At 33.2% G+C, this 72,089-nt stretch overlaps 6 protein-coding genes across 13 annotated transcripts in view; 3 read left to right on the top strand and 3 right to left on the bottom strand.

Moving 5' to 3' along the window:
- Positions 1–8,990, bottom strand: part of LOC137835762 (V-type proton ATPase subunit a1) — a 10,800-nt gene extending 1,810 nt beyond the window's left edge. Inside the window, exons 1-18 of one of the 2 annotated variants that reach the window (XM_068644416.1) lie at positions 8,872–8,990; positions 8,493–8,768; positions 7,831–7,875; positions 7,304–7,426; positions 7,002–7,109; positions 6,559–6,672; positions 6,264–6,437; positions 5,952–6,089; positions 5,337–5,444; positions 5,079–5,186; positions 4,843–4,991; positions 4,053–4,206; positions 3,089–3,249; positions 1,721–1,927; positions 1,449–1,632; positions 1,277–1,360; positions 714–910; positions 564–623 (exon numbers count right to left, since the gene is read on the bottom strand). In XM_068644416.1, the coding sequence (XP_068500517.1) occupies positions 564–623; positions 714–910; positions 1,277–1,360; positions 1,449–1,632; positions 1,721–1,927; positions 3,089–3,249; positions 4,053–4,206; positions 4,843–4,991; positions 5,079–5,186; positions 5,337–5,444; positions 5,952–6,089; positions 6,264–6,437; positions 6,559–6,672; positions 7,002–7,109; positions 7,304–7,426; positions 7,831–7,875; positions 8,493–8,636 (2,258 nt within the window). In that variant the 5' untranslated portion in view covers positions 8,637–8,768; positions 8,872–8,990. Of the gene's footprint in view, positions 1–563; positions 624–713; positions 911–1,276; positions 1,361–1,448; positions 1,633–1,720; positions 1,928–3,088; positions 3,250–4,052; positions 4,207–4,842; positions 4,992–5,078; positions 5,187–5,336; positions 5,445–5,951; positions 6,090–6,263; positions 6,438–6,558; positions 6,673–7,001; positions 7,110–7,303; positions 7,427–7,830; positions 7,876–8,492; positions 8,812–8,871 lie in introns of those variants that run through there. The other variant, XM_068644417.1, reaches the window with a different exon arrangement.
- Positions 8,991–31,963: 22,973 nt separating this feature from the next.
- LOC137835761 (dof zinc finger protein DOF2.1-like) lies at positions 31,964–34,365 on the top strand. Its single transcript, XM_068644414.1, has 2 exons — positions 31,964–32,886; positions 33,280–34,365. The coding sequence occupies exons 1-2, from the start codon at positions 32,860–32,862 to the stop codon at positions 34,114–34,116; spliced, it is 864 nt and encodes a 287-aa protein (XP_068500515.1). The 5' UTR covers positions 31,964–32,859; the 3' UTR covers positions 34,117–34,365.
- Positions 34,366–38,310: 3,945 nt separating this feature from the next.
- Positions 38,311–44,490, bottom strand: LOC137835760 (interactor of constitutive active ROPs 3-like). Of its 7 annotated transcripts, XM_068644408.1 has the most exons (6): positions 44,169–44,490; positions 43,933–44,015; positions 43,646–43,720; positions 42,292–42,384; positions 40,759–40,927; positions 38,311–40,153 (listed from the first exon to the last, which is right to left on the bottom strand). In XM_068644408.1, exons 4-6 carry the CDS (start codon positions 42,312–42,314, stop codon positions 38,504–38,506), a joined length of 1,842 nt encoding a protein of 613 aa, XP_068500509.1. In that variant the 5' UTR covers positions 42,315–42,384; positions 43,646–43,720; positions 43,933–44,015; positions 44,169–44,490; the 3' UTR covers positions 38,311–38,503. The 7 variants fall into 7 exon arrangements, with proteins under 7 accessions (XP_068500509.1, XP_068500507.1, XP_068500508.1 ...); XM_068644406.1 differs by lacking the exon at positions 43,646–43,720 and having other exon boundaries at positions 42,292–42,398; XM_068644407.1 differs by lacking the exon at positions 43,646–43,720.
- Positions 44,491–54,452: 9,962 nt separating this feature from the next.
- Positions 54,453–55,791, bottom strand: LOC137834417 (uncharacterized). Its single transcript, XM_068642473.1, has 2 exons — positions 55,542–55,791; positions 54,453–55,132 (listed from the first exon to the last, which is right to left on the bottom strand). The coding sequence occupies exons 1-2, from the start codon at positions 55,789–55,791 to the stop codon at positions 54,453–54,455; spliced, it is 930 nt and encodes a 309-aa protein (XP_068498574.1).
- Positions 55,792–57,215: 1,424 nt separating this feature from the next.
- LOC137834536 (tetraspanin-3-like) lies at positions 57,216–61,633 on the top strand. The gene is made up of 2 exons (XM_068642562.1): positions 57,216–57,737; positions 61,185–61,633. Exons 1-2 carry the CDS (start codon positions 57,225–57,227, stop codon positions 61,515–61,517), a joined length of 846 nt encoding a protein of 281 aa, XP_068498663.1. The 5' UTR covers positions 57,216–57,224; the 3' UTR covers positions 61,518–61,633.
- Positions 61,634–66,402: 4,769 nt separating this feature from the next.
- LOC137835758 (carbamoyl phosphate synthase arginine-specific large chain, chloroplastic) lies at positions 66,403–71,186 on the top strand. The gene is made up of 4 exons (XM_068644405.1): positions 66,403–67,920; positions 68,218–68,910; positions 69,217–70,784; positions 70,991–71,186. The coding sequence occupies exons 1-3, from the start codon at positions 66,628–66,630 to the stop codon at positions 70,726–70,728; spliced, it is 3,498 nt and encodes a 1,165-aa protein (XP_068500506.1). The 5' UTR covers positions 66,403–66,627; the 3' UTR covers positions 70,729–70,784; positions 70,991–71,186.
- The last annotated feature ends 903 nt before the right edge of the window (positions 71,187–72,089 follow it).

Here is a 72,089-nt window from a genome sequence, read left to right as displayed (position 1 = left end):
CATCCCCATAAAAGCACTTTGTCCCTTTTCAATTTCCTTATTCTCTCTACCCAACTACCTTGTGTAAGGCCTATAACAAGCTTCCCTTTGGATAAAATAAAAGTGAGAGAATATGATCAATAAAATGACATATCAACAGTATCCAATGCTAGTCTTGGCCTTCAAGTTTCAAATATCAAACATTAGTTTTAAATAGCATAAAAATGGGGAATTTGATCAAAAGCCCATATGTTAACAGTATCCAGCACATGCCTTTGTTTTCCTTTTTAAGTTCATGTAATTAAATTATAACCACATTCTCCAATACCAGACTAGAATCTAATCAGGCTTTAAGTCCACTCTATGGACTATGAACACCATGCTTTAACATCGTGTAGTTTTTGTGGATAACATATTGATATATCCACAACAATGTTGAAGGGAGTTCATTTTCACTCGCATTCAACCATGGATTTTTGTTTCTTCTACTAAAGGAAGCAGGTTTGTTTATTAAACATTTCAATAATGATAAACAATACAGAAAAATCTTAATAACAACGTGCAACGTTATTAATCAAACTTACCCCCAAGCAAGAAGCAGGACTTTCTCATAGAAAACAGTAGAAAGTTCTGAGTGAGCCAAACTGTGCAATTGGAAAATAAAATAAGCCAAGGAAAAAAAATCCATAATATAGGAATTCATGGAGATGAAGGAGAATGGTGACTGTGCAAACCTTAATGCCCAAAGACGAAGATATGATGCTGTATTAGAAACAGAACCTAGAACAAATTCAATGGCGTGGATCATTTGGTGAACAAAGACTTCACTGAAATTGAATTCCTCATGATGATGTTGTCTGGCAGAATCAGGCTCAGCCTCAATATCCACCTCAGAAGTGTTCAGTAAGCCATAATTACGACCTTGAAATCTCTGTACAATGCCAGAATGATAATAGATTAATAATCTTGACAAACTCCTCAGCCATCACCCCCTTAATTACTAACTGCAACGAAAGTGTGGAACAAAGACAAACTACAGGCAGAACAGCTGTCAACATAACTGACATGAGCGATAAGTAATTTTTTACTTAAACATATATATTCAGAAGAAAATCAATCTTATAATGCTTCTCAAGGAGACAATTTTCCGCAACCTTATGCAGAAATTCACAACAAAAAAGGGGAAACTCAAGCCAAGCACATGTAAATATAGGTTGGCACAATAAAGTCGTCTCGCTGAATATAATTATAAACTTTCAAGCAATAAAACCATACACAAAACAGGTAGATGTGGCACCTCAGTATGAAGCTTCTTCAGTATAAAAGGTTTTGGAAAGAGCATCCATGGAACTGCAATTACAGCCAAAAGCAATAACACAATCTGCGCATCAAAGCACTAATTCAGAATGATGAAAAAACAGGAAACGAATATTTAATATGAACAATGAATAGAAGAACCAGAATCATACTTGAAGTGGTTTTTGGCCCCAAAACAACTGATTCTCGCCAAGATTGTCAGTGGGGCTTAAAAACATGTATATCATTACATGATAAAGGTCTGCTTGAGATCCAGTACACCACTTAATAATAATGAGAAGGGAAAGATACCCAAATAGACTGTTAAGGAAAATAATCTGTGGCACAAACTGGTACCTGATAGTATCATAATAAGCAAGTTAAATAAACTACCAGAAGAATAGTATAATAATATAAGCACAGCCCTGGCAGAATAGTGAAACACCTTATATCCAATGAGCTTCCAAAGAACCGAGCATTAAAATAACTTAATATAATTCCTAAGTTCATATGTGCCACACCAAACAGAATGGACATCTTCATTTTCAAAGAATTCAGGAAAGGCAATTCTGAACGACTTCCACGCCAGCTGGGATCCACACCAAATGGGTATGGATCTTGGTATTTGACTAAGCCAATAGTATGTGCATCCCTGATAAAAGGTGAGGAATGTTGAAACATTAGACAGAACCAATTATAAAACCTGGATGCTTACAAAAATCAAGAAATTGCAGAATAGGTTTCAAAATGTAAATTTTCACATCCAATACAAATACCCCGTGCTGCTGGTCAAATTAAGTAAGAAACAAAACAAAAAGATTTTAACCTCTTTCAAACATATTTTAATATCTTGTGTCTGGGCTATGTGCAGTACTAAGAACTGTTTTAGAGAAAGTCCGCAAAAAATTCAACCTCAAAATGCATTTCACGCATCATATGTCTATGTACAAAAAGAACCAATGTATACAAACAAATTAAACATTAAAAGTAATAATACTCACAAAAATCCTTTAACAAAATATCACATGATATGAACCCCAGTCCAATACAATGAATCTCATATACCCAAAAAACCATCATCAATTCAGAAATTTTGAAGTGAATTTAGCAAAATGAGCAAGAAAAACCATTGAAATATTTTAAAAAAAATTGGCAGGAAAATTACTTAAAATGGTTGGAAATGGCATGAAAAAACCCATTCAAATGGAATGAAAAAAACGTGCAAATAGACAGAATAGGCACAAAAAATGGTGGGGAAAACCATCTAAATGAGTGGAAAATGTGAGAAAATAATGAAAAAGTGGCAGGAAAAAATAGTCAGGTCAGGAGAAAAGTCATGCAAATGAGCAGGAAAAATGGGAGGGGGCGGAAATATGTGCAAATGGGAGCGGGAATGGGCAAGAAAATTGATGAACCATCAATTATATGCATGTGATGTGACTATGCAAGTATGTATGTGTGTATAATGTGAGAGTAGCAAATCTCGGTGATATATAATTAAAAAAAAATCATCATTCTTGTATGGAGATATACTCTTCACACATCAAACGCTCTCTCACTGCAAATGTCCCCATATTCATCATTCTTGTATGGAGATATACTCTTCACACATCAAACACTCTCTCACTGCAAATGTCCCCATATAGATAGATAGACAGATAACAATTCTGGGAAATTATAGAAAAATGTAGATTGTAAAAGGCAAGTAAAATAGTTACATATCCAATCAATTAGTCAGGCATCATATACCAGATATCAGGACAGAAACATTTAACTAACACCAAAATCATACACTCAGAAACAAATAGAACACCTGCAAGAACTATCGCGGCATTTGTATGCAGATGCGCCAAATATGTGAAAAGGAACAGAGAAGAATTCATTGTAGATTAAGCCACAATAGATTGAAAATAGTGCCATTAGAAGAAGCACATAGCGCCCACCAAATAGCATCTCCATAAAGCTTCCAAGTTTCTGGCAGAAATTAAACAAAATTGTGAGGGGTTAATTGCAATACAATGAGCAGAATAAAGTAAACAATAGAGTCCCTACTATCACTTGTATCCACTATTATAAAGTCATTTCAATAAAACATTTCAAATTTCAATATGTTTAGGGTCAAAGAAGTACTGCTGGCATCCAAAAAACAAAATCCATCTTATAGCTAAATCATACTGATAGAAAATGGTATTCACACTGGAATTACAGGGAAATATTAGAGCAGAGCTCTGTTTACAGTAACAGAAGCAAAATGAATAACAGATAGAAATGAAAAATAGAGTTAAACTCAGAACAAGGAATGCTACTCTGCCCCTACACCAAATCCTCCCAGAATGCACTCCCTCCCTTGTATTCCATCCACTCCCTGTGCTTTCCACACTCCTTTTACCATTGATTTACTGCCATCTGTCCACTCTACTAGGCTCCTCTCTAACAAACTCCACCTCAATTATCATCTTGGCCTTATACTTTACTATTTCTTTCTTTGATAAACCCAAAATGGAGGCCCAGCAATGGGGAACTGAATACTAAACACTAAATGCTCTGCAGCTAATAATAAAAAGCTTCATTGACATTATTCTTTGAACACAAACCTTGATGACCCAACTTAAAGGAAAAGGAACATTCAAATGTGACATGTCTCAACTAAATATTTTGTTCACACAGGATGAACCACAACATATCACACATTTGGCCTGATCCTTCCATCATCAACAACATAATTTTGGGTACATTTCCTTTATTATATTATTGTAATGCAGTTAGAATGAAATTACCTGTGTGCTGAGCTTGTTTTCTCGTGCTATAAGAACCAATGCTCCTAGCAACAGACAAATTCCATGACCCCAGTCCCCAAACATCAAAGCAAATAGGAAAGGGAATATAATAGTTGTGTAAACTGCAGGATTTGCTTCTTGGTATCTTGCAACACTGCCAAATAAAAAGGCTATTAGAAATCTATCAGTTGCATGGGTTTATGAAATAGCTAGAAAGCTAGATAACTTCTATCGACCATGTTAAATCTCAAGAATCAATCAGGAAAAAAAATCAAACAATAAACATGTCATTGTAATATTACATGATTTCGCTGTCAAGGAAGTTTTGAAACCCCTTGAACAGACATTGATCCAGAAACACCTGTTAAAAACTTAAAAACAGAAAAAAGGGTGGGATCAGGTTAATACTAGAATTTTTTTCCTCTTCTTTCCCAATATACAAAGCTTTGTTATCCTTCTTCATTTATCTAATCACTCAAATACCCCACCCATAATACAATTCGAATTGTTGACTCCATCAGAAGATTGGTAAGAGAAACTTAATGTGAAACATATATTAAAAACTTACAAATAGTTTTCTTGCACAAAAAGTTTATCTTTTCAAGAAATAAGCTCACATGTTAGAGGTAGAACATATACCTATCAGACAGAGGTATAGCATATCATGCAAATTTCAAACTTCAAAAAAAACAATGCTTATAAACCTCTCCAAAAATTACTTCAAGACATTAAATAATTCATGTTGCAGCTACTAAAGTAACTAAAAACAGTCAATATTAACTATGCTCACCCGTATGCATCAACAATTTCTTGATATGGATTTGTGAAAGTGTTGGTCCGAAAGTATGTAGGTGGTGATTCCACTGCCTCCAGTGGATGGAAGATTATGCCAACTTGAGAATTGCTATCAAAAGTTGCACGTTGCAGTGCCTCCTGCATCTGGAAAATCATTAAATGTAAGATCATTATTGGATAACGAATATTGAAGATTTTTCGATTCCTCAAAAAATTTGGAGAAAAAAAAACCTGTGTTTTGGCAAGCAGAGGGCACCAGCCCTCTCCTACAAGACATTTTTTTGTGACATCAAAGTTTAACATGTTCAGTGTATCGTACACAGCCTTCTCTCTTCTTACCTAGGACAAGTTGATAAGGATGAGATCTATTGGTACGAAATATATATCTCTTACATGTACACGTTGATCAGATATTAGGACAGGTTTGTAGTTGAAACATAGAGAAAATAAATATCTCAGAGAACAAGACATACAGAAGCAAACTCTTACCATGTTCATCCATTTTGCTAGATGGTCTACAACAGAAGCAAGAGCCTTGTTCCGGTGCCTAATCCCAGCTTCCAAAGTTGCCTCTAAGTCAGTAAGACGTGATGAAACCTATACCGAAAAAAAAATCCACCATAAGCAGCATATTTGCAACTATCTATATTTGTAGTCGGTAAAGGTGAAACATAAATCAAAAATAGGAAATTAAGTATAAGGTACAGTTAAATTCAATTGAATATCATCAAAACTACTTTTACCACACGCATACTACCTGATAATCCAGAATGGTACTGCAAGAAAAGAAACCCAAAAAACTGATGGAAAAATATACCAAAAATCTAAAGAGCATCGTACAAAACCTCTTGGATTGCAAAACAAGATGTCCGTATAATTGGGTATAAGTGCCACTAATTAAAAAAGGGCCGTATTTCAAGAACAATATATGAAGTTCAAAAGTATTTAGCTTAAATCGCATCAAAAATATACTCTAGCTGAAACTGTAGCAATAAAATCCCAATTTTATCTTGTGTGGACTTTGACCACAACATGCTATAATGAAAAAAACATACATAATTTAAGAGACCAAAAATAACATACTCCTAAGCCAAGCACCCTCACCTCTCTAGTTATTTGCCTCTGCTTGCTAATATCTTCAGGAACAGGATAACAATTTGCACTGAATGCCTCACAAATTTTAAGAATCTTTGTTCTTGCCTGTTCCCCGGAGAAAAACACGACGAACACTGTTTTTTCAATCTGAAAAAGAAAACCACAGAAGTCTGAGTTATTGTCGAGAGAAAATGGGAATATAAGCCAACTGGAACTGGATAACTCAAAATGATAAATACAGATTGAAAGAGGAGAGAGTGGGGGGAGGAAGAAAAGAGCCCAATTATCAATATTCTTAGAGGTAATAAGAAGGGAAAAAACCATCTCAGTTGAAACAGGATCCATGATTTCTTCATCAGCTGGTGCCTGATTGAATAGCATATTGCCTCTTGTAGCACGAAACAACATTCTTTCAAACCTAAGAACCTTGGATTTACAGATTATCCCACTGATAAATCTTAAACCAGACGGATTTGATGATTGAGGCCTCATTTCCTGTAATAAACAATTTAGAATAGTGCACTAGCTGGATGAAATAAATTCTAAGAAGTAGTAACAGTATCTACACTAATCATGCTAAAAGATATGAAGGATGATAAAGGATGCTACAAAAAACCTGTTCAAGCAAAGATGCTGTCTCAACATAGGCATCATTTGAAAAGACATTCTCTTGTAGTTCTCTTTCATCTGAAAGTGCAAGGTTATGACTTGAAACAAGAAAGCCACATGCCTGAAATTTACCCAAAAAAATTATATCTTGAATACATGACAGAAGGCGTAGAGAAAATATTTCATTCATTAAAAGAACATGGTGAATTCATGAATTAAAAATAAATACAATATTTGAATTTGATGGAATACATTAAAAATGAAAGCAGATAAAATAATGTAAAAATTCCTTGACTAATGCTAAATTATGATCAGAAAAATCATTATTTGCTAACTCAGCTTCAACAGGAAAGTTTAATGTAACCAAAAGAACAGGAAACAGATATATCTTTAGTACTTAAAAATAACCTGGAATATGCTCACCACAAAATACCGAAGGAAAAAATATACCTGTTGTAATACAATCTTGAATTCCAAGAGTTCATTATATGATTGCCTGAGTTTGTCACTATTAGAGTTCATTTCAATCAGCTCATGTTCATGTTCAGCAAGTTGCATCTGGCAAAAAATATATTGTCAGATTTAAGAATGAAAATCTTCAAGCAAACTGGCAAACCGCTGAGTGATTACCACTGTTATGTTACAACATCATGTTACTGTTGACAGCATAGCAGAATGTAACACTTAAATGATAACTCTAAGTCCCTTAGACAGTAATCGATTATAAGAAATAATAGAAAATAGAAAGAGACCTCCAAATCCTCCAAGTCAATATCTGGTTCCAATACAGTACGAGATGAAGACAATAGGCCAGCTTTACTGATTTGATCCTTGAAGAATCGTAGTTTTCTTGACATTTCTGCACATCGTTTTACCTGCCAAAGAGAAATGCAGTTAATATGAATAATTAGAAGAATCAGAGAAAGAGTAAAGACTGAAAAGTAAATCTTAAAAGTGAAATTGTAATTCTCAATGTCTCAATGCGGGAGGGAGTACATTTATATAGACTCTGAGAAGTGTCTCTAGCAACCTATACTAGCTGATGACTCGGCACTATATACGACAGAAATAAAAACTAGCCTAACTTGACTGAGAAAAGGCATGACTCTCTGTTATAGATACTACAGTAGTGTTATACAGTCACCATTTGGTGAACACATATAGTTGCAGGGATTATATCTCTAACAGTCATAAGGGAGGAAAAGGAAACATTACCACAATCAATCATATGATTGTACTAGTAAATCAACAGGAATTCTCATTTGTGCATGCTGATTACCTGATTAACAAATGTTCTTTGGAAGGGACTTTTATCAGCATTTAACTGCAAACAAGAAAACAGTGTCCATAAGAACTGCAGTGATGACAAACCACAGAAAACTTTTACTCCAGCAACATCCAATCCATAAAATTTACAAAGCCAAAAAGTAAGTCTACTATACAAAGAAGGAAATAAATTAGTTTGAACTAAGAATGTAGCGACATGTTGTGTGGACAGATCTCCACCACTTTTTAAGCAACAACTAAGGAGAGTCATCTTATAACATTCTGAAACAGATGCTAATGACATAATAAAATTTTTAAAAAAATAGTCCCGAACACAACAAGACCTGAGTGATGAAATTGGTCAACCATAAGTAAAACCAAAAACCACTATGTCCTGAATTACTAGTGGAATTCATCAGCATTTGAATATACATTGAATCCCGCAGTGCTGCATTTACATCATTCCTAGAGGTCCGCACTCAGCTCAACTAACATCCAAACAAATGAACAAACTAATTCAAGCTAGGCGGTGACGCAGACATGCAGAAACGCGGAAACTCCACACTCAGCTCGAAGAAGACCTCGAGCAGCAATGCAAAGAAGGAAACGTGCGAAGAAAAGAGTAAATGGCAAGGAATCTCGAGGGAGCTAGGTCGGATCTGGAAGAGAACTTACGTCGCGGAATTGGAGAAGGCCGAGTTCGCCCAAATAGGAAATGGCGCGGTGTGCGGACTCGACGGGGATGATGAGCTGAACGAAGGTCATCTTCTCGGATCGCATCAGATCCATCGAAGGTAAGTTATCGATGAACTGCTCCATTTTCTCGATCGAGAAAATGGATCTATCTCTAGATCTGAACTTCGAGAAGAAGATGAAGACACTGTCTATGTTCTTTCAGTTTCCCCTCTCCAACCGCAATTAGAATCGGAAAATTTCGGTGCCTGACAAAGTCTGATAGAAAAGGAAAAAAGTGGAACAACTATTTATAATAAATACATAAATATAAATGTGAACAGCTATAAGTGGTCGTTGTTTTGAGTAAAAATTCCCCAACCTCGTCCGGTACGAATGCACAGGGTGACGGTGCGGTCATATATCACAATCTAATGGTATGTGTCCTGTAATTTTTGGCCGTCAATGGAGTATCGTGTGTGTTTATGGTGGATGACTTTCATTTTTTAAATTGACTTTTTTCACTTTTAAAAGTTGAAAATAATTTTTATTTTAACGAGTAAAAAAAAAACACTATCCAAACACAAGTAAAATAGTTTTTTAACTACCACCTAATTACAGATCAAATTTAAGATATTTATGTGATCATGAAATTTTTTGTACTTTTGCTAATACACTACCAGTCAAATATATATTAACTACTAAGATTATATCTTACATGATAATAAATGTATATTTTTAACATTTTATTTTGATTTACAGAAAAAAAAAAAAAAACTACTATCATTTTTAACTACTACCCTTTATTTTGATCTACAGCAAAAAAAACATTTTTATTTGTAATCTCCAAACTTGTAATAAATGTATATTTTTAACATACCACTTATATTTTAAAAAATAATAGCTTGACAAAATAATTTTAGTTTTTATAATTTTAGATGATAAAGACTACTATTTTTAAAAAAAATATATATGTATAAGAGTTAAATATTTTGCATACAAAGTTTATTTAAGTATTACAAAGGCTAATTTCTCCATAATATATACTTTAATGATAGAATGTAGTTATAAACTAAAATAAATAAAAGATTGGAAGTCTTTTAAAAAAAATCTGGATTTTTTTAATTGATTAATGGCATAAATTCAAAACTAAAAACAGACTCATTAGGTGTGTGAAGATGTGCATTCAAAGCTAAGTCACTCTTTTGTTTTTTAATTTACTATTTTTTATTTATTTAGAACTATAACTACACTAGTTTTTAATTTTATTTTCTTTCTATCCTTATATATATACATTTTGTTTTTCAGCAATTTAGTGTATTAATTTGTTTCAGTTATCTATTGAATACAAATAGTAAGTTGAGACAAACACTCACTTTAATATTATAATTTAAATCAACCATCAAAAGAAAAATTATCAAATTATGTTCTGAAATTGATGATTTCCATTTTTGTACATGTAGAAAAAAATAACAAATATTGGCCACTCAAAGAATATAATAGAAAAAGAGGGTGAAAATGTGAAACTTGTTACAGTTAATGAAATCTAATAACACATGTTACATCCATGTTCAGAAACTAAAAAGGAAAATCAGTTTCTCATCCTGCTATCTTATTTTTATTTTTTAACCTCTCTGTTAAATCAATTATTAATTAATTAATTTTTCGTTGGGACCTTTTTTAAATAATTAATCAGTTTCTTTTTTAAAATAAAATGTAATTTATTTTGACTTTAATAATTGGTTTTCTTACCTAATTTTGTTTAAAATAATTTGAGACCATATGTTTAAGTTATTATTTAAAAAAACAAGTTATTAATTTTGAATTTGTTTAAATAAAATTAATAAAATTTTTGAGAGAAATTGATGTAATAACTTGTAAAAAAAACTGCAATGAAAAAAAAAATACAATAAATGAGATATTTTTTTAATCAAATTTAATATATTTAAATTTTGTATGTATAACATTTCATGGTTTTTAACTTTGAGTGTTTTTTAGTTAATTAAAATAAGTGACTTAACTAATTAACTACATTATCTATTTTCTTTGTTCAAAAATATGTATTGAATTGAAATAATTTTAATACTAGAGTAATTAACTGACAATAAAAAAACAATTTGACAATAAGTAATTTTGTAGTTGAGAATTTTAATTGTCTCACCAAAATCTTATTACGAGTGGACTTTAAACCTAATTCAACCCCATAAAACCAGCTCATAGGGTTGAGGTTTGCACCCACTTATATACAATGAAACGGAATCTCTAGTCGATGTGGATCTCCAACACCCCTCACGCCGAGACTGCCAACTCGAGCGTGAGACTATATTTATTAAGAAAATAATAATTATCAAATTATTGTATGCAATATTTGACGATATTGTACCAATTATATGCAATTAATTTAATAATTATAGAATTTCATGATTAGTATCCTACCTAATTAGATTGTAAGTTGGAAGAGAGAAACTCCTATATATTTCCTATACATGAGTGATGTAATATACACATAAGAATAATAAACATCTCTTCTTCTTACCATTTTTTATCATATTTTCTTATATGGTATCAGAGTGCCCTGACAGCCTCTCCATTTCTATCTCCTAAATAAAAAAATCATGTTTTGCAAAGAAGGCACAGTAACGAGTACGATAGAAACCTCGTACAATCGAGCAAATTCAGCAATTGGCAAGGGCTATTTACTCACTCAAAAGTGACACGTTTGTTAGTTTTGCATGTCTGCTTGCCCATAACTCCTCTTCTAATTCTGCTTTTACGAAACCATGGATTTTGGATAGCGGAGCAACCCATCACATTGCATAGCTCTGCATGTCTGCTTGCCCATAACTCCTCTTCTAATTCTGCTTTTACGAAACCATGGATTTTGGATAGCGGAGCAACCCATCACATTGCATCTGATTCACAATTTTTCGCACACACTTCATCATCATTTATTTCAAATGTTAATCTACCCACAGCGCCCATCTCATCTACCGGCACAATTAAATTCAATGACAAAATCACTCTCAAAGATGTTCTTTGTGTTCCTTCTTTTAATTTAAATCTCATGTCCATGAGTAACATAACCAGTTCACTAAATTGTTGTGTCGTTTTTACTCCACATGGTTGCGTTTTACAGGACTTGGCTACGGGGAGGATGATTGGCTCGGGTAAACAACGCAGGCTTGTACTACATGTCTCCTCTTCCAAACCAAGCCCACGCATCTCAAATATCGACTGATCCTGATTTATGGCACAAGCGCCTTGGACATTCTTCTCCGGCGTGTCTACAACTTGTATCTTCCCTACTACCTATCCCTATCAGTAAAAATCTCATTCTCATTCATAATCATTGTAGTAGTATTTGTCCCAAAGCTAAACAGACAAGACTACCCTTTCCTTTAAGCACAATAAAATCTCATTCTTCATTTAATTTATTGCATTGTGACATTTGGGGTCCTCACAAAACCCCAACTCATTTTGGAAAACATTTTTTTCTCACTATAGTCGATGACTATAGTAGATGTACTTGCTATTTCTTATGAATCACAAATCTGAAACCCAACATCTCTTAGAGTCATTCATTACATTTGCACAAAATCAATTTCAGGAATCTATTAAAACCATCCGCGTTGACAACGGACTGGAATTTATTTCAATGTATGATTTTTTTTTCAAAAAAGGTATTGAATGTCAACGCACTTGCGTTTACACTCCTCAACAACAAAATGGAGTAGTAGAACGCAAACATAGACATGTTTTAAACACAGCACGAGCCCTCCTATTTCAGTCCAATTTACCATTAGAATTTTGGGGAGAATGCGTTTTAACCGCCACATATATCATTAATCGTTTGCCATCACCTTTACTAAAAAATAAATCACCTTTTGAGCTACTATATAATCAACCACCTTCACTTTCTCACCTAAAAACTTTTGGTTGCCTCTGTTACGCAACTGTTGTTTCACCTAAGCAAAAATTTGATCCGCGTGCCCGACAATGCATCTTCATTGGTTATCCTCACAGTCAAAAAGCATACAAATTATTTGATATAGATGCAGACACTTTTTTTACAAGTCGGGATGTCATCTTCCATGAAACTGTTTTCCCATTCTGCCAACAGTCACAGACACAATCCTCACCCCCATTACAAGGTATTTTGCCCACTATTGACATTGACTTACCTACTCCTGTCCAACATTCACTCGATCAACCTTCTTCTCTTACTCATCACAATGCACCTGAACCTCCATCAAACCAACATTTTTCTCCTACTCGTCACAATACACCTGAACCTCCATCAAACCAACTCTCTTCTCCTACTCGTCACAATGCACCTGAACCTCCATCAAACCAACTCTCTTCTCCTACTCGTCACAATGCACCTGAACCTCCATCAAACCAACCTTCTTTTCCTACTCGTCATAATACACCTGAACCTCCAGTAGACCAACCTTCTTCTCCCATGCCAAGAAGTTTAACACCCATTACCAAACTTTCTCCAACCGACCTTCCTGTTCGACGATCCAGTCGCACATCAACCCAACCTTCCTGGCTTCAAGACTACGTAACGGGATCCCAAGCCAATCATTCGACCACTGCCCAAGACCGACCAAATGGAACCAGGTATCCTATGCATCATTTTCTTTCTAATTCACGATTTTCTTCTACACATAGTGCATATCTTGCTAACATCACAGCCACCAAAGAACCTCACACTAAGCTATCCTTGATCCAAATTGGCAAAAAGCAATGGACGAAGAGTTTTCCGCCTTGCAGCTAAATCAAACGTGGACCTTGACACCGTTACCCGCTGGGCAGAAACCCATCGGATGCAAATCGGTCTATAAAATAAAGTACAATCAGATGGTAGCGTCAACCGATATAAGGCGCGCCTTGTCGCAAAGGGGTACACTCAGATTGAAGGTGTCGACTATTCTGAAACTTTTTCACCAACAGCAAAATTAACAACTTTGAGGTGTCTCCTCACCATTGCAGCAACCAGAAATTGGTTTACTCACCATCTAGATGTGCAAAATGCCTTCTTACATGGCACATTGCATGAAATTATTTACATGGACTAGCCACCCAGATATCATCGACAGTGGAGAACATTGTATGTTGACTCAACAAATTCCTTTATGGTCTTAAACAAGCATCTCGAACATGGTTTTCGACATTTTCTCATGTGATTAAATTTGTAGGATTTCAACAGTCAAAGACAGATTACTCTCTATTCACAAGACAGAATAACTCATCATTTACTGCCCTTTTGATTTATGTGGATGATATTCTTTTGACAAGAAATGATTTGACAGAAATTCAGCGTGTTAAAGATTGTTTATTACAACAATTTCGCATTAAAGATCTTGGAGACCTAAAATATTTTTTAGGGATTGAATTTTCCCTTTCCAAAGCTGGTATTTACATGTCCCAAAGAAAATATGCTCTTGATATTTTGTAGGATATGGGACTCACAGGTGCTCGTCCAGACAAATTTCCAATGGAACAATACCTAAAACTCACACCAGACGATGGAGAGTTATTAAAGGATCCAGTCAAATACAGGCGACTCGTGGGACAACTGATATACCTCACGGTTACTCGACCTGACATTCGGTTCGGACCCTAAGTCAATATATACAGGATCCACGGAAACCTCATTGGGATGCCGCAATTCGAGTCCTAAAGTACATCAAAGGATCACCAGGACAAGGATTGCTATTGCCATTCAAAAACAATCTGACATTGACAGCTTATTGTGACTCAGACTGGGGAGGTTGTCAGACAACTCGGAGATCAGTATCTGGATATTGCATTTTTCTTGGTTCCTCTATTATCTCATGGAAGTCAAAAAAACAGACAAACGTATCAAGATCATCAGCGGTAGCAGAATACCGCGCAATGACCAATACTTGTTTGGAGATAGTTTGGTTGCGATATCTGTTGCAGGATTTAAAGGTGCCATGTAACTTGCCAGTTCAACTTTTCTGTGACAATCAAGCGGCATTACATATAGCAGCAAACCCAGTATTTCATGAACGCACAAAACACATTGAGATAGACTGCCACATTGTGCGAGAAAAATTACAAGCTGAGATAATCAGTCCTTCATATGTACCGACACATATCAGCTCGCAGATTTTTTTTTACGAAGACATTGGGCAATGAACGATTTTTGACGCTACGACACAAGTTGGGGGTTCTTGATCTTCACCTACCAACTTGAGGGGAGTATTAAGGAAATAATAATTATCAAATTTTATGCAATTATTATATGCAATATTTGACGATATTGTACCCAATTATATGCAATTAATTTAATAATTATAGAATCTCATGATTAGTATCCTACCTAATTAGATTGTAAGTTAGGAGAGAGAAACTTTCTATATATTTTCTATACATAAGTGATGTAATATACACATAAGAATAATAAACATCTCTTCTTCTTACCATTTTTTATCATTTTCTTATAAATCTCCTTTTAATTTTGTAAATTGATTGTTTTTTTTGTGTGTTAATTAGTAGATGATTAGTTTTTGTCAGTGCTTTAGTTTTTTAAAATTTGTTGGATGTACTCCAATCAAATTTTATGTAGGATAAGTTAGATTGTTTGTTTATAATTTCAAACTTGTTGTGATTAAAGGTTTTCCAAGATCTTAATTTTGATAATTTGTTTGTTTTATGTAAAATTTTAAATAAATTTTGGAAATTTTATTAAAAATAAAAATTTGGTTAAATTTAAATTAGAGGTGATTCATTAGTTTATGTATTAAAATTTAATATTTGTAATGTTGCTTTTTTGGGTAAGTGTAATGTTGCCCACACCAATAAAGTTATGTTTAATTATATACTATGAAACTCTGACACTCCTCTTAAATCACGTGTCTGTGTCAAACATATGTATTAGACATCTACATTTATACGACACTCAGTAGGATGATATGTATCGATGAAGTATCAAATTTAAAAAATATTTGTTGAATTTCTAATAATTCTAGCACGATTCTAACATAATTTTAAAAAATACGTTAATTTTCTAAAAATTAAAACTTGTTGTATAAATTTTTAGTATGAATATAAAAATAAAAACAAATAATTTTGAATTAGTCATAAAAAATATATTTTTACTAAACAAAATGAAATATACTTATGAACACAAATATTTATTATCAATTTATATAATTCATAATTATATAATATATAGAACTGTGTCTTACATTTTTAAAAATTATAAATTATATGTATGTTGTATTTGTGTCGGTGTGGCTCCGGATAAGTGTCCTTACACCACCACATATGTATTCAAAAAACTATAAGATTAAAACGTTTACGGTTACCACTCTAATATTTTTAATAAAATGGTATACGACGTGCTTCCTTCAAAAACTATTAGGAGGTTCTTACTTCATTTTACTTTTAAACGAGAAACAACGTAACTAGTATCAAATTAGCAACTTGCTGAAAAAATTATCGCAAATTGAAACAAAATTTTAACACAACACACATTTCAAGGTTTACACGTGAAACATCCTTTATACTTCATCAACGTTCATATATTTAACTCAAGTAGCTACTTAACTTGGGTTTCAAGAAAACCTTTAACTCTTGTATTCAACATTTTCTATTCTCTCTTGTTTTAGATACAAGCTGCCAAATAAAAATATACTTCTTCTTGCAAAAGAGGTTGAGGACTCTTTTCAAGCTTATGGCACGAACTTCACGAGTTGATCTCTTGAATAAGGTTTGGACACTTCAGGTTGGGCTTTCGGCTTCTCCTCTCACAGTTGGGTGTGTGTACTTGCAAGACACTCCCCATAAAACCGGCTCATGAGGTTGAAGTTTGCACCCATTTATATACAGCTCGTGTGTGAGATAACATATTATGGGTGGAGACGGGTGTGTGTACTTGCAAGACACTCCCCATAAAACCGGCTCATGAGGTTGAAGTTTGCACCCATTTATATACAGCTCGTGTATGAGATAACATATTATGGGTGGAGGCCTGATAAACCCAACAATACTCGCTAGGATAGGCTCGAAATGACTCTGATACCAAGTTACAAAGTGAACTTTAAACCTAACTCAGACCCATAAAACCGGTTTCATGAGGTTGAGGTTTGCACCCACTTATATACAATGAAAGACTCTAATATCTAGTCAATGTGGTATCCAACCGATGCCAATGTAAAAAATAATTTATATTATCATCAGATAAAATTCACTCTGCTTACATTTTAAACTGATGTCCTATTTATAGTGTCTTCCTATCTGAGTCTTTCTTTTTGCACCAACTATTATTTTAAACACACTCATTAATCTGGACCTTATTAAATTGGGTCTTATTACAATAATTATATATATATATATATATATATATTTTTAACATAACCTCTCGATATATTCTTTCGGTCATACCTCTCGGTTCTAACAGTACAATACTTTTATTAATTATTATATATACGATAAAGTAAGGTTTAATCTTTCCTCTACTTTTCTTAAATAGTTGGTTATATATATCATAAAAACTTAGTATTATTATTATTACTTAATAATTTTAATATTATTTTTATTAATTATGATTATAGTTATTTTTATAATTTTATTATTACTTTATTTTTATTATATTATATTGTATAATTTATTATACATAATTAATTATATATATTATAATAGACACTAAACATCGTGAATAATGAGATCTCTTGGTGGTGGTGAGCCATTCAATCAATCATGTGTATGGTGTCAACTATGCTCCTAGGGAATAAAATCACCTGAGCTTGCAAAACAACGTTGGCAGAGGAAAGTAAGAGTAAAATTCTGTTTTTTGAGGTGACTTTCATCTCCAATGCCAATGACATGTTCACATATCCACTATCTGATACAACCAACATGCTCAACCATTCAAGTTGTAAACATTATCTTTCTTCGTCAACAACTCAGCTTTTAAGAACATCTTCAAGAACACAGTCTCACTGCCACGTACATAATCACAAAACTAGACGCAACACTGAACCAAAGGAAGCAAGATCAACAACTTAGAACAACCACAAGTGTTATTCAAGATATTACCTCAAAAAAAAAAAACACAATTAATACAATGACAATGACCAAAGAGAAACAATGACGCATTAAAAAAAAGACACCATTCATAAAAAAGTGAAAATATAAGTGTGATTATTGAAAGATTTTCATGAATATTTAACCTAATTATTCTTACATAATTTATTCCAAGATAATATGGTAGTCCGTTGGTTAAATTAATTAAGCTAGTTGTGATAACTTTTTCTATTTGGATGATATGGCGTATGAGGAATTATGCTTGTTTTCAGGATAAGATTGAGGTTTCTAGGGCTATTTTGGTTATTAAAGACTTAACTTGTCTAGTGGATAATTCGTCTAAAGTTTCAATGAAGAATGATATGTTTGATTTCAATGTGCTAAAGTTTTTTGTTATTAACACTCGTACTGGTAAAGTTCTACGTCCTCTTCCTGTTAGATGGGAGTTTCCTTCACCAGGCTGGGTAAAAATTAACACTGATGGGACTGCTAGGGGATATCCTGGTCTTGCTACTTGCGAAGGTATTTTTCGTGGGAGTATGGGGGAATTTATTGGAGCTTTTTCTGCGTTTCTTGAAGTTCAGACTGCTTTGGTTGCTGAGTTTTATGGGGTTATACATGCTATGGAGGAAGCTCAAAAGATGGGACTTACTAATGTCTGGCTGGAATGTGATTCTGCTTTGGTTTGTGCTGCGTTTACTGCTAGGACAAATGTTCCTTGGATGCTTCGTAATCGATGGAATGCTTGTCTTAATTACTGTGGGAAAATTAGGTTTACAGTTACTCATATTTTTTGTGAAGGAAATGCGTGTGCTGATAAGTTGGCTAATTTAGGATTTTTTCATAGAGAACCTTTTCTTTGGTATAATAGGCTTCCACCTTGTCTGTTCTTAGAATTCTTTATGAATAGGTATAGTCTACCTATGTATCGTTTTTGTTAACATATGAGTTTTGGTCTAGTCCTCCGTATTTTTGTATTTTTTTTCTTTTTTCTTTTGTTTAATAATATTTTTTTTCATGTGATGGTAAATGATTGTTGTTACTTGAGGTGTCAGCCTAGCTGAGATCTTAAGTGGCATAGTGATACCTAACATGAAAGTTTTATTTTAAAAAAAATATCAACCATAATATCTTCTTTAATTTAATTGTTCTCGCGATTTTTTTATTTTTTCGAATGAATTTTTAGTATCTAACATAACTCTCGAACTTACAAACTCATGTAATCATAAACTCACAAACTTACAATCTATTGAATAAAAAAATGGTGTCCTCTAATGATTAAGTTAGTTTCAATATTAAATATAACATAAATATTTTTACCTAGTTATCAAAAAATTATTACTATTTATATTAAAAAGTGATGAAACTATTGAGCCTCTTGTTTCAGTTTTGTTTTTTTAGGGAAAGCTTATTAAGGACAGCATAATAATTGTGAGAATTTTGGAAAAATAAATGTTCATTATTCATTATGAGATTATTTGGATGAATGTCAATTTTTAATTTCACTTTTGCTCTAAGTGCTCTACCGATTCAGAACCACTATCATCACCTATCATGTTAAAACTTAGATAAGGTACTTTGCGTCCACCCATGCACTAACTAAAAGAAAGCCTTTAATAAAATGCTATTTCCTTTCTGTCAAAATCAATCATATTTAAATTATTTATTCAAACATGTATAACTTGTAAAAACAATTCTGTAAAACCCAGAAACATTAATAAGTGTGACATTGTTCTCATTTTGTCTGATTCAAAATATGTCAAAGGTGTCCTATAAAATTACTTACATATATCTCTAAATTTTTAATTGTGTATTCATATATTGAAGTAAGCTATTAATTTAAAATATGTTCTTTCGTAATAAAACTTGAATTTTAGACAATTTGTGTGTTAGAAACTTATGTGTGTGTTAGGAATAAATTTTTTGCTTCACATGGCTAAGAATGGGTTTAGAATTTTCAAATTGGTTTTAATTTGATTAAAATAATCTGGATTGAGTTGAATTGAATATTTTTATTTTTTATTACATTTTGAATTAAACCAATACAATTAATACGAGTTAAAATAATAAGTACTTAAAAAATAAAACTTACTTTATAATTAAAAAAATAATTCTTTACCTATTTATTTTAACATGACATTTTGAATATCTATTTGTGTATATATTTTGAATAAATAATATATTTCATGTAATTAAATCAAATCTTCGAGGTTACAAGAATCTTTTTCTACAACATACTTTTATTGTGTTTTTTCTTGGACATTATTTATCAGTCTCCTACATATTTTGGTCTCGAGTACACAAATTTAAACATGTCATAATGTAGCAAAACTAAATATTAGATTGCACACAAAAAATGTACCAATTTTTGCTATGGAAGCTCTAATTATTTACACTAGCCCCTTTTGTTGTTTTTTTTTTTAAATTTGATCAGATACATAGATTGCTATCAAAATAAATATAAGTAATAATAAAATTTGTTGTATAAAAAATATAATAATTTGTACCCCTTTATATTGAAAGTTGTTAGTTACGTAATCACTAAAAGGGTTTTTATTTAAGATTATCATTTTGACGTTTTGAATGTAACTAATATAGGTTGAAAATATATTAGGATTTGGTATATTATTGGATTGAATATTTAATGTATGTAGTTAAAATTCATTCTATAGACTTTTGTAGGTATAATACTTAAATTATGATTTTCTTAATGTGAAAGTAGTAGCTACTGGAATTATGTTATTATCCGTGACATAATTTAAAGTTACGTGTGATATAGTAATAAAAAGAAGATAATTATTAATATGTACATAATTATTAATATCTGGATAACGTATTTTTTTTTTATATCTTATTGTTTAAACATTTATTCTTATCGCATTAAAAAAAATCCTTCGATAATCCAATGAGTCAATAATCTAATATAACTTTTTTTTATATATTTTTTTGAATTATATACTTAGCTGCATGCGTTAACGATTATGTGAGACATTTCTTTCACCTACAAACTTTGCATCCCATATTTGTTTTTTACTAGTTTATTTTAGTTCCGTGTAATTGTATTTTTTTTTTCTTTTGCACAAGCCTAGTTAAAAGCATGCATAGGATCAAACACATTTGAATGGTATCAACAACATTTTGTTATTTTTATCAATCAAAATACGTTTTTATTTTTTTAAACTTAAAAATTATATTTTGCAAATATACAAAAAAATGATTTATTTTTTAAAGAGTGTATACAAGGTAAGGGTAAATTCCCTATCTAGCACTATTTACACTTTTATTTTCCTAACTAGCACCCTTTTGTTTTTATTTCCCTATCTAGCACTCTTTTGTTTTTATTTCCCTGTCTAGCACCCTTTTATTTTTTATTTCTCTATCTAGCACCATTTCAAAAATAAATTAAAAAATAATATATTTTTTTTATATAATTTTAATTTTGAATGCATTAAAAAATAAATATTTTTAATGTTTAAAATAGTTAGAAATATAATTAATGAATAAAGAAGTGTGTTTTTACAAAATAAAAATAAAAAAGTAATAAATTTTAAATGTTTAGTTTAAAAATTATTTTTTTAAGAATGAATAAAATAAAAAATTAAACTTTACAACAACATAAAAGTTGAATATATAAACATAAATTAGTATTTATTTTTATTATTATTGATGATGTAATTATGTTAATATCGAGTAAAAAATATAGGACATAATTATAAAAAAATAAAGTTAAATAAGGACTGATATGAATATAAAAGAACAGATTGGAAAAAAAAATGTTCATATTGTCAAACACCAAGACACACATAAAGAATATGTCCCAACATTACTGGATTGTGCACTTCTCGTCATTAATTATGTTTCATTTCACACAAACTATTTAATGTACCATTGAAGAAAATATTAGATGAATTATCATATTTCATTTATTTTTCATTTTTATGATCAACATATACTTATTTAGTATCGCCTTATATCTCTTATATTTATCTTATTTGGATTTATTTTTATATCTTTTATCTTTATTTTAATTTGTTTTGCCTTTATTTTATTATATCTTTTATGTTTTTAGCTATTAGTTTTTTTCTACCATTTTTTTTTATTGTTGCTGATTTTATTTTCTAGACTTATTTCTTTTTTCATTTTTTGCTTCTCATTTTTAAGCATTAAGTGTAACATTTGCATTAATTTTTTTTTTAGGATTTTGCATTTAGGATATACACTTCAATATTACTTGTGTATCCAGTATTAATTAATACTAATTGACTTTGGTTTTTTTTTTTGTAATTATGTCATGTATTTTTTACTTGAAATTAACATGATTACATCATCAATAATAATAAAAATAAATAGTAATTTATGTTTATAGATTCAACTTTTATGTTGTTGTAGGGTTTAATTTTTTATTTTCTTCATTCTTTAAAAAAATAATTTTAAACTAAACATTTTTTTTATTATTTTATAAAAACTCATTTCTTTATTCATTAATTATATTTCTAATTATTTTATACATTAAAAATATTTATTTTTTAATGCATTCAAAATTAAAATTATCAAAAAATAAATAAATTATTATTTATTTATTTATTTTTGAAATAGTGCTAGATAGGAAAATAAAAAATAAAAGGGTGCTAGATAGGGAAATAAAAACAAAATGGTGCTAATTAGGAAAATAAAAGTCTAAATGGTGCTAGATAGGAAATTTACCCTACAAGGTAAAAGTTGTACTTTATTTAGTTATGATTACAAAATATATATTTTTATTTTATAATGAAGTTATTAATTAATTTTTATAAATTAATCGATATATTTAAATAATAAAAATTATTTTTCATTTTAAAATAAAATAAATTTTTTGAAAGATATTTTTTATAAAATGATTTTTTTTAAATTTTAAAAATATCCAATCCAAATATGCTATATGATAATATGGAAGCCCATTGAGCTGAGAGTCGTAAACAGATAACTAACAGCGATTCCATTCCTGCACCTCCATACCTTCTTCTCTCACCTCCATAATTTTTTAATTTTAAAAAATGCTCCTCATAATATTTTAGATTATGTAATCCATAAGTCATTTTTCAAATTTGTAATTAGCTTTCGGATTACATAATTCGGAAGTCTTTTTTTAGATACATGATTACTTTCCGGATTATATAATTGAGAAGTCTTATTTAACTTATGGATTATGTAATTCATAAGTTTTTTTTAAATGAGTTTTCAGATTATATAATCCGAAAACTATTCTATGGGAGTGACACAAGAAAAATAAAAATATATTTTTATATTGTGTATAGAGGTGACAAAAGAAGATATAGAGGTGCAGGAAGAAACAGTCCTAACAGAAAACTTCAAAGGTCTCAAAACAAAAACGCCTTAGATATAACATAGGTGTCTGTTACTTCGTCCATCTCCACAACTTCTTGTGTCATCTATGTTTTTCATTTCAAAATGGGTGATTTGAAAAAATTTCAGATTATAAAATCTAAAAGGTATTCTCATAATATACTTTTCAAAATTTACAATTCAGAATGAGTTTCTTTAAAAAAATATATATTATAAATTATGAAATTTAGAAGATATTTTTAAATTATAAAATTTGAAAAGTATTTTTAGATTTCAAAATATCTTTTGGATTATATCATGTATAATATGTATTTTTTTAAGAAATATTTTAAATTATATAATTTGAAAGGTATTTCTTTCACAGTCTACAATCCAAGATGTGTAAATAAGATGTATAAATAAAAAAAAGATAAAATTTGGAATGTATTTTTTTAAGGATAAAATGATATTTTACCTGACCTATAAAGATTTAAGAAAAAAAACTATGAAGAAACAACTAGCCACATGGCCATAGTGAAGCCCACAAGGGTTACAAAAATAAAAAATGGGCCTATTGACACAACTGAGGCATAAAGCCTATTGGGCCATGCACATGCTTTAGACCTTGGCTAGGTCATCTTACAATAATTTTAAATTTCCAAATTTACTATCTGGTTTAGGATCTTCAGAATTATGTAATTTGAAGACATTATGAAGTATACGACTTGGAACATGAAACAATAATACTTTTATGTTTCAAAATGTATAATTTAAAATAAAATAAATAAAAGTATATTTGAGATTATATATATTATATTGTATTCTAAATATATATATATTTTAGAATACAAAATATAATAGTGTATAAATTGAATTTTGGATTGCATAATTAATATATTTCTTTTTGAAACTTAAATACTTTTATCATTTTATCATCCAGGGTAGATAATATTTTGTACAAGTTCTCTAATACTTTGTACATGCACATGTGAAAATGTGAAAATTTGCAATTTGCAGAAGAGTAATCAAGTTGATACAAAATACTTTATTTATTAATTTCAATTTTAGTTCAGTCTAAGACATAAATAAGAATTACTCATTAAAACTATAAAATTTACGTATCCTGTCAAAATATTTTTTTTAGCTGCTTTTTAAATAAAGTTTAAACAAACGTTTAATAAACATATATAGTAAATGTGTTTTCTGTTAAAAAAAGTGTTTTTTTTTAAAGAAATAAACTCACCCATTAATTTATTTTATAAAATATTTTAAATTAAATCTCATTTTCAAACATAGACCCTAATTTATCTACAAATTTCACGAAACAAACATAAAACCCTAATATTGGCGCTTGAATACATTTGATGTTAGAAAATGATAGCAAAGTACAATCAAAAAATTGGAATGAGGATTTTGAAAACAAGTTGATACATATTGGTTACATGTTCTGGAATCAATTGCCAAAAATTGTATCCTCCAAAAACTCTCTAAGCACTTCACTTAACATTCCACAACCTCTTTCAAAAATTCAATACAAAGTTGTGAAATGGACAACACATGCACAGCAATTTTGTTTATGAAATTTGAACTGACGCAAACCTGATCCCATAAGAAAATAATGATGGAAACAAGTTGCACCGACACACGTCAAAATCCATTTTCTTAAGACATCCTCGTCTTTGTTGTTACTTCGACCAACAATAATTCATTCTAAACTCTGTTAAAAATAGTGGCGCATATGAACACTGATTAAGACTTGCTATCAAGAGCATTCCCCATTTTTTATTTCTCATTATTGTATAATTTTGAAGATAAGATTCATCCTGTGGTGTCATGGGTCAAACCTGATCTACTTATAAAGGTGGTTCAGTTAAGGATATGAGTAATCAGTCTCATAGGTTTTGATTTGATATTGGAATTACGGTGTTATGGGTTTATAGAGGTGGTTCAATTTATAAGATAAACAAATTCTTCCTGCACCATACCAATTTGAACATGCAATTTGGAATTAAAAAAATATACAATTTGAAAATCAAAATCTCATCTTGAAAAAATATATTTAAAATGCAAAAAATACAATTTGGAAAAGAAAATCCAGAACACAAAAAATATGGAAATGCATTCTGAAAAAGAATTTTTGGAATTCAGAGATGTGTTTTAGAAATTCAATTATGAAAATGTATTTTGGAAATATTTTTTATCAGACTCTCATTTCATTTAAGGTCTTTTTCGTCATTTCGCATGAGAATTTTTGTCATTTCACTATAAAATTTGATGCAAGTTCAAATTGATATGGTTCAGAAAGAATTTGCCCTCATATTAAGGAATGGACCCGAGTGGCTAATCTCATAGGCCTTGGCTTGAGATGAAGGGTTTTTTTTTATCAACAATAAAAAATAAATAAATGGGAACCATTTTTGGGATGATCCAACCTTTATACAGAAATACATTTTATCATTCTCCTAACTAGAATCGTCTACTAAACTGACAAAGCACTACCTTTGAAAAACACAAAAAGGCATTAAGAGACCAACATCATACATGTCAAAGAATTCAAAACCCAATTAGAACAAGAAAATGAAGTAGAACGACACTTTAATCCAAAACCAAACTTTTACTTACACCAATGCGAACACTTCTGACATACCTGCCACTTCCCTATTAAAGATGACAAAGTTCCTGTGTTTCTAGATTTCACTCATTACACCAACCCAAATTGCACCGCAAACATCATTAACCGAATCTAAAGCTTGACACATCTTGAATTGTAAAAAATTTGACATAGGATCATTGTGAATCACGAACGACACTCCAAGCCACTCAAAGCAAAGACTCCAGACATGTCAAGCAAAACTACAAATGGAAAACAAATGACAGTAAGACTCTTCCTCCTTTCTGCACAAACAACACAAAGAATTTTCAACCACCACCCCGCGCCTTTCCAAATTGACCATAGTAGCAATCTTATTTACCATCACCCTACAAGCAGTGAACAAAGCAGAAGACAAGGCTTTACTTGTGGTGTCATGGCGAGACCAAATTTGACTTGAGATTGAGAGGGGTTATGGTGTCATGGTGAGACCATATATAATTTGAGCTTGAAGGGTTGTGGTGCCAGATCAACTCACAGAAAGAATTAAAGATGATTTCCTTATTTTCTTTAAATAAGCATTAAATACAATAATTCCACTATTTTCTCATGATAATAGCTTACATACAAAAAATTAGCTTTAAATGGGTATTAATATTTAATATTAAAAAAAAACCTCAAAACATATCAAATATAAAAAAAAATGGAGACATGTAGAGGATAAAGGCAGAACAAGACCTCCACCTTACAAAATAAGTTAGATTTAAATTTTTTATCTAATAGTTTAATTTTTTATAAAAATATAAAATGATTTTTCTTAAGAAAATAACACATTAAACAAATTATTATTTTAGAGTTATTTTTTTATGAGCAAGAATTATTTTTTTCAGAGTTCATTAAAATATTATTTTATAGTTCATGGGCTGAGGCATGTCTTGCATGGGGAGCATTTTCTCAATTACGTTGAAATCGTGGATTGGTAATTACCAAAACGAAACGACTTTTAGAGGTTGTAATTGAAACTGAGAAATAAGGAGATTATTACTATAACACTGTTTTGTTTTGATGATGATGATGATATATATATCACTCATAATTTTCATCACCTAATTCCGGAAACATCATGTGTATTCTCTTCATTCGTGTCTCCATCATTTTGTTCACGTGCCAATTATCATCATTCACCAAACATTCTTTGCCCTTTCTTACCCATAATCATAATACTACGTTGTATTAAATGATTAGATGTTTATCATGATTGTTTTTTAAGAAATATTTTTATTATTTTTCAGTTTATGTTTCCATTGAAACTGAGAGTTAGAAAGAGCCAACTCAACTTCTATGGTCAATCCATCACTTCTATTCATACCAAATTATTTAAACATCAAATCGTGAACTCACTCCATGCAAACTAACTTAATTACATTTTATATCAAGTTAAATTATTGGATTAAATAAATATTTATAAAATTTCAAATTCGATAAACTCCATCAAACCTATTACGTAACACACACACACATATATATATATATATAATAGTTTTATATTTTGTATTATAAATATAGTTATTACTTTATAATTATTAAAAATATTAAAACTGATTATTTTAAGATTTGCTTTAACAATAGAACAAAAGAAGACTAGAAAACAAGAAAAAATCAAAACCAAAAAATAATTATGTTAAAGGAATGGATGACATATTTAACTATATATATATATAACTTTTACATCCAAGCTCTAATAAAACTAAAGTACATCAATAAATCAAATTATGAAAATTTTGCATCAATCAACATTATTAACATTATAAATATTTTTTTTTTGAAATATATGTTAAAATCTAGTCAAATGCATAAATATTATGGTTGAATCTCTCATTGGAACTCACATTATTTATGCATATCATTAGTGATGTAAATTTATATGATTATATACTATATCTTCTCTTTTCTAGGTCGAGAATGAATAATAGTTTGGGAAGACTGTCCGACTTCGTAACCGAATCGTTACTGGCTGTTAATGATTATCATAAGTAAAACAATACAATCAATGAATCTTAAATGATACGCGATTATTTACGAAATATTAAATAACAGTTACATGACCAATCGAAGGAACTCGTATCAATTAACTTAGAAGATACCATCTGATGAATCTATAAATACTCACTCCTCTCGAGGAAGTACGATTTATCTTATCTCATACTCTTAAACTATCATACTGTTAAAAATTTACTCTTCTTATATTCCTACTGACTTAAACATCAGAGAGTCTTTTTCAAGTGGATATTTCCCTTTCATCGAAGACCAACTAAAAACTAAAAACTAATTTTATGAAGAATATTATGTCCTTTACTTCCTAAATTCATTTCTGTATGTTGTCATAAGTAAAATGTATTATTTTAAATGCTATACTCTTTGCGTTTTCGTTTTAACAGGCTTATTCGTGTTGATTTATTTCTTCAAAAGTTTAATTGGTATACATGATACGTAACTTTAACTACTCTTGTACATTTTTTTAACATATATACTTTTTCTTTTGTTAAAAAAGAAAAAAAACATTGAACCTTTCTCTTGTTTCTATTTATGGAAGGTACTGAAAACCAAAATCAGAGTTAGAAAATAGGAGAGCAAACAACACTATTAGAAATTTAATTGTGAATTGTTTTCATTTAGCTTCCTTGAAAGACTCACCCGAGCCTTTAATTATTGAATCCTTGTCCATTATCGTTTTCTCAATGATGTGTGCATGGTAAAAAAAATTCACCCCACCAGATTAAAATCTTATACTTTAACTTTTGAACAATAAACAGCTTCATTTCCACGCTCCAAACTGTATCAGTTTCCATATAATTTCTCACAGTTTATTTTATTTTACCTGAGTAAAAGTTACTATAGTGAAAAGTTTTCTTTCAAAGAATTTAATCTGATGCGAATTAATTCCAACACGAGAAAGTAGAAAGTGCATATATATCGAGTTCTTGGAAGTGTGGAAATGGCAATATAAAGGATATTTATTTACAGTGTGTACTGGTGTGGCATGAGAGATGTTGGGCACAATTTTCATCACTAACTTTTGCTTTCTGCATTTGTGTTTCCTGGACTCAAATAAATTTGACTGGTCAACCAACATATCTGACCCACCATTTTTTATGTTGCATCAATCTTTGCTTATCTTCAACATTATCCTCCTCCATGCACAATACAAACAAATATCAGCCTATTAAAACAAGCAACAAAGCTACAACACTAAATTTTCACAGTATCCAATGGATATTTTTTCCATGAGTGCCACGTCCAAAAGCATTTGCTAAATTATTCCAATCATATTCAAATGATAATAAAAACATTACATCATAGTAACATCCCTTTTTTCTTTTAAGTAAATTGTGAATTTAGCCTTTAAAAAAAAATATTAGTTATTAATCTTTAATTTCAACTAGGCTTTTTTTTTTTTTTTTACAAGAATGGCATAATTTTGACACCAGAAATACGTGATTATTGTAGAAAAAATTACTGGGCTTCTACCAATACGGATTTAGGCACTTTTTTTTTCATTTTACTGTATAATCATGCAACAACCATGACAAATCAATTTCTTTATTGGTTTTTTTTAATGTCTTGTTTTTTTTAGTGTTGGTTCTTATATAAGGGTTGAGACACTCATTAAAAAAAAATCATGAAATAGAAATCAATTTTAGAGACAAAAAATAATTAGTTACTATAATACTAAAGTATAAATTATTTTAGAGACTAAAATTTTTTTTAGTTTCTATTATTGTTAAATGATTTTTAAATTGATATCTAATTAGCAACCAAGATTTTTGCTACCAAATTTAGAATCTAAATAATTGGATACCAATTTAGAAACCATTTAACAATAATAGAAATTAATTTAGAAACCAATTTTTTTTAGTCTCTAAAATGATTTCTAATTTAATTACTATAACAACTAATTATTTTTTATTTTTAAAATTAGTTTCTATTTTATGTTTTCTCGTAATGACCCTAAATTTTTATTTTATTTTATTTTTTACTGATAAAAAAGAATTGTAGAAAAAATGAGACACTCCTCATCATTAAGCACCACTTCAATTTTTTCAACATAATTCGTTCTCCACATATTGATGTCATCACTACTAAAAAAGTATTAAATATAAATTAATTTTAAAAATAAAATAATTAATTATTATATTGTTTAAATTAGATATTATTTTATAAATTAAAAAAATTACTTATATCTAAATTAATTTATATTCCATTAGTTTTTTTAATATCTAAAATAATATTTAATTTTGATCAATATAATAATAATAATTTTTTATTTTTAAAATTAATAATTTTCTTGTAAGATGAAGGAAGACTTCTCTTGTTCATAAAGTAAAGTCGTTACCTTAGGAGATAATTTCTCTTATGAAGTCACACTCTACTTACTTGACGTTTATTTTTGTAATTTTTCTTGTAATTGTCCATTTTAATGTCTTTCTGATGTTAAATTACATAATTATTGTCAGACTTCATTTTAAATAAAATCTAATAATTATTGTCTAAAGAAAAATATAAAATTAGAAATTAATAAAATTCATTAGAAAAATACTTAAAAAATTAAGTTCTACCTTATTTGGTTTTTATGTCATCTATTCTAAGATTTCTGTCCCGAAAATATCTGGGAAGGCATATATAACTCAATTTAAGAACAGTAAAAAATTAAAATATATTGCCTATTGAAAATTAATATAGGTTCATTTTTTTTCTGCTTCCGAGAGTAAAACCTAAAATCTCCTTGATGTTATTTTAGTTAATTAAATTCTGAGCCTCTGTCACATGCCATGCATATTTATTCCACATTTTATATAGTTAATCCATTTTTGGGGATTTGGATATAATAGCCATAATTTATTCTGTCAGTGAATATGCAGTTTGGGTGGATAGCATGTTCATATCTTCTTTGTAACCAGGACAAAAAAGTGTCCGTTATATGAATTATTTAAATTAATGAGGCTTAAAGAATTGTCAAATTAATGAACAGATGTTAACTTTCCTCTTGATTTTGATATAAAAAAAAACGAGTCCAAGATATGTATGGATTTCCTGTGGAAAAAGGAGAGAGTGCTTTTTCTACCAGCTAAGCGACAAATTAAGCATCATGCATCTGATGAAAGATTTAATTATTTGCAGATCAATAAAAAATTAACAAGATAATGAAACTAATCATTTCATCATGCAACCCAAAATAACAAGAATCACAACACATTCCATAGCTTCCCAAAATCATGAATCTGTTGTTTCACAAATTTATATAAAAGAGGGGACTCTGAAGTAGTTTTGAAGTATGCTCCAGTGAGTGTAATCTTTTCTGCCTATAAATTTTCAGTGGGTTGAAATTATCATTCTCTGATTACTTAGTACCTTTTAAGGAATGAATGTGGCAACAGCTATTTTCTATGGCTCAAACTTAACTTGCAAGTTGCCATTATAATCACGTAAAGTGTTTCTTCTTGCCATCATATATGAATATTCAATAGTGGATATGGATATTGTTTCAACCTAAGTAGATAGTTAGATTAAAATATTATATTTAAGATATTATTGGTTTTGAAACTTAAAATTTTGTATTTAAAACACGTCTCACTAATTATAGAGAAAAGATGTCATTAATCTTATTCTTAAACAATATGAAATTATTGAATGTATCGATCTAACAAATTTTGAGTTAAAGTTAAAAAAAAACAAATTTTTTCTAGTTGAGGTTTAAGAGAAGTAAGATTTATCTTTGAAATCTCTTTTTATTCTCCGATAATATTGTTTTCTTCAATCAATTGATGTATTGTCTATTTTAAAATTTAAATTTAAGATCCGATAGTTTTACAGATCCGAGTGTAGAAGACAGTATGGAACAGAAATAAAATTATTATGAAGTGGACTTTAAGCCTAACTCAATCCCATAAAACCAGCTTTAATCTCTAGTCGATGTGGGATTTCTAACACACCCCTCACGTCGAGAGTGACAGCTCGTGCGTGGGATAACAACATATGATGGGTGGTCCGATAACGGTCCGATAGCGGATGACCCGATAAGCCCAATAAATACTCGCTAGGATATTCGAAATAGCTCTGATAACATATTATGAAGTATACTTTAAATCCAACTCAACCTCATAAAACCAGCTCTAATCTTTAGTCGATGTGGATAAAAATAAAATAAAAAACTGAGCATCTTTATAAAAAGAAAAACATTGGTTTGGGTGTGAACTGACTGCAATGGAAATTATGTCTCTTGAGTGGCAATGGAAACAAGTGAGTTCCATTGAATAAGTGTGGGAGTTAAGACACGTCAGTTATAATTCATGATGATCAGATTCAGGATACAGAAGGGACCACTAACGCCCAAATTGAAGGACAAAAAGACCCAACAAACCCAGAAAAGCAAAGTTGATTGATGAATTGAGAGAGAGTGCTGATGATGAGTATAGGTATTATGAGTACACAACGTGTTCCATGTAACAAATCAAAACGATAAAAGAAGCAGAAGGGGGTGATCAAAATATTAGCTTGGTGTGTGAACAAGTGAATGATTGAGTATCATGAATACACACAAAAAAATGAAAGATTATGAAGACGACGAGTGTGAAGATCCTCTTTCACAGTCATCACTGTCTCCAACCATCATTACCAGTCCACATCAATCAGACATTCAACAAACAACGTCAAGAATAATTATTGTCTAATTGCTTCTTGTGTGGCTCCCACCTCCTCACACCCTGCAAAAACATCTATATTCTCGCCCCTTTCTTAGACCAAATCTCTGTTTTTCTTCGTGTCTGATTATGATACTTTTTTTTATTCACCAGATGTTTAGTGCAAGAGGTTTAGGATTTGGGGGCTGAGAAAATCGCCTCTGCATGCAAAAATTATTGAATGATTTGGACCACTACATACTCATGTTAATTTGTATATTGCTGGTGGTGGATGCATGGTGGGGCCCCTTAAAGGTTGGGTCCACTGACCCACTATAGGGACAAGACAAAGACTGAGGTTAGCAATGGTATGAAACCGTTGCACAACAGATTTGGGTACAATTACCTTCTCTCTGCGTGCAAGCTAACCTCATTCATCCACCACATTGTTCGGCAAAAACAATCATTATTCTCTTCCTCTCTCTCTATATTGGGATTGTTTGCTTTATATATAGAGACAAGTCCTTCGGTTTCTATTACCATCCCTCACTTTGCATGACAACTTCTCCTCAATTGTCTTTCTTTATTTGCTCTCTCACTCTTTTCCTTCTTCTTTTCTTCTGTACTCCTTAGACAAGCAGATAGAAACTGCCCATATACAAAAAATCACTCCTTTTCAGGTTCCAACCAAGGAGTGCTTTCTGTGATCCCCATTGTGTAGATGGATCCTTCTAGTGGACAACCCCAGGTAGGAATTAGGCTGCATCATGCAAACACATGTATATGGCTTGATTAAAATTTTCAAATTTTATTTATTCTCCTTCTTTTGGTTGATGTTGGTTTTTAGTTCTTCTTCTATAAGAGCAGTTTAGAAGTATGAGCAAGGAAATTCATCCTAAACAATGAGCAATTGATTTTCATACTTACCCTTTTTTCAATTATATCCACAGTACCAGACTTTTATATCAGACTTTTTTATGTGTATCTGAGTGAAGATTTATTATTTTTATCTTTTATGTTCTTATGTACTGAATGTGAGTACTCAATTGAACACCCCTTTACTGATTATATATGTCTATGTGATGCAGCAACTATTTCATGATAGATCCATACTTATAGCAGTTTATATATTATGTTGCAGGAAATATCTAGCCAGTCAGGGGAGAAGAAACCAAGGCCTAATCCAGAACAAGCTCTGAAATGCCCAAGATGCGACTCCACCAGCACAAAATTTTGCTACTACAACAATTATAGTCTTTCTCAGCCAAGATATTTCTGTAAGTCTTGTAGGAGATATTGGACCAAAGGAGGAACACTCAGGAATGTTCCAGTGGGAGGAGGATGCCGAAAGAAGAGATCACCATCATCATCATTAAAGAGGGATCATGATCAGACCTTCACACCCAATCTTAATCCACTCACTACATTTCCTCAGTTGTCTTATGGCTCCAATGACTTTGCTCTGGCATTAGCTAGGCTTCAAAAACAATCAAGTGGGCAATTGGGTTACAATGACCATGAAATTTCTGCTTTGAGGAACCCCACAGGCTCCTTTTGTGACATTCTTAGCAATTCAGGCATGAATCCCTCCTCAGCAAATCCTTCATTTTTGGATGCAATTCGAACTGGGTTCCTTGAAACACAAAATCATCTTCAGAATTTGTATTACATGTATGGAAATGGGGACATGGGGGAGGTGGATAATGGCAATTCTGGTGGAGTTGGGGTCAGTGGAGAGATGATGCTCCCTTATAATCAAGTGATGAGCAATGCAGCCACTCAATCAATGAGTGAGTTGATGAGGCAAGAACAGTGTGGTGGCAGTGAACAAAGTGAAAGGAAGTTCTTGGGGGGTTCGCCATGGCAGCTTAATGCAGACTCAACAAACATTGGTGAAATTGATTCAGGAAGAGCAATTGCAAGTTGGAACAGTTTCACATCTTCTTGGCATGGACTTCTCCATAGCCCCCTAATGTAGTAGACCCCCAACTGCAACAAAAATCACAAGGCACTTTCTTCACCAAAATATCAGTCTTAATTGAACTGTCAATGCCCTTGATTACTGTGTTAACAGGATTTGATTCACTTGGATCCTTTCTTTTCTTGTGTTCTTTTCCTCCTTTTGTTTAGTTCCCCAAAACTGTCAAATTTTCTGTACTATTATTATCTTCTTCTTGATGAAAAGACTAATGAAATTTCATATTTGTTTGCCAAGCAAGGCAATGAAGTGGCGGGAAAATATATAGAGCATCTTTTGCTAATTTGACAGACAGATGAAAGAGATGTGTCATATAGCTTATTCCCCAGCCTCTGAAGTCTGAACAGTTAACTGTTCAATACTTTCGGTGCTCTACTTTTGAATTAGTGGTGGGTTTTTAAGCTACTATTATTCAACATGAAATGCAATGTTCTCTACATTTAACATTATTTTAATATTTTTTTAAAATTTCAACAATTTTTTAAATTATCCTATTTTATAAAGAAATAAAAAATTGAAGGGTTAGAATAAATATGCAGTCTCATATATTCTAAGTCTAACTATTAAAAAAAAGTGTGAGGAGTTAGTTTGAAATAGAAATGTGGTGACGTATTCGGAAAGAAACCTGTGTGTATATGAATGCTTTTGGCAGACAAAATCCAACGTAGGATTTGGGCGTGAAAACACAGCCAGACATCAGTTTTATGAGTGTCAGAACGTGAGTCAGTAATGATCTAACAAGTACTACAATACAAGACCTTCTGTTCTGTTCTATTTGTTTCAAGAGCTTTAAAAACATAAAAATATGAAATACAAATACCATGTTTTCCTTTTAAAAAAACGAGTGTCAAAGGACACAAAAACAACCAAACTACCTAAAAACAATAATAAGCACTTCGAATGTTTATTTAATATACTGGTAATTCATAAATTTTATGACTGACATTGTGGTAAATTTTTTACGATTACTAATTTATGTAAACATTTTTTAATATCTATTATTTATTTTCAGGAATTCGTTTTGTTTCCTCCAGAGTTTGAGTCAACCTTTCTGTTGCATATTTAATGGTATTTCAAAAGATAGGAGACGTGTTATTTAGGTTTAACTTGATTCAAGTGTTCATGCATAATAATGTTGGTTATAAAGCTTTTAAAGGTGTGAACTCTAAATTGGGCTTCGGTCCCTTTATATAAAGGTACATATTTGAAGTTGCAATAATTTCAATTTTACCTTTTTCGAAATTAATATTTTGGAATGTTTACAATATAACAGACTATTATGGAAAATATACTGTGGAATATGTTTTTTTATATTTTGGTTTCTATATTTCACAATACATTTTTTTAATATATAATTTGTATTTTTTTTTTTAATTTTTTAATAAATTATTTAATATAAAATTTATCTTTTTAATAGTAACAATATACCCATCAAGCAAGCACATAAGACGTTTGTCATAAATAATAAGAATATCTCATATATTAATGTTTGAAAGTTTTTGTAAAAGAAATTTTTTAGTTTAAAAATGTAAAACCTAACTACATATATTAAAATTATCTAAGAACTATGTCTTTATCGTCTTTCGTGTATAACATATTGACGTCTAATGTAAACAATTTTCTCATGTGTGATGTCACGGGATAACTACAATGCACTCTCAATTTCGTTCCATGCTGGAGTACATTCTAACACATGTCCACATTTAATCATGCGTTGTAGGATGTCGGCGATCCTCTTGAATATACCATACATTCATTAAAATGACATTATATACTTAAAATATGAAAACAAATAATCATGGTAAAATAACAATAGATATGGTTCTGGTTCGAGTGTTTTTGTGTGTAATCGTGTAATGTATAATGAATTTGAAGATATCAGTGAACTAGTCACAAATGAAAATTAAAAAATTTGATCCCTTTTTTCATTAGTCCCCCCTTTACTTATTGGTCCAGATTTCCTAGATAAAACAGAACTACCCCAAAAACGATTTCTCATATTTTCAAGTAAATTTAATTAGTTTTTGGAAATTTCGCTGAGGATGTAAGACGGTTACAACGAGTCATGAAAATGCAGGCATTAGGATCAATCACCTTATGTCCGAGCTAATGTTATCGAGGGACGTCTTACCCATTCTTGGGTGTCTCCCAAAGTTACCTATCAAGCATCACATACCATTATGGACCTCTCCTTAAAGTCGACTCAGGCCAGGACGACATAAATACAAAACAAGATAAATTACTCACCGAAAGCATGCTCATCTTCCAAACTATGCAGTCGACGATGTGGCATTTCTGACAGTTGATCTTCATTTGCCTTAGGAAGTATGTACGAGTGTGACACTAGTCTGAACCAGTGCATGTATCTGATTACACATACTAATGAATGTGAAACTAGTGCCACAATAGTAATAAGGTGGTATGTAAAGTGCAATCATCAATAACAGCCATTGCACCTCCTTAAAATGGTGGGGAAGGTTGAGAACTATCTACTCGTACCCAGATTGTTATAGAACACACTCTTATGTGAGCATGTCTCGAGTGGGATGTATCGTTTCAAACATGGATATCGTTTCAAACGACCTATTAGGACGATGACCATCCTAAAGAGTTCAAATAACTCCAACATGGATAACGCTATATAATTGGACATGCATGACATTAATTGGGCATATATAGCGTCCTATCATATAATATGAGATTCATATCCCTCCTTTCCAGCGGCAGTTTGTTCTCGATCTTTTCTACGATCTAGCTTCAACTTGAGATGCACCACCTCTGATCCTAGGAATATCTTTTCCAATGTTAAATGATTCCGTTAGTAGTAAAAAAATTAAAAATAAATATATTTTGGAATGCATAATCCGAAATGCATTAACAAATTTTTTATTGTGTATTTTGGTATGTATTTCTGAAATACATTTTAGAATGCACAATCTAAAATGTATAAAAACCTTTAAATATGTTATGGATTGTACAATCTAAAAACGTCTCAAATCAACCATTTCATAGTAAACCAACAACAACAATAACAAAGAAAAATACAAAAAAAAATAACCTTTTCAAGTGTTTTTTAAATCTAAATTGTGGGTAATTTTGACATTTCACGACCTATATGGGGTACATGTTTAAAAACATGGGGTCCAAAATGCAACAATCTTACAAAAATTTCAACAAAGATATTTTACTCTTTATTCTTCTGGCAAATTCTCCCTGCACCATATCAATTATAACATACTCCCAATCTGCTATAGGAAATAACAAAAATACCCTTAAAAGATAACGAAAATAACCTTAAATAAAAAGAAGTTGTGGATAAAAATTACTTCCGAAACTCTTTTTTCAAAAATATTCCAGACATGAATTCACATAATACATTTTTGAATTTTGAAAATTCTTATCCATAATGCATTTTCAATTTTGTATTCTGAATTTTTTGTCCAAATTTATTTTTTTAGTTTTGAATTATATTTATTATTCTGGATTTCAAATCCAAAATAAAGGTAATTTTGGAAATTTCAAAAGATGATAGAGTGGAGGTTAAAAGTAATATGGTGCAGGAAGAAATTGCCTATTCTTCTTCCCTTTCTTTCTGGGCCTAGGAAGAGACGGGCCAGTGATGGTTGGCAAACTGTATCCATAGCTAGGGAGTTACGTTATGCACCCCATAATATATGAAAATCTATTTTTATCCTTTTAAAATTATATTTCGGAATATAAAATTTGGAATACAAAATATTTATTCCAGAATTTAAAATCCATAATACACCAGATGTATTCTGGATTTTTGGATTTTAAAAATGTTTTGATATTTTATTTGAATTAATTTTGAATGTAATTTATTTATTTTAAAGAGTCATTTTTGTATTTTAATGTAGTCGGTGATGCAATGGCTAATACAGTTCCGGCAAGGCTCTCCCACTCACGAACAGAGGAAAAACATTTTTGTGAATTTTAATATGCATTTTCTAATTCCAATATACAACATGAAAATATATATATATATATATATATATATATATATTATTGTCTTGAGAGTACAAATATTTTTGAACTTTCCAAACTAAAATCCACGCATGCAGTGTGGTTATGCCAGAATTTCCAACACATAGAGAAGAAACAAAGATTGCGACGGATGATCAAATCAATGTTTCTTGATACTACCTAGTCCCAAAGAAAATATAATTTCATGGATTTTGTAGATAGTGAAATGATGGATCATATAAAAGGGCTTAACTAAATGACTACAAGGCAGCAGTAGTAGACCATGTTCACAAAACAAGGAGAAGGGTTGTGGTCTGACAAAATTGCATAACATAAACATTGCAGTAACATAAGATTACATTGCACTACAACATATTAGAAACTGGTCTAAACCAAACAGTGACTATTTTTGAGGTTTCCTCCACAAGATCCCAATCTTCTTCAGCATGTTGCCATTTTTCTTGGTCTGAAAATCATCATCAAGTTCTTCACAGAAAGGTGAGTACTTATTCATTATAGAGTTATAGTTGTTGTCCAAAGACATTGATCTCTCAGTCAGCTTCCCATTGTTCCCTGCTGAGAGCATAGCAGCAGCTGCCTCTGCAGCCTTCCTCCATTGATCAGACTGTACCTTCAATCTTCTCAGTTCAGATTCTACAATTGAATTTGCTGCCTGAGATGCTTCCAGCTGCTCAGCTACCCTCTCCGTCTTTCGGTTGCTCCTTTCTGCATCTTCCATCACAATAGCAAGTTTCATAACAGCCTCACGTTCGGCAGCCTTAGCTGCCACAAGTTCTGCAGCAACTTCCTCCCCCACTTTACCACCGTGTGCAAACCTCTTACTGATCTCCAACTTCAGCATTTCATTCTCTTCAGATATGTTTTGCAATGTTGTTTCCTTGTCCATTAGATCACCCTTTAACTCAGCCACACATTCATCTAGTTTCCGAAGCTCCTTTTTAAGTTCAAGTTCTCTTTGGGATGAAATGCTCTTTCGAAGCTGCAAATTCAACTTCTCATTCTCCTCCACAATGCCCTGCAACTCAGTTTCCTTATCCAATAGGTTAGCCTTCAAATGTTCAATATCAGCGTTCTTTCTTTTCAATTCTACCTCTAGCTCGGATTCCCTCTGGCTTGATTCTGATTTTATGTGCTCAATCAGCTCATAGGCTTTTCTGAGCTTCACTGAACACTCATGTTCTTCCTGGTACTTAGTCTCGGCAGTCTCTATGGCAGACCTCAGAGAATAAATTTCTGCTTCAGTGCGATTAGGATCCTCACCCTTGTGTAATATCTCAGCTTTCAGCTCCATGATCCTATCATCTGCAACATTTATAGAATGGTTGCATTTGTTACGAATGAGGCCAAACTCAAGTTTACTGACTAGTGTCTCAAGTGAGTCCACCCGTGTTCTAGATTGGTCTAATTCCGAAGCAGCAGAGTTGTATCCATGTAAAGCTTTTGCAGCATCAGATCTCAAAAACTCAACAGTTCTTTTTGCAGCTTCAAGTTGTCGCAAAGTCTCATTGACCAAAGCTTGTGCCTGACCTGACTCTTTAGAATCCCTGAGTTGATTTTTCATGTTCTCCACAAGTGTAAGAGATTCTGCCAAGTTATCCTTCAAGTTTAGCAATTCCACGTCCGATGATTCTGCAATTTGGGTGGGTGCATTCTCACAATTAGCTACCAATTCAAGTTGAACCTTGAGCTGCTGAATTTCATCGATAGCAGAGGTCAGTGCAGCAGTGTTGTCTGAGAGCTTCCGTTGGGCAGCTTTGAGTTCGGATTGCCACGCCTTATCATGCTCTTCTATAGTTTTCTGAAGCTCAACAACACGAGCTTGTTCAGAAGCAGAGAACTTCAGAAACTGCTGTTGAGAATCTTCAAGTTTCACAGATACGGAAAATAGTTGTTTCTTGGACTCTTCAGCATCTTCCTGAGCTTGCTTCTTGGATGAGTCAGACAAACTGAGCTGGTTCCTCACAACCTTCAAATCCTCTTTGAGTTGAAAAATCTGAGATTCTAATTCAGATATTCTGCTAGGACGCTTCCTCTAAAACATCATAAGATTATAACTCTGAGACAAATTTCTAGCTGTTGCATATTTGTTACAAGAAATTACATAAAACAACAAGGATTACAAAAAACCACGCACAACAAAATAAGAAAACAATAGAGACCCAGAAGCAGTTTAATCTTTCACAAAGCTTGAGTATACAATGACATCAAATATGGTATATAGAACTAATGATAAGTTATTACATGGCAGTGAAGTAGCTTATTTTACCAACTCTCTTAATTTATTTGAATGCACCAGATGCTCGATAACAGAATCCTTCAAAAAGGTGACTTTAATATCTATCTAACAGATAACGTGTATTTGTACAGGAATTAAGTGCCCACACTATTAGACGCCCCCATTATTATGTTCTCATTAGCTCTATCAGTATATTGTCCAAGAATATCACTAAAAATAAGAGGTAAAATCAAAGCCAACTCTGATCACAAAACAAAAGCGCTTTTAGTAAGCATAAAACTTTAAAGATAAAGAAGGAAAGTAAAAACATATTTCCGTGCTTGTTACCTTCTCACAAAAGCACTTTCTACTCAAAAAAATTACATTGCTTTTGTTACAGAAATAAAAGAAGTGTCACATACCTCTGGAGCTGGACTTCTGGGTGATCTGCGTTCGGTGACTTTGGGACTTCTATTATCCTTTGAAATCCTGTGAGCTTGGTTTAATGAAGATGCAGTGTCTAGTGTAGCAGGCCTGAGTTGGCGTCCACCACGAGGGGATACTTTCTGAGGCACTTCAGAGGAGCTACTTCTGAAAACATAAAATCTAAGCGTAATGAATTATGATGATCATGGAAGCAAAAGAAGTTGCATTGGTATGTGGAAAGGCACATCTCAGAACTCTAGCAATAAAGACCAGCAATAAACGCTTTGCTATATAAAGCAAAACCAATTTCTTCAAATCACACGGAAATCTGAACTTGCTACTTGCTAACACGTTAGAGAGATTCCTCTATGTGGTTTGAACATAGAGTAGAGTGGATTCTCCTAAATCCAAACCATAAGACAGATTTAAACAGACAAGTTCCTGAGTTAAGCCCGAAATTGCGTTTACTTTTGCTGTAATGAGTAATTGAGTAATAAATACGTGAGTAAACCTCCTTAAAGTTACAACCAAGTCTTGTCAGAAGTAACGTAAGTGTCATTAACCATATAATTAATTAATTCACCTTCAAAATTAATACTTTCTCCAAGCATTAAAATCCGTATTATGGTTATTGATTTACATGGTAATCACTATTCAGTTTTGAACTTTAAAATTCCTGCCGAAAATGTTATCCTTAATGTATATATATTGTCAAACATATGTCATCGTACAATGAATGATCATTTGCGACGGAACAGTCTGATGCTTTTTTCTCCACCCAAAAAAATATGATAAAGTTGTTACATAACGTGACATTGTAGCCATTTGAAAAAGACAGTGTTGCAGAGAAATCAATTCCATTTAGAAAAATCAAAAACTTTTGCTCACAATATCAGTGATTATATAATTGTAACTGGGAATAAAAGCTCCGGGTCCAATCTTCCATTCCGCAGTTAGCGCCGCTTATATAAAACTCACTTGAAGAACAAATCATTAAGTCTTTTGAAAAAAAAAACAACAGAAATTAAACTCTCAGCAACAAAAGACCAACAAATATATTTAACGTCAGAAAGCCCCGGGCGTTATATTAAGGAATAAAATTAACTGAAAAACAAAAAGACAAGCATCAAAATTTAATATTCTTACTACCCAGATTGCAGAATGTTTCAACACCATAGCTAATAGCTCGATATGAAAATGACACGAACTATGTGAGGAAATTTGTAAAAGTGGGCAGAGTTGAAAGTTGAATCCAAGAAGACAAATTGTGAATAGTTGAAAAGCATTTGCTTGCGCTGGTGCTAAGTTAGTAACCATGATGTGTGAACTTTTAGCTATACCCGTCAATTGGAACAGGGTTATATACAGTTTATGCATTAAAGCTTTACATCCATGAGCACATTATGTTCCAAATATAGTTGTTGACATTTGAATTTGAAAAGTATGAGAATTGAGAAATGGCATATCATAATCATAGCATTTAAACATCCCAATATAATTTTGAACAAGGAATGGCAATTGAACCTTACCTTGTCTTTGGGGTCTGCTGCATGGTTTAACTGCCTTGTGTTCCAGGAAAGTAAAAGGGGTTAATAATTAGGACCTTGCTACTTGAATGCTCCCTGACCCACAAGGACTATAACAGTTCAGAAAAATATCATTAACTGATGAGACAAGTGGGAATCCAATGTGAAGGTCAATGAAGTTGGGGGAAAATAAATAGGTTCATGCAGGATGAATGCACTCCTAATCATCATCACATATCAAGCCATAAATGCACAACAATTGCTTCCACCAAATTTCACTTTCTTTCATTTCTAAAAGTTACTCCTTTATTATTCCCTTTTAGACTACCTGAAGAAGTTTATCTAAACTTGAAGACATCACTTAAAAAAATACTATCAGGGCAGAGATTTACAAGCTTTTTGGTACTTGATATATTTGTATGAATGAACTCAGTCCTTAAAACACTGCTACTAGTATATTTGGGTGAAATGTGTGGAATTCAGTTTGCATTGTTGGAAAAGGATATTGATTCAAACATGTTATACACCAATTTAGTCACATGAAAACAATTCCCCAACCTAGTGTTACCTGTGTAAATTGACATTGTGATCATGCTCTAAAAGACAAAGTGTCTCTTTATTAGCTGATGATATGAATGACTAGATCTTCGGGTAAAAAAATCCCAGAAAATATTTAAGAGGCACGTTCTACTGACAGGACCCAGTTACAGACGCGGCCAAATCTTCATCTTGTAAACCACTTAGATACCTATTTTACCCATATATATGAGTCAAATCCCATTCATGTACAATGGGCTTTTTTGTAATTGCAATGAAAAAAATATTCTTAACCTTCATTTAGCCTTGAAAGAAGGGCATTCACAGTGACCATCCAATGACTTACACATTGACATTTTCCCATAATATTTTCAATGAGGAAGGAAATTGACATGAGCACTGTCATAAATAGAAAAAATAGACATGATGATAATATAGTTTTTTACAACAATTTGGTGTGGCCAACTAGCATTGAACAGGGAAACACCAAAGTAGAAAAAAAGGGAAAATCACTTCATGAAAGGACTTTCATTTATTTAGAACAAAAGAAGATAACAAACAAGAAACAATCGGCAACAAAAATAGGCTATGGAAGATTCATCATTTGAAATTAAAGAATGAGAGTGAAAGCAAGCTCTATTTATTAAGCATAATTAAAAAGGAAGAAACAGGCTCGGAATTAACTAACTAACAAAGAAAGAAAACAAACAAGTACATCATGGAATCCAATCCAACTCTTTTAATACTACAATCTTACATTCTAAAATGAAAAGGAACCAGATTTCACTATCTAATTATACTGTTCAAAACACACTTTTACCTCATTAATATTTATACTCAATTCCCCTTTGAAAAAGTATGTGCTAAAACATAAAGCAACAAAACCTTGCAGCTCCTAAACTTCGAAACAGAGAACCGCGTTAATGCCACTTTTAATGCTAGCATAACTTTCAAATTAAATAAACAAATGCAGCACTTTAAAGTGAAAAAAGCAGTCAAAAAAGAAACATCATTGATAAACTTTTTATTTTTCCGGAAATTAAAAAAAAAAAAAAAGATTTCACAATCTTGACAAGAACAAGGAGAAGGAGATGAAGAACTTGAAACCTGTAAGTTATAAGGAGAGTAATGAATCACAGTGATGTGGGAGGAGATCTTGTTTTCGAAAGTGTGTTACAGTGGCAATTAACCTGAACAAGAAGTAATCAGCAAGATAATGTTTATGCACTTATGTTAACATAATTACAATAATAAGCACTCTGACAAATTTCATGCGTTTTCCTGAAAAGAAAGGACAATGCAGAAGAAGAAACGACATAATAGGGTGAGTGATAGATACAAACCCAGCAAGAACCTGCAAACATATTAACTAACCGATGAATGTTTGTTGAGTGAGTGTTGGTATCTGGCACTGGTATGTGTCTGTTGTAAGCAATAAGAAGGAGCAGAGTTGAGGTGAAGTAGAGAAACGGCAATGGGTGCGTTAGAGGGGAGAAAGAACAGTTCTTTGACCATATCAGAACAGAACAGAACATACATGTATATTTGTCCTTTCACAACGTTAATTGCTTTCAAGTGGCACCTTGCGTCCGCTACTACCATTTTATTCAGAAAGAAGATAATTTTATTTTATTCAGTTTCTTGAATATTCTTTTTATTGATGCTAAAGTATTTCTCAGGTGTTATATGATTAATTTCGTTCAAAAATCTTATTAATTGCGTTTTTAATATTATTCTGTCAGTTTTTTTTTTTCATAAGACTTGATTTAGCATTTGAAACCAATCAAGTAACACTTGTACTAAATATATGAATAAGATTCTTTTCACAAGACTCGAACTTGAGATGCTGGTTATAACGAATCAAATAACAAAGATATATGTTGGTATTTGGTTATTGTTGTCCCTCGAACAGTATCAAGTATACAACCCTACTAAGTATATTGTAGTACAGTAAACGATAACATAAAGCATAGTTACATTGTTTTGCTAGTAGTTTAAAAAAAAAATATTTATAAATTCTAATCAATCTTCAAAAGTGGAAAGAGTGGCTACATCTATTATTGATATCAATCCCCATTTATAAATAAAAAGGAAAGACCAAGATCATATATAACTCCACAACTTTCTTCTTCTTCTTCTGATTCTTTTAGGGTGTGTTTGGATTGGACAATGGATGTCTAAGGATTTTAGGGAATGGATGTGTGAGAATTTGAGATATTAGATGTATGAGTATGTTAGAAGAAAATATGAAGAAAGTGAGATTGTTTTGATTGAAATATGTTAGAGTGAATGTGTGAGAAAAGTTTATGAGAGTTTATGAGTGATGAAATGGTTGTGAGTAAATTTTGATTTTTTTTTTTAAAAGTGTAAAATGTAAGTTTACAAATTTATCATTGTCTTTAAAAATATTTGAATAATAAAATATGAAATATTTTTTTGTAAATTTAAATTAATTAAAAATTTGTAAATTATTTTCAATATTTATGAATAGTTGTTTTTTTTTAAAAAACATGAGTTTCTGATCGTTCTTTTTGAACATGAAATTTTTTCATAAAATAATAAATTTTTAAATGATGTGATTAATTTTTTTAACTAATAAAATATTAAATTAAAAATTTATTCTTATATTTTAAAAATTAATTAATTAATATATTTATTATTAATTAAATAATAATAATTAATTAATTTATATATTTATTTAAAATTAAATATTATGTTATATTAATAAAATTTATAAATTAACTTTTAAATTGGTATCTAATTAGTTAATAAGATTTTATTTATATTCTAAAGCTATATTAATTTAAAAATTAATTTAAATTTTTTTAAAAATAAAAATTATTTTAAATACTAATAATTTTTTAGTTTATAAAATAATATATAATTTAATTTTGTGATTAATTATATTTTATTTTTAAAATTAGCTTTTATTTAATAATTTTTTTTATTGTATGGCATAAGAAATCTAAATTTATAATGAATAGATGATGGAGGTGTTGTAATTGAAGATTTAAACTTTGATGAAGGAGATGTGGTGAACAACAAAAGGAACTCGAAATAAAGAAGTGAGATAAATTTAATAGTTTTTCTGAAGTGTGGCTACAATGGCTAAGGCAAGAGAAAATTATGTCTACAGTAAAATATCTAAGATCTCCTGTTGAATTTAAAATTGGTAAATGGTTGTAAGTAATAATAATAAAAAAAGAAAACAATGTTGCCATTGATAATGGATTTTTCATAACAAGTCAAAGTTTCATTATTGGTAACTTGTATAGTTAAATAGAGGGCTTCTTGTTATTTAACAAGTCAAATAAGTTATTATCAACTCTAAGTTGAAATGATCATTTTGTCAAAAACATGTGTCTTGTTATCTTATTTAATTTTGATGTGTTGTTTAGATATATTATATGCATATTTTGTTTATAAACTGTGCATTTGAAATGTCACTATCAAATTGTATAATGGTATTGCAAAATTACACTTGATGAATAAATTGAGGTCAATTAGACTATATTAGTGCATAATTTGTTTATAAACTGTGCATTTGAAATGTAACTATCAAATTGTATAATGGTATTGGAAAATTACACTTATGAATAAATTGAGGTCAATTAGATTAGTGCATAATGCAGGACAAAAATCGACATCATTTCTTAGAAAGTATATAATTAAATTCTAATCTTAAAACTTATAGTATTCTTATTCTTTAAATTAAGAAAAGGTCGAAAGGATAACAAGACCAAAAATTGAAGATCAGAATAATACAACAAATAAGAAAAGTGGCGTCACTACAACAATCCTTTATAAGAACAATAATAATGTTATATAGTCTAAAAAATATATAAATTTTTTGAAGGTATTATTTTATTGCTTTTTTGAAAAGTGATGATGTGAAAATGGAAAAACTAATTAAAAATAAATAAATTAGTTTACTACTTCACAACCATTATGGTAATAACCTTAATTAGTTTCAATGATTTTAGTATCAACAAAGGCATTAGATAACTGTCATTACTAGATTTTGTGTCAAGTGATAACGCCAGTTAAGAATAATTCTATTTTAAAAAATTTATACAATTTCAGGATTTCATGTAACAATGAATCTTCCAACCAAAATATATAAGTGTACAATTTTAATTTTTTTATATTTTCTTTATGTTAATCGAGTCTCTTAAATATCTCAATTTTATGATTTATTTCATTTTATAAATGGAATTTCGTGTTCACGTGACATTAATTGTGATGTATGCAAGATATAAAATTCGATAATCTTGATATTTAAGAAGTCAACTAATATAGTTAAAAATTGAGAAATTAAAATTACACATTTACGCGTTTAAAACAATAACAAAACGAAATTAAACATTAAATATATGTTTTATTAAATTTTGTGGATATATTTTGATGTTTTGGAGGAAAGATATAAGGTCAAGTTCATATAAAAAATAATTAGTTTATGAAAAATCATTTTATATTCTCAATTAATCACGAACTATCGTTGGTAGAATATGTACCTAAGTGGAGAGATGGGGTCCAGGCACGGTCGGTTGATGTAGTATAATTGTTGACGTGTCGATCTTCTTCTCCTTCGATCGATCGTTTCTTCTTGGTGTCTCCTTCGGTCGGGCGGGGAGGGTACCTGCGAAGGTACTCCGACGCTCCAGTAAGTATCAGATTCTAAGTGTGATTTAGTAAGTGAATGAAAACGTACCTTTCTCTGACTTGAGCACAGTATTTATAGGATTGCCTAATGGGCTTTCTATCCCTTGGGCTCAGGGTGGTTATGGATAGGTCTTGCAGTCGTGCTCCGGAATACCCGGGGAACATATCTTCTTTAAACGCGTATTCCTTATTCTTTGGAGGTGTATCTTAACCACCTTAGCTTGTCACATAAATGCCCTTACATTTATTATGCATTCGGTCGGTGGGCCACGTGTGTTCGTCCGGTGCCTACCGGTACACTTGCCCCCCAGGCTCGAGGTGAATAAAAGCCGAAGAGTCGTAATGATTGTTGTGCCTTTCGAGGTGTCAGGCATTAAATGTAACAGAATGACGGGGCGTTCGCTTTTTGTCGAAGGCGGCGGAGATGGATTTGGCGGTGTAAGTTAAGTGACGCTTCGACTTCCGGCTGATAGGGGTCGTAGGATGAGCGGGAATCTAACGGATGAGGGTGAGAGGGAAATGCTATAAATAGCGCTTCCAGTTGCAGAGATACCACGTTTCCTTGAGTTCGGCATCCGAGTCGCTCCGATTGCCGAGTCCACATTGCGAGTTGTTTTGCTGTACGATCTGTAGTTGCCGACCGGGGTGTTGATTCGTGAATGAAATGTTAGTTATGTCATCTCAACTTTCTTCAAATAGAGTAGGTAGTAGAGAGTCGAGCGAGAGTGGGGAGTCATCGTCCGGAAGTGGCGAAAGTACGAGTGGATCAATGGGTCCGAACTATGAGTGGGTAGATATTAGTGTCAGGAATATACCCACTGTTCTTAGGAAATCGGACGACCTGGATAAAGTGATAGCAAGGGCCCCTGTCGTGCGGTCGGGTTTACCTTCGGATATTCTAATTGCTGAAATATGTGGATATACCGACTGTGTCTGTCATGGAAGGGAGAACGCTCCGGTTGATTTCTTTTATGTTTATAGTACGTTGTTCGCTGATTTGAAAGTGACTTTGTCGTTCGATGAATTCACGATGGACGTGCTACGGTTTCTCAACCTAGCTCCAACCCAACTTCATCCGAACTCATGGGCGTGCATGCAGGTCTTCCGAATGGTGTGTCAACTTTTTGATTTGACGCCCAGACCGGAAGTGTTTTTATTTTATTATAACACACATTCGGCCAACCCCGTAAGTTGGGTGTCATTGACGAGCCGTCCGGGGAGTGTGCATTTTGCGGCCTTTACCACATCCTTCAAGAACTTCAAGGAACAATATTTCAAGATATTTGTGGAGCCGGACGACCGAGAGTATTTTTGTAATGCTGATGTTACCAAGTTTTCGTTCCATTGGACCCAGAATCCGACTGTTCTTAACACTAGTTCCCGTACGGCCCTGTCGGCTTTGAATAAGGCCGTTATGGTGGTGTTTGACCAACTCCCTCACAAGTTACCCACGAGGGAGATAATTTCGCTATATGCGTCGTCCGATCCCTGGGCGGATTTTATTGGTATGTGATTGCAAATTTGGTTTGATTAAATAACTTCATTAATAGTATTTAATTCCTGTGTGTTTTGCAGAAATTATGAGTCGGGCGGACGCTTCTTTGCATGAATACATGAACAAGTTGCGTCAGAATAGGGATCGCCAGTCGGCCTTTGTCAACACGACTGGGGCGTTGGCGGCCGTTCCGTCTACAATGGTGCCTGCTGCGGGTGCCTCAGCTGCTGCGAAGAAGAGGGGTCGGCCCCCGAAGGGAAATCAAGAGGGCCGAGCTGAGCCTTCACGAACGACCTCTGAGCCAACACTGTTGGCGGTCGGCATGGACATAGCGGCCCATCTGCAAGCGAAGCTGACCGTGGAGGAGAATGAAGTTTTTGCCACCATCCCTACAACCAAATTGATGGTGGAAACGTTGGAGTTACAAAGTCGTGCGCTAATGGCTAGCCGGACGGTGGTCGAGGAGCTCGAGAGAGTGACGACCGTCACCATTCCCCGGTTGAAGAAAGATGTGACTGAGGCCACTCAAGCCACAAAGGTGTCGACCGAGAGGGCAGAAAAGTTGAAGGTCCAGATGGAGGAGAAGCAGACGGCCGTAAAAGTGCAAGAGGAACTGATGAAGAACCTCGAGGCGCAACTGAAGGAAGGAGCCGACCGGGAGGAGGCTCTAAAAGCGGAAGTGGCCAAGTGTCACGACTTTATGCTTCGCATTAGCGAAGAGTATTTCCGGTTGGGCATCCAACAAGTGGCTTGTCTGCATGGTGCACCACTGGAGGACGACCGGTACGACATAGAAAAAATAATGGTAGATGGAAAGATGGTGCCAACCAACCCTATTAATTAGGAGGCTGAGGCAGAGACTCCTGGGCCACAACCGAACGCCTCATTTGAAGAATTAATGAATAATGTTCCGTAGAAAATTGCTGGACCCGGCATGTGGGCATCGTACAATATGGTTTTATTTTGAATATGTATTGCTTGTTTGCTGATCGACCGAATTGGTATTGTTGATGATCGATCGGGTAATAGTTTTTGAACCTTGTTTGGTTGATGCAAGTAGATTTTATTAATTTGGATGCCGGACGAGGCATAGGTTGTTCCGATCACAAGAAAGTAATATAATTCTGAGTGCGTTAGTAATAATTCTGATTGCGTTAGTAATAATTTGATAATTCGGATGCCGAACGAGGCATGGATAATTCTGATTACGTTAGTAATAATGCGAATGCCAAACGAGGCATGGATAATTCTGATTACGTTAGTAATAATTTGATAATTCGAATGCCGAATCGAGGCATGGATAATTCTGATTACGTTAGTAATAATGCGTATGCCGAACGAGGCATGGATGATTCTGATTACGTTAGTAATAATTTGATAAGTCGAATGCCGAAAGAGGCATGGATAATTCTGATTACGTTAGTAATAATTTAATAATTCGGATGTCGAACGAGACATGAATAATTTTGATTACGTTAGTAATAATGCGAATGCCGAACGAGGTGTAGATGATTCTGATTACGTTAGTAATAATTTGATAAGTCGAATGTCGAACGAGGCATGGATAATTCTGATTACGTTAATAATAATGCGAATGTCGAACGAGGTATGAATGATTCTGATTACGTTAGTAATAATGCGAATGTCGAACGAGGTGTGGATGATTCTGATTACGTTAGTAATAATTTGATAAGTCGAATGCCGAACGAGGCATAGATTGAGAGTAATAAAAGGAATAGGAGACTTGGATTTTAATTCATAGTGCCTCGTTAAAACCTTCTCGGTCGTAAACCCTCCTTAAGGAAAAACCGACCGAGCGAGGAAAGAGTACACTTTCATTAATTTCAACTGTAATAGGCTTGGCATTCCACGTTCTCGGTATGTCCTTCCCAGACAAATGTTCTAAGTAATAGGCTCCACCAGCTGTCGTATCTGCTATGCGGAATGGTCCTTCCCAATTGCTAGAGAACTTGCCTCCTTCCTTCCGGGCGCTACTTCGCATTCGCCATACTAAGTCACCTTTGTGGAACAGTCTCGGTTTGACCTTGGAATTGTATCGTCTGGCAGCCCGGATTTTGCACGCTTCTTCTCTAATTCTACACTTGTCCCGAAGTTCGTTGATGAGATCGAGGCTGACCGAGAGGCTTTCCTTGTTCAGATCAAGATCAAGGGTTTGTCGGCGGAGAGAAGGTTCTCCAATTTCAATGGAGATCATGGCTTCAGTGCCATACGTTAGGCTGTACGGCGTTTCTTGTGTAGTCGTCTGAGGGGTACAGCGATATGCCCATAAGACTTCTAAGAGTTCTTCAGTCCAGTTACCCTTTGCTGGGCCGAGACGTTTCTTCAGTTCGTTCAGGATGACCTTGTTTGCAGCTTCTGCTTGTCCGTTTGTTTACGGATGTTCGACTGAACTGGCGATGTGTTTGATGTGGAGCTTTTCGTAAAATTTAGCTAACGTTCGGTCGGTGAATTGTCGACCGTTATCGGTGATGATGATCTGTGGAAGGCCGAAGCGGCAAACAATATTTTTCCATACGAAATTTTGGACATTGCGAGCGGTGATCGCAGTCAGAGGCTCGGCTTCAATCCACTTGGTAAAGTAATCAATGCCGACCAGTAAGAATTTACATTGGCTTTTACCGGGGGCGAAAGGGCCAATGATGTCCATACCCCATTGGACGAACGACCAGGGTGATAGCATAAAATGAAGTTCCTCAGGTTTTTGATGGGACAAAGTACCAACTCTTGACATTTAAGGCATTTATGGACGAAATCGGTACAGTTGCCTTGGACGGTCGGCCAATAGTATCCGGCTCGGACTACTTTGGCGGCCATTGTTTGCGCGCCTGAGTGAGTACCACAAATACCTTTGTGCAATTCCCGGACGACATAGGAGGCTTGATCGGGTGTCAAACATTTAAGGAGTGGCCGGGTATAACCTCGACGATAAAGGTCGTCGCTGATTAAGACGAAACGGGCGGCCTGCAGCTTCATGGTTTTTTCACCTAGAGGACTACATGTACCATCGAGTAAATATTGCTTAATTGGGGTAATCCAAGGAGATTCCGCGTCAGTCGTTAGGCATTCCTGTAGGTCGATGCTTGGGCGTACAAGCGTAACATGGATGACCGACCGATGTATTCCCTTACACTTCGTGGTTGCCAGCCGGGACAAGGCGTCCGCGCGAGTATTGTGATCGCGTCGAACGTGTTGCATGAAAATTTCCGAAAATGTGCTCATCAACTGTTTGACTAAGTGATAGTATCGCTGCAGAAAGCTTTCTCGGACTTCATATTCATCATTAAGCTGACCGATGACTAGCCTGGAATCACTTTTACAAATTAACTTAGTGATTTCCAATTCTTGAGCGAGGCGTAGACCGGCTAAAATGACTTCATATTCGGCCTGATTGTTTGAAGTTTTGAAGTCGAATTTTAGGGCTTGCTCGATAACAATCTCGCCGGGTCCTTCCAAAACGACGCCAGCGCCGCACGACCTATGTTGGAGGAGCCGTCTACGTATAAAATCCACGATGAGTGTTCAGTCCCGGCCGAGGAAGGAGTGAGTTCGGCTGCGAAATCAGCAAGAGCTTGCGACTTGATGGCTCCTCGTGGTTGGTACTGAATATGGAATTCGGATAATTCTATCGTCCATCCGATCATTCGTCCGGCTAAATCTAGTTTAGTGAGAATCTTTACAATAGGGTAATTTGTCCGAACAATAATACGATGATTTTGAAAATACATACGCATTCGTCGAGCGGTAATGATGAGAGCCATAGCCACCTTTTCGATCATTTGGTATCGGATCTCGGCGCCATGGAGGGCGCGACTAACGAAACAAACTGGACGTTCCTCACAATTAATTTCTTGCACCAAGACTGAACTAACGGCTTCGTTTGAAACGGCGAGGTAGACTATAATCGGCTCTCAGGCGTCCGATTTCTGGATGACCGGTGGGGAGGACAGAAAGGTTTTCAATTGGAGGAAGATTTCCTCACATTCGGCCGACCACTCAAAGCGAGATGCTTTTTTCAATAACTGGAAGATGGGTCTCGTTCGTTCTGCAAGTTTAGGAACAAATCTGGATAAGGCGGTGAGCCGACCGATGAGTCTCTGAATTTCTTTAATGGAGTTGGGGCTTTTCATTTCGGAAATAGCTTTACATTTCTCAGGGTTAGCTTCTATGCCTCTATGGGTAAGCATAAAACCTAAGAACTTTTCTCCCTCGACGCCAAACGCACACTTGTCAGGATTGAGTCGCATCTGATGCTGGCGAAGAGCTTGAAAAACTTATTTTAGGTCAGCAACATGTTGTTTACATGAGTCGGACTTGACAACAATGTCATCGACATAAACTTCAACATTCCGGCCGATCATGTCGTGGAACACGTGGTCCATTAGTCTTTGATAAGTGGCCCCGGCGTTCTTGAGTCCGAAGGGCATAACTTCATAATAGAAATTATCAGAATCAGTCATAAAGACCGTCTTCTTTCGGTCGGCCGGGTGCATTTGGATTTGATTATAACCTGAATAGGCATCAAGGAAGCTAAGGATGTGATGTCCGGCCGCCCCATCAACGAGACGATCGATGGTAGGCAGAGGATAAGAGTCTTTTAGGCATGCCTTATTGAGGTCCGTGTAGTCAACGCACATTCGCCATTTTTCATTTGCTTTCTTTACCATAACTACATTGGCTAGCCATGTAGTGTAATGGGCTTTTCGAATGAATCCGGCTTGTAATAACTTATCAGCTTCGGCACGTGCGGCTTGGCGTCGTTCGTCCCCTAAATTTCTTTTCTTCTGAGTTATTGGTCTAGCTTCTTTATATAATGATAGTCGGTGGGTAATGACCTTCGGGTCTACGCCAGGCATGTCAGCGGCTGTCCATGCGAACAGGTCAGCATTTTTAACAAGCGTTGTGCCGATGGCATTTCGGTCGTCCGGCTTTAGTGAGGTGCCAATATGTGTAGTGTGACGATCATCACGGAGTGGGAATGGATGCAAGTCTTCTCCTGCTTCCATACGGGGATCGTCCATGCGAGGATCGAGATCAGCAAGGGCTATCATCTGACGACGGGACATGCGCCTTCCGGAATGCCGAGTCGGGGATTGTCCTCGTTTTTGCGGGAGTCGGTCGTCCGGATTGGTCGTGTAGAGCCGCCGAGTTGGCTCACTTTTCAAACTCGCGACATAACATTCTCTAGCGGTTTTTTTGATCGACATGGATTGTTGCAATGTCGTCATTTGCCGAAGGGAACTTCATGGCTAAGTGTGGGGTGGAAACAATAGCTTTTAGTCTGTTGATGGACGGACGGCCGAGCAGGATGTTGTAGGAAGTTTGGGCGTTAACCAGAAGATATCGTACGTTTATTGTTTTATGGAGACCGTCTTCCTCACCAAAGGTTGTATACAAGTCTATATACCCCTTAGTGTCGACCCGTTCACCTGAGAACCCTACAATTTGTTCGTTATAGGGTTTGAATATTTGCTTCTGGGATGCGCATTTTCTTGAAGATTTCCCAGTATAATATATCGACCGAGCTACCCTGGTCTACCAAAGTCTTGGCAATTGCGAACTTGTCAATTTCCACAGTGATTACCATAGGGTCGTCTTGGGCTGGATCTATGGCTGTGAAGTCGTCGTCAGTGAAAGTGATCGAAGGTATGTGTGGGCGCCTTCTCGTAGTAGCATGAGCGGACTGAATGTCCCGAGGATGTTTCTTTCGGGCGAAATTTGAGCACCTGCCACCGGCAAAGCCTCTGGCTATGTAATTTGCTTCGTGGTTTGGTTCGCCCAAGGTAACGGGTCCAGCGATCATATTGATGACTTCGCGGACTCGTTGACGAGGGCGGGCGTTTCGGTCGGGACTTGTGCTACGGGCGCGTGTACGCCGAATAGGGCTTTCATTGCGTTTCTGCGAAGCCTGGCTATGGTCAGTTCGGCGTTTGTAATCGTTACGGTATGATCGATCGTCACCACGGGATGGACGATCGGTACTTCGTGGTGGGGATCTTGAATTTCTTATCTTCTTGACGAACTGCCGCAAATGGCCAGTCTGGATTAGCTCTTCGATTTTGTCCTTCAACGCTTGACATCCCTCGGTCGTGTGGCCGAAATTACGATGGTACTGACAATGCTTAGCAGTATCTGCATTCGGTGGTGTTTGATATTGTTTGTGTCGAAATTAAATCCTTTTGTAGTGCTTCATCTAGGGCTCGTCCCCTCGGAACAGTTAAAGGGGTGTAACTGTTAAACCTGGGGATTCGGCCTCCTCTGTTCCGGTCGGACCTTGGAGTGGTTCGGACGGTCCGTTCGGTCTCGACTTCTCTTTCTTTGCTCGGGGTTTGATCTTTGAGGACTCCGGATCCGACGGCTTTGAACCGTTGGTGATAGTCAATGTGTTCCTCGATTTGCATGAATTTGGTTGCTCGAGTTCGAAGATCTTCCATGTCTTGAGGCGGCTTCTTGATGAGACTTTCGGTAAAACGGCTCGGCCGGATGGCCGAAACCAAATGGTGTAATGCAACTTCCTGTTTGAGCCCTCAGATATTCATACATGCCTTGTTGAATCTATCTAAAAAGGTTCTGAGAGATTCACCTTTCTCTTGTTGTACCACTAGGAGAGACATGGAGGACATGTGATGCGGTCGGCTGGTGGCATATTGAGTAGAGAATTTTGCGGCTAAGACGTCGAAGTCGTCAATGGAATTCGGAGGCAACTCTGTAAACCAAGTAAGAGGTTCTCCCTGAAGCGACGTGGGGAATACTTTACACCCCACATTGTTATCTGTTGTATACAAAGTCATTTGCGTCTTGTAAACATTTAAATGCTCGTATGGGTCAGTCGAGCCGTCATAGAGTTTAATGGCGAGACCTCTCCACTTGTCAGGAAGTGGTGTGGTGATGATTTCGTCTGTAAAAGGATGACCCCTTTTACTTAACTTTCTTTCGACTATTTCAGTTCTGGAAGCAGGATTGGTGTCGGCCGGTGTAGGTATGCGAGAGGCGGTTTAGTCGGCCATATGGGATTGGCCTTCTCGTTCGGGATTATCAACCTGTCGCTGGAGTTGTGCATTCTGCTCTCTCAATAAGGCGATTTCTTCCTCTTGACGGCGTCTATCCTCTTCGTGTTGACGACGATCTTCAATCCCCTTTTGCCGCAATTCCTCCATCTGAGTTTGGAGGGTTTGAATCATAGTCATCTGTTCTGCCATAGCGTTGTTGTTGTTCCTTGTTGCAACCATTATAGCTTAAAAATTGAAATCTTGCCTCGGCCCCACGGTGGGCGCCAATTGTACCTGAGTGGAGAGATGGCGCCATTATATATTGATTGTCACTTAATCATAATTTTATATCAATAATTTATAATCAAATAACAATATAAAACTGTTATATATCACTATATTACCATTCAATTGTTTCACATTTTGGTTTTGTGATAATACAAAATCAACATTTTAGTTATATATATATATATATATAAAAGTTTAACTATAGATTTCTAAGAACACATTCATTATAATTAATAATTGTAATCAATTACTGTGAATTTTTTTAAATGTTAGTCATATGTGAAATTATAAATATTGCAAAGGATCACTTTCATTTGAATTTGTCCATCGTTTTTGTTACTTGTACGATTACTATTATCAATTATGTATGACAATATTTTCTAAGAAATTACTTTGGCTAAAAAAAATACTCTCACCTAACAACCAACTCTAATAATATAATAGTATCTATTTTGCAGCATACGAAATCACCAATTTGTATATACCTTTGTTTTTCTATAGTATATATATATATAGAAGGAAGTAAAGAAAAAAAGTGAAAGATAAATAAATGATACAATTATCTAATTCAAACATATAATTGAGATCAAGATAAACTTAATTTACCCGTTGCAATTCTAAACAGTACTTAACCATTAACCTCAGCCAAATTAATATTAATATAGATTTATGAATTATTTTTGGTTGAATGTTTCTCAATAAGTTAATATAGACTAGGTTAAATAAATATTTTACAACACGTTATTAAGTTAATATATCTTGTATACAAAATTGTGAGAAAATATTAAGAAACGGTTTACCATTATAATTACGAGTCAAGAAGTAATTAAGAAATGTATGTGGTTGTTAACAATTATTCATGTGAACACGTAAAAGACAGTATAAAAGTGGAAGAGAATCATAAAGAACAGTGAAGAAGAAATTAGAGAAGAGAAAGAAGTTAAAGGATGAGAAGAAGCAACAACTTGATCGGTTTACTAAACTTCTTCACTTTGGTGTTGTCAGTTCCAATTCTGGGAGGTGGGATATGGCTGAGCACCAGATCCAACGGCACAGAATGCCTGAAGTTCCTTCAGTTGCCATTGATCATCATAGCAGTGATCATGATGGTGACTGCCTTAGCTGGTTTAATCGGGGCGTGTTACCGGAACACGTTACTGATGGCCCTATACCTGCTTGCCATGATCTTCATAATGCTGGTGTTCCTCGGATTCATCATCTTCGCCTACGCTGCGACGGCTAAGGGTTCAGGGAAGGTGACAGAGAACCGCGCTTACTTGGAGTATTACCTAGAGGATTACCAAGGTTGGTTGAAGGAACGCGTGGCAAGTGATGAATACTGGACAAAAATAAGCTCTTGCGTTCGGGAATCTAAGCTTTGTGGCAAACTTGGTAGAACCATTCATGGCGTCCCTGAAAATGCTGATACCTTCTACTTAATAAATCTCTCACCTATTCAGGTTTCTTCTTCTTCTTCTTCTTCTTCTTCTTCTTCTTCTTCTTCTTCTTCTTCTTCTTCTTTCTTCTTTCTTCCTGTGAATTCTTTCTTCTTCGTGTCTTTATGTTCTACAGAATTATTTGAGAAGTATTATTTCTACGTAATTAGGTTAATTTCTGTTCGTAAAAAGTTTATATATCTTTATGATAACTATTTTCTTTACCTTTATATCATATAACTTATATAACTTTATGCTTTTTTTTTCTATTTATTTCTTATTTACAAGCAGGTATAGTTTTCGAAATATATATTTTGTGAACAATCAAAAGGTTATTTTGTTTTTATTTCAAGCTGTGTTTTGTCTAATGAATGTATATAAAAACAATAAAATAATTAAATAAAAAACTATCTCAATTTGGACAACAAGGTGATTAAAATATTAATTCGTATTGGATGTCACTGCTGAATATTAATTAAAATGTGTCATCCACCCATATTTTTAAATACCCCATAAGAAGGCCATAAATAAAGATTTTTCCTATATACTTTGAATCAGTCTATGTACTGGGGCATATCAGTTGCTACTTTCTAAAACATGTTAAATTCAAATTCGAATCTATTTGACATTGTTGAAGTTAGAACTTGACAAGACTCTTTGATTCACTCAATTTAAGAAATATGAAATTTATAAGAATGTATTTTGTTTTTGTTCTTTAGTTAATGGTATTGATTAGTTAATATTGTGGATTATTAAAATGTAACTTTAACTTTAATTGTTTAGCAACTTCGTAAAAAATATTTTTTTTCCATTTATGTAATGGAAAAAAAAAACATTTAAAATTTTGAAGCATGTAACATTTGCTCTGAACTAGCAAATGAAGCCAATTTCTTATTTGAGTTGGGCTCTTGGGCCTGAGCCACCGTCGAATTTATAGCCAGTTTCTTTCTCCACCTCCATATTTTTCCCGCACCTTCATAAATCTTTCATTTCTAAAATTATCCTTGAACAAAAGTGTGAGATTTGTTTTTTTAATTTTCAAATTGTATAACCCGTAATAATTTTGAACTCTAAAATTTGAAATATAATTTTGTATTTAAAATTTTAATATTCGAAATATATTTAATACATTTTGAATTCTAAAATTCAGAATACAAAATTATATTATAAATTCTAGAATTTAAAAGATATTTTTTGAATTCTAAATTGAATTTCAAGTACTAGATTTTAAAATAAAAATTTCAGAAATTACATTTTAAATTCTAAAATTCGAAATAAAAATTGTATTATAAAATATATAATTCAAAATTTAAATTTAAAAAAAAAATAAAAGAAATAAGAGTGTCGATAAAAAAATGAAGAACAGAGCAAAGTTATAATTTCTCTGGAGATTAAAAAGGAAGCATGGAGATGCTGGAAGAAATTACTGAATTTCTAAAATTGGTTTTATAACTGTCTCTTTTAAAAGAAAACACTTTTTTCATACAGAATATAAAGTAAAAATGATTAATTGACTAATCGGTAAAATATTATAATTTTAAAATTTATTATATTAATATATTATATGCCTTTGATATTAATATTTGTAGTTTTCTTAATAATAGTTAAATTTGATTTTAACTTTTTAATTAATATATTTTTTGTATCTAAATATTTTATGAAATTTACTTTTTAGTTCATATATATATTATTAATTTTAGTCTCTTCATTGCTATTTGTCGACGTTTTTAGTCTTTATTGTCTAACCATGTAGACTACTAGTGTAACATATAATAGAAATATTTTTTTATTCATTTTAGCCCCTTAACTATTATTCATAATTGCTATTAATAATTCTTGTTAATTATTATCATTAAGAATGACGTAACATGCATAATAACTATCAATTTAACATTATAGTTATGAGATAAAATATTGATGATTTAAGATATATTTTAGCATTAATATTAGACTGCCAAGTTAATTAAAAATAACAATGTTTTAATGATAAAAAATTGTCCATGTGCGTGATTAGTAGACAATTACGCAAGAAGGGTGAAAAATTCTTTTTGTTCATCACAAATTACGCTAAACTAATCATGGATTTCTAATTTAAGTTTGTCGTTAGCGAAAAATTGTTCATCCTTAGAAAAGTTATAGTTAAATTGTAAAATTCTCACTGAGATATACACATTGTTTTTTAGTTTTAATTCATATTTTTATTTATTTTCTCTTACTACAATTCAGGTTGTGATATGTTATAGTTGCAAGAATTATATTATTTTAATAATCGGATGTGTGTATTATCGACTGTTATAATCAAAGTGAGTTTTTGCTCTAACGAATTTATCAAAATTTATTTTTAAATACTTAGTTTTATTTCGGATAAAGAATTTTTTTATATAATAAATAATTAAGTATGTTTTTCTCTCTCTATTTATATACGAAATTGATTTTTCTTCTTAATTATTTTAAACTTATCAAGTATTTGTAATAAATAAATTATTAAAATATTAAAATATTTTACGTAAATATTATAATATAATTAATGTTAAAAATATTTTTTTAAAATATTAATAATAATTTATTTCAATAGTTTTTTTATTATAAATATAAAAGATATAAGATTTGGACTAGAAAAAAAAATCAATTTGGTATTAAAAACCAAAAAACCATATTTGATCATATCATAAATAATAAAAAAGATATATATATATATATATATATAAAAGTTGAAAGAGAGAAAAAAATGTTATTTTGAATGAGGAAAAAAGAAAGAGAATCCTAAATATTATTTTAGTATATAATTTAATGCTGGCAAAAGTGAGTTTATGAAGGCTCAACGACATGACAATAGAGTTGTTGCTAGTCCTCCTCACAAAGTTTCCAGCTTTTATAATGAATTGACCAATTTCCTACCATATCCTCTCAACTTGTTTTGCTTTAATTGGTGGATAAATGCACAAACAACTTTTTTTTTTAAATTTATCATTTTATGATTTAATTATTATTAGAAAGAGACTTAAAGTTTAACTCATCCCATGAAACCGATTCATAAGGTTGAAGTTCGCACTCATTTATATACAATAAAATATCTTCATCTCTTGTCGATGTGAGATCTCCAACACATTTCATCACGCCGAAAGTGATCTCATGCGTGGGATAACATATGATAGGTGATTCGATAACTGCCCCATAGCGGGTGGTTTGATAAATCCAATAAATACTCGTTAGGATAGACTTGAAATGACTCTGATACCATATTACAAAGTGGACTTTAAGCCTAACTCAACCTCATAAAACCGGCTCATAAGATTGAGATTTGCACCAATTTATATACAATGAAATATCTTAATCTCTAGTCGATGTGGAATCTCCAACACAATTATTAAAAACATAATTATTGAAATATGTTTAGAAGACATGTCACAGCAATTAGATTAATTTAAGAATGAGTAAATTTATTTTATATAATTTTGTGTTTGATTGAAGTCTGGATGCTGCAAGCCCCCAACAGAGTGTGGTTTCAAATATGAGAACGAGACAGTGTGGAGATCAGAAGAAGGAGTTGTGGGAAGCAACACAGACTGCAGTAGGTGGAGCAATGACCAAAACTTGCTTTGCTATGAATGTGACTCTTGCAAGGCTGGTGTGCTGGCTACACTAAAAAAAAGTTGGAGGAAGGTCTCTATGATCAATATTGTTGTCTTAGTTGTTCTTTTCCTTGTTAACTTAGTTGCTTATGCAGCCTATAAGAACAACCTCAAGATAGATAACTGTCAACCCTGCGGTGAAACAAAGATCACAAAGTTACGACCAACCTAGTATAAATTCTTATGTTACTTTTATGTTTTTGTGTTATGAACTTGTTAACTTCAATTTGGGTTCATCTTGAATGGTTGTATGTATCAGTATAATTTCAGTCCCTCCTTAAAAAATATGTCACTTCATTTTGGAATTTGTTGAAATTTATAACCTTTTAAATTAGAATAATATTTTTAGTTATAGTAAGTATTATGATTGTAGCGATAGGATCCGTACGATCGAATATGAGATTTGGTATCTGGTTTAGACTGACAGACATGATCAATAACGAAGTTGATTAATAACTCAACGTTTGTTAATATGTTTTTATTAGGTTTATTAACGACAAAGGGTCTACAATAATTATATAAAAGTTCGTCAGAGTGTCTTTTGCAAATATCATTTAAGTTCGGAATTCAAGGAAAGGGAGAGGAGTGAAAGAGTGGGAGTAGCTCGAGTTTGTCCAAGAGAAAGGAGTTCAACCGACCGAGTAATAGTGCAATTGTTCTCTTGATTTCAACCTCATTTGAGAACAATGAGTATGATTTTGTATAAAAGAATAGTGAGAAGAGAAATTCTAAAAAATTATTGATAAAAAATATTAATTTAGTATCTTAATAATATTTAAAGTAAATTAATGATAATTATGTTAAAAGTGTTTTATAAAAACATTAGGAAATATATATGTTACTTGGATGATGTCTGAATACTGTAGCAGCAGTCATTCACACCATTGGAGGGTTCTTGCTCAACTGCAGTGGGTTGGGATGCTTAATTAACACCTGTATAGGTCATGTGTGTCTTATATGGTTGAATTTCTAAGCTAAAAAGGAAAATGTATCCGATAAATATGAGGTAACATTGTCAAATTAATATCTGTCAAAAGGTGTATAGCTTAAGTAAAATATGTGACTTTGTTATAAATTTTATATGTGTGTCTCTCTATATATAAATTAAATAAATTAATAATTCATATAACCATTCTATTTTTTTTAAAGTTTGAATTTTATTGCTTATAAATATTATAACAAATAATAATAATGTGAACAAATCTTCTTACATTACAAGAAAACAAGCTATTAGCTTCCAAATATTTGTGTGAGCCAGCAACGGACGCTAATATCGTCGGATAAAACGGCACAAAATCCACACAAAATAGTATTTGACGCAAAATAGACGCACTTATGAATTTTATTTTTTTCTAAATCCAATTTGCGTCAGCCACAGCCCACGCATATACGTCGGCTTGCGTGTTTCACGCGCCTCACATTAATAATAATAAGTATAATAAAGATCATATTATGACAAAAGAACTTTTTGGTGTAGTGGTTAAAGCATTGGCCCACGCAACCTGCGTCCGTTTTTGGCCCACTAGATCCTTGTTTTCTTGTAGTGTTATGAACAAATTTTTTTATAAAAATAATTAAAAGTTTATATGATAAATTCAATCTATTTTAATTTTTAAATTAAATATATTTATTGTTTATGTTGAACCAAATTCTAAATTTAAAATTGTAATATATATATTTACAGTTTTAATAAAAAATGAAGAAAATGTCTATTTTTATAATAAAATAGTTTTCAAATGTATTACATTTGACTTATATATTTTTATAGAATTTACAAATTAAAATGGTGAGTCCAAAATGAGTTATCTCCACTCCCCACTGTCACAATCATGAGCCCATGGCCTTTGCACATCATGAACCATCCTTGATTGAGCCAAATCACACAAAATCAGCAGTCTACAAAGCGAAAATATATACTTAATAATTTAAAGATTCGAGAAAATTGTTTAGGATAATTACAATTCTTTTTTTTCTCTTGTCGATAATTGAAAGTTATCTTGCTAAACTATGTGAAACTATATGTCTCATATGAATAAAATAAATAGTTAGTTTTAAACGAAAAATTCGACAAGTAACTAAAAGCACAACACAAGAAAACCATGAGTAATAGAGAATGTCCAAGTGAATATAAGTTGAAGTTCCATATTTATTTTTTTAGGATAAGTGACATAAGTAATAATATAAAATTAATTATCCTTTTGAAAAACTATTATATTTAAAAATATATTTGAAAATATAACAAAAACACGTTGAAGTTATTAGTTCTTATTTTTAATATTTCATATGTTGGTCGCAGAAAGACCAAAGGGGTATAAAAAAGTTATCTTCAAAACTTTGTTGGTCTCTCATCAAATATATGGAAGACTTGCAAGAAAAGAGAGAAACCAAAACATTTTAAGCAAAAATATAAAATAAAAGATTTTGATTATCAATTACTAACAATTTTTATTTTTTCATTCTATTTATGTTTAATATTAAAACTTAATAAACAATGTTATAACTAATACATTTATATTATCAATATAAATTTATATTATCAATATAAATTTATATTATCAATATAAATTTATATTATCAATATAAATTTATATTATCAATATAAATTTATAGTACATTATGAATAAAAAATATCATTATCATTATGTATATCCGTATTTTTTATTTTTATCATAACTATATGTGTATTCATATTTATTGAAATGAAATATAAACTTATGTATTTGTATTTTTTAAACACCAATTTGTGTATATGCATATGTTTTATGATTTTACAATAATGAATTCTTCTTGGAAGACTAAATAAAAATTAATATTCCAGATGTCTTTTGTCTTTCTTGACATTAAAAAGGAAATAAAATTATTCTTAATAAATATCTTTATTAATTAAATTGTAAAGATTATTAAGTAAATTTATATTATTGAAATAGAAAACATAATTTACCTTTAAATGATCCTTTGTAATTCTGCATAAAACACGTCATTCATAATTTTTTAAGTTTTTAAAAATTATAAATTTTATTTATTATTTTATTACATGCATACTCTTATCAAAATTTTTAAAAAATGACCTTATTATCATTGCTAAGTATTATAATGTTTTTTTTAAACTAAATTCAGGTTGAATAAATTATGGCACTGAAAGAGAATACATGAGAAACCTAAGTGAACCACTGAATGGATCAAGTTGAGGAAACTATTGAGTAAATATTTGTAAGTCAAAATTATACCTTTACTAATTGTAAGGTTGCGTTGTGACTCGAATTTACACAATTTCAAATCATGACAGATTTGGCGAAGTCTTATTCTCATAGATAAAACTTCTTCTCAACAAATCCTTTATTTTCTCTTTCTCCTGGTCACACAATTCTCGTTCTTCCATAGAAAGCTCGACATAACAAATCGCAACGATTTTAGGTGGCAGACACATTAATGTCATATCTTTTGTTCTTGACAAAGTAATTGTTTCCGTCAAAACCTACAAAATAATCAAAGAAAAACGCAACCTTACACAAAAATATAAGATAAAAACATATAATAAGAATAATTATTAATCATCGTTAAAATTAATGTAATATATTTTGTTAAAGCAATTGCTTCCACCAAAACCTACAAAATAAACCATGAAAGACGTAACCTTAAACAAAAAATATAGGACAAAAATATACAATAAAAATAATTATTAATCATCGTTAAAATTAAGCACAACAAATTCAAGTGCATTTCAACATAACATCCTAGCATAAAAACTAAACTAATGAAGTAAGGATAAAATAGAATAAGAATTTAGTGAATATCTTGAATTTTTTATTTAATAGAAAAAGAGATCACTTTAAAACAGATCAGTAAAATACTGATCTCTCCACTCTCCTACAAGTTAAATGACAACAAATAAAATAAAAATTAAAAATTAAAAACTGTTTTATTAACTTCTGAAATTACAAAATATCCAAATAACCAAAATAATTTAATAAAATAAAATATGAAGTAAGGATAAAGTAGAAAAAGAATTTAGAAAAATATCTTAAATTTTTTATTTAATAGAAAATGAGATCACTTTAAAATATAAAAGTAACTTATTAATCTCTCTACTCTCCCACCAGTTAAATGACAACAAATAAATAAAAAAATTAAAATTAAAAAACTACTTTATTAACTTTTGAAATTATAAAATATCCAAATAACCAAAATAAATTAATAAAATAAAATATGAAGTAAGAATAAAGTAGGAAAAAAATTTAAAACAAAATAAAATAAAATATGATTTTTTTATTTAATAGAAAATGAGATCACTTTAAACAAAAAAAAATAACTTACTAATCTCTTTTCACTCTCCTATGAGCTATGTAGCACAAATACGAATACAAACACTGACACGACACGGATACGGACACGGAGATACGTATAATAAAATGTAGGATACGGGGACACACATCTATATATTATATAATTTTTTTAAATTATATAAATTGAAAATAAATATTTATGTGTAAAAGTATGTTTCAGATTCTTTTGGGAACACGAAGATATTTTTCATGACTGGTTCAAAAGAATTTGTTCCTTATTTTTATAATCATAATAAAAATTTATTCAAAAAATTTGAGTTTTTAAAATATTATTTTATTTATACCTTTTAAAATTGTGTTAAAACTGTATTATAATTTTCAAAAATCCAACAAATATTTTTTGAATTGAACACTTTACCAATAAGTGTCATATGAGTGTCGACACCGATACGTATGTCCGACACGGATACGTCCATTTAAGAGAAATGTCTGTGCATCGTAACCTACGAGTTAAATGACATCAAATAAAATAAAATTTCAAAATTAAAAACTATTTTATTAATTTTTGAAATTATAAATTGTTCAAAATACTAAAATATATTATTAAAACAAAATATGAAATAGGAAAAAAATTGCAACAGTTAAAAATCTTTTTATATATAGGAATAAATTATATAAAATTAAATATATCGTAAATAATATATTTTATCAACATTTGTATTAATTTAAAAATAATAATTAATCAAAACTGGTCCTTTTGGCGACAGTGTTTTTAGTTCCCCGAGGCGAAGGAGTCGCGGTAGAAAACAAAACAAAAAAGGAAAAAAAAATGATAAAATTTTGATGTGATTCTCCTTTTGTATTGGGGGCGAACCCTACAGAGGCATTTGAGAAAGGTGACGGGGACGGAGGAGCATCTTCCACCCATTAAAAGGAGCACTGAAACCCTAAACCCGTTCAGTTTCAGTTTCAGTTTCAGTTGCACTTTCTTCTTCAACAATGCCAATGGCGTATTGCATATCTCACTTCCCCAAGCTCCCACTCCTCCCTTCCCTTCCAAACTCTCCTTCGCGTTCCTCCGCTCTCCTCACATCGCCTAAACCTCTACCCCAAAACCACGCGCTTCCCAAAACCCTCCGCGCATGCCCTTCCTCGCGCGTCAAACCAACGCTTCCGGTTCGATGCTCCACCGTCGCCGTTGCGGAACCCGCCTCCATAGTCGGGAAGCGAACAGACATCAAGAAGATCCTGATTCTCGGCGCGGGCCCCATAGTAATCGGCCAAGCGTGCGAGTTCGACTACTCCGGAACGCAAGCGTGTAAAGCCTTGCGCGAAGAAGGTTACGAAGTGGTTCTCATAAACTCGAACCCTGCCACAATCATGACCGATCCTGAAACCGCCGACCGCACCTACATCACTCCCATGACGCCGGAGCTCGTCGAGCGCGTCCTCGAGTCCGAGCGGCCCGACGCGCTCCTCCCCACCATGGGCGGCCAGACCGCACTCAACCTCGCCGTGGCCCTCGCTGAGAGCGGCGCGCTCGAGAAATACGGCGTTGAACTCATCGGCGCGAAGCTCGAGGCAATCAAGAAGGCTGAGGATAGAGAGCTCTTCAAACAGGCCATGGAGAACATTGGAATTAAGACCCCTCCCTCCGGCATTGGCACCACGCTGGATGAGTGCCTCAGCATCGCCAACGATATCGGCGAGTATCCGCTCATTGTGCGGCCGGCGTTCACCCTTGGCGGAACCGGCGGCGGAATTGCGTACAATCGTGAGGATTTGTTGGAGATTTGCAAGGCTGGGCTTGCTGCTAGCTTGACCACCCAGGTTTTGATTGAGAAGTCTCTGCTGGGGTGGAAGGAGTATGAGCTTGAGGTTATGAGGGATTTGGCTGACAACGTTGTTATCATTTGTTCTATTGAGAATATTGACCCCATGGGGGTTCACACCGGCGATTCGATTACGGTTGCTCCGGCGCAGACTCTGACGGATAAGGAGTACCAGCGGCTGAGGGATTATTCAATTGCTATAATTAGAGAAATCGGAGTGGAGTGTGGAGGGTCTAATGTGCAGTTTGCGGTTAATCCTGAGGATGGTGAGGTGATGGTCATTGAGATGAACCCCAGAGTTTCCAGGTCTTCAGCTTTGGCGTCTAAGGCTACTGGGTTTCCCATTGCAAAGATGGCGGCGAAGTTGTCTGTGGGGTATTCTTTGGATCAAATTCCAAATGATATTACAAAGAAGACACCTGCTAGCTTTGAGCCATCTATTGATTATGTGGTTACTAAGGTAAGCAACTTGGTCGTTGATGTTGCCATCATCAAATATAAATACTCACCGATGTGGCTTGGTCGTATGTTTTTTTTTTTATATTTTAAATTCTGTTTAGGTAATGAGTCAACTGCTCATGTAATTAAAAGTTATTGAGTTTACAATATGACCAACTAACATTAATGTTATGGAGCAGGGCATGTGAATATTACACAATTTGTCAATGACAATATATATCATACCAAATTTGTATTTTGTCTGCAACATTTTGGGGAAAAAATGGATTTACTTTTGTCATGTGATTTTGTGGTGCAGATTCCTCGATTTGCTTTTGAGAAGTTTCCTGGTTCTCAGCCAATATTGACGACACAGATGAAATCAGTTGGAGAGGCAATGGCAGTAGGGAGAACTTTCCAAGAGTCATTTCAAAAAGCAGTACGTTCTCTAGAACATGGATACTCAGGATGGGGGTGTGCACAGGTTAAAGAGTTGAACTATGACTTGGAGCAATTGAAGTATAACCTCCGAGTTCCTAACCCAGAGCGCATCCATGCCATCTATGCTGCAATGAAACGAGGGATGCAGATTGATGAAATCTTTGAGCTGAGTTTCATTGACAAATGGTTTCTCACACAGCTCAAGGAGCTGGTTGACGTGGAAAGTTTCTTGCTGTCACACAATTTGTCTGATTTGACCAATGTTGATTTCTTTGAGGTGAAGAGAAGAGGGTTTAGTGATAAGCAGATAGCATTTGCAACTAAATCTTCTGAGAAAGAAGTACGCAATAGGCGATTGTCTCTGGGTGTTACTCCAGCATATAAGCGAGTTGATACATGTGCAGCAGAATTTGAGGCTAATACTCCTTATATGTATTCTTCTTATGATTTTGAATGTGAATCGGCTCCCACTACAAGAAAGAAGGTCTTAATTTTGGGTGGAGGACCAAATAGAATTGGTCAAGGGATTGAGTTTGATTACTGTTGTTGTCATGCATCCTTTGCTCTGCAGGTTTGTTTTCTTCTCTATTTTGTTAATTGTATTAGATTCCAGGTCTTTTTTCTTTGAACAGTTTTAATTAGGGTGCAAATGGTCCTGTTGCTGCTTCATAGTGATCCAATTCTAATATTCCGCCTTAATAATGAAATGTTGAGTTTAAAATTTAAATTGTGTCCCTGTCTAAGATCAGCTTGGCGTTTGATTTAAAAAAATATTCAACCGTCCATGTTTTGTTTACAGTTGGCCAGCTAGGTGGTTATTCTGATTTGTGTGCAGTTTCTTCTTTCTTACCATATTTCACTCTTGTCTATTTTGTAGGATGCAGGATATGAGACAATCATGGTGAACTCAAACCCAGAGACAGTCTCCACAGACTATGACACTAGTGATCGACTATACTTTGAACCCTTGACTGTTGAAGATGTTTTGAACATTATTGATTTGGAAAGGCCTGATGGTATCATTGTACAATTTGGAGGTCAAACACCATTGAAGTTATCTCTCCCCTTACAACAATACCTAGATGAACTAAAACCTATCTGTGCTAGTGGTGTTGGTCATGTACGTATTTGGGGAACATCTCCTGATTCCATAGATATTGCCGAGGACAGAGAGAGGTTCAATGTGATGCTTCATGACCTAAAGATTGAACACCCTAAAGGTGGAATTGCAAGGAGTGAAACTGATGCGCTTGCCATTGCAGCAGACATTGGATATCCAGTTGTTGTCCGCCCTTCTTATGTTTTGGGTGGTCGAGCAATGGAGATTGTGTATAGTGATGATAAACTGGTGAAATACCTTGAAAATGCTGTTGAGGTGGATCCAGAACGCCCTGTATTAATTGACAAGTATTTGTCTGATGCCTGTGAGATTGATGTTGATGCACTGGCTGACTCACAAGGCAATGTGGTCATTGGTGGGATAATGGAGCACATTGAACAGGCTGGGATACATTCTGGTGACTCTGCCTGCTCTATTCCGACCAGAACTGTTCCATCAACTTGCTTGGAGACAATCAGGTCGTGGACTGTTAACTTGGCTAAACGATTGAATGTATGTGGGCTCATGAATTGTCAGTATGCAATAACTCCATCAGGGGATGTATTTTTGCTTGAGGCCAACCCTCGAGCTTCTCGGACAGTTCCATTTGTATCCAAGGCAATTGGCCACCCATTGGCTAAATATGCTTCCCTTGTCATGTCCGGAAAGACTCTCAATGATTTACAGTTTACAAAAGAGGTCATCCCTAAATATGTGTCAGTCAAGGAAGCAGTTCTTCCTTTTTCAAAGTTCCCAGGCTGTGATGTGTTTTTAAGTCCCGAGATGCGAAGTACCGGTGAGGTCATGGGTATCGACCCTTCATATAATATTGCATTTGCTAAGGCCCAAATTGCTGCTGGCCAAAAGTTACCACTTTCTGGTACTGTGTTCCTTAGCTTGAACGACTTAACAAAGCCGCATCTTCAGAAGATAGCGAAGGCTTTCGTTGAGAATGGTTTCCGGATTGTTGCTACCAGTGGAACTGCTCATGTTCTTAATTTAGCTAATATCCCTGCGGAGCCAGTGTTGAAGTTGCATGAAGGGAGGCCTCATGCTGGTGACATGATAGCCAATGGAGACATTCAACTGATGGTGGTAACAAGCTCAGACGATGCACTTGATCGTATAGATGGTATGGCCTTGAGAAGAATGGCTTTGGATTACAAGGTTCCTATAGTGACAACAGTTAATGGAGCCATTGCGACCGCTGAAGCAATAAAGAGCTTAAAGGCCAACTCTATCAAAATGATTGCTCTTCAGGACTTCATGGACGGCGTATTTAAAGAGTGAGGAAATTTTTGCGGACAGCGTCTTTTCTCTTGCAAATGGTTAGGCAATAGACACCAGTAAGCACCTGTCTTTTTTCTCTGTATTTAGTACTACTAATTTCTGCTAGTCTTGTGATTACGCAAGCTCAATTATTTCATCTGTTTTTTTAGATAAATAAATTAGACAGTATTTGGGATGTTGCATCGTTTTGGATTGCTCTCCTCCACTACACCATATATTAATTGGTTTTGCATATTGACTGCTTAAACTTGGGTTCTTGCAGCTTTACGTCAGACTCTACAACTTGCTATGGGATGCTTTCATTTGTAGAGTGAAAGTGTCAAAAAGAGGATATCAAAGGTCATGTAGTCTGGCTCCCTTACTCTTCATTTAAAGCACAGGTGCTTTTGTGTAGAAGATTTTGTACTATTTGGATTTTTTACCTCTTAATAATTATTCTCATTTTTAAAATCTTGCAATATGGCTTTCACTTTCACAGACCTATATAATTAATTTGCAGAAGAAATCCATGCCAAACTGGAGATACCACGGCTATTATCATACTTCAATTTCATAATTAAAGCTCTTTAAAAATACATACATACTCAATTTTTCACTCTATTCTCAAAAATTATCTCGCCTAGATATGCATTAAACAGTTTCTAAAATCTGGTCTATTTCACATTTTCACCCAAAAGTTTTCATTCATATTGTTATCAAACTTACCAAATGAAAGTAACAATCAAGGTTGTCAAACTCGCAAGTTTGAGTAGACCTGACTCGCGGACTTGACTTGTAAGAGTCTACATTCAACCTGCAATCTGTGACCACCACAACCACTGCATGATCCACCTGCAACTTGTGACCACCCAACCATCACACGATCCACCTGCAACCCGTGAGCATCACAACCACCACATGAACCGCCTGCAACCCACGAATGCTTCGCTCGATCGACCGTTGCACTTCACAGAAGAAGACATAGTGCACAGAAGACACAAATGAAAATGAAATGTGAAATCCTAATTTCTCCATTCAAAATGACACCGAAAATGAAATGCGAAATCCTAATTTCCCCATTCAAAATGACACCATTTTGGGTTAAAAAAAACCCAGTTGGACTCGCCAACTTGGACCAGAGTCGTGAGTCCACTTCGAATCCACCGAGTTTATCCAAAAAACTAGTCTGTCACCGAGTTAACTCAGTAAGACAAAGTGGGCACGTAAACTCGGACGAACAAGTTTGATAACCATGGTAACAATTTTTTGTTAGAGTTGGGTAATTATTCTACTATAGTCACTCTTTGAATCTATAATACCATATATATCCAACATCTCTAAATCAAAACCATTCACAATCAACCAACTAATAATTAGAATCT

The sequence above is a fragment of the Phaseolus vulgaris genome, chromosome 5, assembly GCF_000499845.2.
Source record: "Phaseolus vulgaris cultivar G19833 chromosome 5, P. vulgaris v2.0, whole genome shotgun sequence".
Taxonomy (NCBI): Eukaryota; Viridiplantae; Streptophyta; class Magnoliopsida; order Fabales; family Fabaceae; genus Phaseolus; species Phaseolus vulgaris.
Note: the sequence above shows the minus strand (reverse complement) of the source record. Positions and strands in the feature narration are given on the sequence as shown.

Bases quoted from the DNA above. Each gene is read 5' to 3' on its own strand.
- LOC137835760 (XM_068644408.1), bottom strand. From the start codon at position 42,314: ATGCAGCAGACCCCAAAGACAAG. The intron at 40,928-42,291 runs GTAAGGTTCAAT...TTATGTTTTCAG, and splicing joins CAGCAGACCCCAAAGACAAG to AAGTAGCTCCTCTGAAGTGC. The intron at 40,154-40,758 runs GTATGTGACACT...ATGATGTTTTAG, and splicing joins CCAGAAGTCCAGCTCCAGAG to AGGAAGCGTCCTAGCAGAAT.
- LOC137835761 (XM_068644414.1), top strand. From the start codon at position 32,860: ATGGATCCTTCTAGTGGACAACCCCAG. The intron at 32,887-33,279 runs GTAGGAATTAGG...ATTATGTTGCAG, and splicing joins CTTCTAGTGGACAACCCCAG to GAAATATCTAGCCAGTCAGG.
- LOC137835758 (XM_068644405.1), top strand. From the start codon at position 66,628: ATGCCAATGGCGTATTGCATATCTCACTTCCCCAAGCTCCCACTCCTC. The intron at 67,921-68,217 runs GTAAGCAACTTG...TTTGTGGTGCAG, and splicing joins TTGATTATGTGGTTACTAAG to ATTCCTCGATTTGCTTTTGA. The intron at 68,911-69,216 runs GTTTGTTTTCTT...TCTATTTTGTAG, and splicing joins ATGCATCCTTTGCTCTGCAG to GATGCAGGATATGAGACAAT.
- LOC137834417 (XM_068642473.1), bottom strand. From the start codon at position 55,791: ATGACTTTGTATACAACAGATAACAATGTGGGGTGTAAAGTATTCCCC. The intron at 55,133-55,541 runs GTATGAATATCT...CACCGAATGCAG, and splicing joins AGATAGATTCAACAAGGCAT to ATACTGCTAAGCATTGTCAG.
- LOC137834536 (XM_068642562.1), top strand. From the start codon at position 57,225: ATGAGAAGAAGCAACAACTTGATCGGTTTACTAAACTTCTTCACTTTG. The intron at 57,738-61,184 runs GTTTCTTCTTCT...GTTTGATTGAAG, and splicing joins TAAATCTCTCACCTATTCAG to TCTGGATGCTGCAAGCCCCC.